We start from the raw sequence: 70310 nt of genomic DNA on the forward strand, positions 1-70310 counted from the left end.
ATTCACTCAAAATCAATGTTGGGTCAAAGAACTACACCGGCTGCATAGGACACACCTCTTTTTATTGTATTTTAATACTCCAAATATTTTTATATTAATAATTGTATGTAAAAATTAGCTTATTTCTTCAATAACTAATGACTCAAAATCACTTTATGAATTGAATACAAGTCTGTACACAATAGAAACAGCTCTTTATATCGGATAATATTACATCCTCTATTTAATATTAATATTTATATAAAAAAATTCAGGGTTTTTTTCTAGAGCTTCCCTATCATGTGACCCAGTGATTAATGATCAGAAAGTAATACAAACAAGGCTACACAGGACACATGTTTTACTAATCGTCATCATTGAGCACATTTCAAGTATTACTTGCACAAAGGACAATTCCAATATCCTGTCTCTGCCTTTTTAAAGTCTCTGCTGTCCATTGCCAGGCACTGGGCATGGTACCATCGTTCACAGTCATCACACTGAACCTGTTGAAGTGAAAGAAATAGTGTATTTATATATTTGTACCTTTAGATTACCATTCAGTTGTCTTAATACTTAAGTGTTAGTGAGGAATCAGCTGACACAATCATCTGCTCCTTAAAACCCACTGCCTGTGTTTTAACATGCTCTATTGTTTGTTTGTTTTTTTTGTTTTTTTATTGTTTCTATCTTTTACATTTTTTTTATTTAAGTATTCCATTAATGTGTGTTGCATGTTTTAAATGTATTGTATTTAGTTGTTTAAAATTAATTATGTGTTTGAGGTTGACTTTTAAAATCTGTCCAGGGACTACAGATGAAAAATAGCCTCTTGGCTAAGTCTGGCACAGTTACAGAAATGTTAATTAATGTGCACTGTCCCTGTTAAATAAATGAATACATAAATGTATACATGACAATTCCACATTTTCTTCACAACAGCTCACCCAGTCTGTGATGGGAGATCCAGATCCTGGAGGCCTTAAGGCAGCACACATAGCACAATAAGTGTGCTCATCAAAGACAAACAAGATAACAATACATGTATGTCAGCTTCTATATACACATACATATACATACATACATATATATATATACATACAGACACCCATATATATATATACACATATTCATATTTATTTACCTGATGCCTCAAGGATTTCGAGAGCCAGTTCTCTCCTCTCCCGTTTCATGTATTTCTTCGAACACTCGAAATTCACATTCGGGATCAGAGGGAAGGACTCCATGACTGCCTTTGCCATCTAAACAAACAACACTTATGTTATGGAGGGTTTTTCTTCTTTATTGTATAGTAATACAGATACAGACAAAAACATGAGACACATTATAGAAGACATCCACCCTTGACTAGAATGCCTCCCAAAACCTTTGAGTATTGATATAGACCGGTCCTATTATTGGAATTTTGAGATATTTGGAAGCAAAGTTTTGTCAATTAAACTTTCTGTGTTCAAGTGAATACTACATTAGTATTAAATAACTGTTAATTTAAGTTCAGCAATGTTGTGTCATAATCCAATTGTTGTCAGTTGTGAAAAATACAATAAACAACAACATGATATCGGCAATATACTGTATATTGTCCATTGGCCAACCTGCCTGCTAAATATTATGGGGATCAGCATCGGCCTTTAAAAAACCTTTATCGGTCAACAACTACTTTTGACAGTTTTTTTAATCCGCCCTTGCATTAAACTGTCTTTCACATTAAAAACTCTGCTTGTTAACTGGATGAAAACAGAATCTCTTCAGCTCACCTTCACAACAACGACACCACAGCTACATCCATCCGTTTGAAGTGGGTGGCCCATAACGCCTCCCTTCCACTTAACATCCACCCAGTCTGTTATGCTGTGGCGTGTCCTCCTCATCCTGAAGTACTCCCTGAGAAAGGATAATGTTAACACACTTTACATTTCTAATTATGTGGCTCCTAAAGATAATGTAAGATAAATTCATACTGTTTGTATTCAGCATATGACCATTTATTTATATAAGAGGCAGCCACAGGTCAGCTATAGATATCACTGTCTGAACACAGACTGTATCAGACTGTTTAAAATGCTTTCAATGCTGTTTGTGAGTATGAATATAACTAAATGTGACACATTTTTTACGTTTAAATATAGTTTTTACTTGAATTTTCAAATATCTATTGAATTTTGATGTACTGTATTCTTTTGGCAGCATGTTCGGAGTCATCAAGCTCTTTTATGCTTTGAGCTGGATCCACCAGGAATACGGTGCTGGTGTTGGCATGAATGTACTGTGAGAGTACAAAAAAAGTAAAAGCACTTTTCATCAAAAAATATTTTTGGTTTCACTATGTAAGTCTTGTGCTTTAACAGAAATAATACAATGACAAAATAATTACAAACCAGCAACTTCCAGTGGTTGTTGTTGACAAGTACAAAGGACAGGACAGCTTCATAGTTGTCAAAGTTGACCTATAATGGCATCAAATAAAGGATTAAAACAAACTTGAAGGCTAAGGTAAAAATAACAACAACATTAGTCTGACAATGATGTTCTTGTGCCATTCATTTGTTGTGCTTAAAACAAGTGTTGGTATGGGAATTCAATAGTAAGTAGATTTATCAGGTGATTTAACTAATGAGTATAGTTTCAGAGAGGATAAAGTAAAATAATCTCAGCTAATTTCCTATTTAAGACCTCAGCCAATGCTTCACTCCATGTACCTAATGTGTGAGTGTGAGCCCACAAATCAAATCCACACCTACTTCCCCCTACAGCATCACCATGCACAAACACAACACACCACACACATAAACATACACAGACCACACACATTACCTTCGGTAAACTGTGAGATATTAGCTGAGTTCTGTCCCCGAACAAAATGACACTTGCTGTGTAGTGATTTAGCAAGTACATTTTGTTCAGAACGGCGAATTTGTCGGCAGCAACATGAAACACGCCTTCAATTACCTGGCAAAAAAGATCATAACAATTTGCCAATTAATGCATATTCCCAGTTATACTGAACTTTCATTTCCTGCAACTTTGAGAATCTTGTGACTGACAAAAGTATCTAGACATTTTGGGGAGAAATCGTTAAATGCTAGATAAAGAAAATAACACAGTGTAGAGTGAAACTTCAGACACTTGAAACATGTAGTACCTCCCCTGTCAACCACTGGTGGGGTCGAAGTGAGCATAGCTCACAGTGGCGGATAAGCAAGATGCGTCCTTTCATCTGTGAGGGGAGCACTGCCACGACCACCTCTGTGTCCTTTTTTTTCCACAGCCAGGTCAACTGCAAGTTAGGATTGAGGGGAAATAGATGCAGTCTGTTTAATATGGACACTTGAGGAATCTTTTAACCCTCCGGTATCACTCTGGACATTTTTGTCCCGAATGACTAATTAGGGTAGTGCACTTGAATGACACCAGAGGGTTAACAATCTTGAATTTTTGGGTGAAGGCCTTGTTTTTGTATATGCACCATCAAAGCTACATGCACAAAATATAATTAAACTGTCCATGTTTATGCATTTAACCTCAGTCCCTTTTAGAGTTTTCATTAAATGACATTAAACAGGCTGCTCAGGAACAGAAACTGTAATTGCAGTTTAAAGTCTGATTTGGAAATCTAGTTTCTGTTCTAAGTTTGTAAGCTGTATTTACATTTTTCATCTTCATATTCTCCCCCTACAACATGCACCTAATCATCTTGGGTTATAATACTTCATGTCCTTTGTCCTTCACCTCACTCTTTACCAATTTAGTCCATGCTTTACTTTCTGACAATATTTACTTATTCCATTGTTACAATTAAAATGCTGGAGAACAATTTACACACTTTGAACATAGTAAGTCTTAGAGAAACTCACATTTCCCTGTGCGTCTTGTTCCTGTTGGTCCACTTTTCTTTTCTTCACCTTTGTGGCAGGTGGGCTCTTGGGGTTGGGTAGTGCTTTTGGTGGATTGAAGTACTTGGACTTGGACTTGGAGTGACCAGCAGAACTTTCCCGCTTGTTCCACTGTTCCTCGTGGTCATCATCTGGCCTGCTAGGATGCCCAAAGTTTTTGTCCAGAATATGCATTGGCAGATTGTGTTGCTCAATGTGCTCTACGTATCTTCCTTGTATTGAGGCATACATTTTGGAGACAAACTCAGCTGGTCTCAGGTACTTTTTTTTTAAAAGGATGGAGTGTTTGACCAACCCAAACCAGAGCTCAACATGGCAGTTGGTATCCCTGGTTTTATGACTTCCATCTTTTTTTGAGGTACCTTTTCTATGTCGCGACAGATCCCCAAGCAACAAACCACTCCACAATGGGAAGATCCCCATGTAGTTTTTGAACAGTGCATCAATGACACCAGGACAGAGGTAGTGGTTTTTTACCTGAACAGCATCGTCAGAGAGAATGTCACACTCTGCTTGGTCCCGCCTGACTTGAAAAGCTTGTGTAAAAGGGGACTTTCCAATAATGCTATGAGCATTTGTTTCCATTTTGCTTTCCTCCTCTCCCATTACATGTCCACTTTCCTCCAGTTTCAAGTCCCGAGTTTGCAAAATGCACTCGTCGAGGTACATTTAGCTCTGTTTCACCGAATGAGTGTACTCCTCTGCATCAAAAAGCACACACATATGCTAAAAAACATTAAGGGCTTCCTGCATACTTGTGCAGTTCAGGATGTACGCAAAACAGAATGTTGCATATTCCTGTGTGCCTCTGTCTACAGTTTTTTTCCCAAATGCTTGTGACACAGCCTTCATGATATGAGCAGAGCACAGATGCAGCACAGTGAAGTTAGGAATCAGTTCAGTTTGTCCAGACACTATCTCAAATGCTCTGTCAAGGTACACTGACATATTTTCCCTGTTAAAAGACAGAAGCACACTGTTTATCAGAGCCCAACTATAATTTGTCTCAACCTGTGCTATCTTTCTTTTTGTTATGTAAGACAACTTTCTTTTAAATTCCATGAGCCAATGGGAAATAGATGGAATGGATTGGCTGTTGGTAATCAGTTCTGTGACAGGCAAGGGAGGCTTATCCTTACCCATTCCGGGCAAAACCAAAGCATAATTCAAGACCCGCTTATTTTGATCAGGAATGTTCTGTATCACGCTGCCTGTGGCATCAAGGTAGAGAGTCGTAGGTGTTGGCTTTTTCAAGTGCTCAGTCAATATCTTTATTCCAGCATCTGTGTATAAATGTACAGCAAACGGATCAATTTGTAGGTGCTGAAGATAGCCTTTTGATGATGCATGACTGCTGCTCTCTTTGATTATTTTTTGAGTCAACATGAGTTCAAGCATCATGTCATCGTGGAGCCTTGCACTTTTCTTCACTTCAGAGGATATTTTTTTTAACACGTCTTTGGTGAGGCTTCTGCTTATGTTACCAGCCATTATTTCCTCTACTGGTGTCTGTCTTAACATAGTGTAATAATAATTACTGACACCACTGGTTAAGGCTTTGGAAATTGTTCCTCTTCTTGTGTATTTTGCTGGTCTAAATCGCCTTTGATTTTTATGGTGTATAACTTCACCAATGCGCATGACTTTAAAAATAATTTTTGTATCCGTTGATTTTGGCCTGTTCTTTTTTGAGAAACTGTAGACAGCGTTGCATCCATTAAATGTGCATTTTGCAGAGGCACAGAAAAATGGCGAATTCTTTTTACGGCTATCATTTGTCTTAACATGCTGGTATTTGAAAGCAAGTGTGCAGCATGGATTATTTTTCAAAAATTCTTGATATAATGTATCAGTCCAGGGGGGACGGAGTTTTTTTTTGCCATGTTTAGGTTTAATTTTGTTCCATTGTTTTCTTGTCATGGCAATTTTGAACTTTTTTGGCCCTGCTTTGCACTTTCTGTTCATTGTTGTTGTCATTTCGGTGGCTGTCTCTGTACTTTGTTGGTATGACTCTTCTGTGTCTATCTCAGACTGTGGCTGTACGTTACTTATTTCCCTGTCATCCTGACTTGTGTCCTCGTCTTCCTCACCCGTAGGTGCGCTGTAACACTGTTTTTCTTCATCATTCTTATCTTCATCTTTCCCCACAGGCTCTGTCCCTGTTTTTCGTTTGTTCCTTTTTCGTTTTTTATCCTTTTCTGGCCCTTTCTTGTCCTTGCCTGTTTGTCCCTTTCCGTTCATTGTTGTTGTCATTTCGGTGGCTGTCTCTGTACTTTGTTGGTCTGACTCTTCTGTGTCTATCTCAGACTGTGGCTGTGTGTTACTTATTTCCCTGTCATCCTGACTTGTGTCCTCGTCTTCCTCACCCGTAGGTGCGCTGTAACACTGTTTCTTGATACTGTGCTGTCCATCTCTCCCTCTTTCACTGACATATTTTCCTAAATACAAACATTACAAAAGTACAAAATCTCATTTAATTACTGTATCTCTTATCGTAAGACTGCAATGCAACTTTAAGCAATCTGCCATCCTTGGGTCAATTACAGTAAATTCTGTTAACATCCTACTGTGATGCAGTATTTAATTAAATAAGCACATTAACCCTTATGCCTCCCTAAGGAAATGTATTATCCATGCCACTGTTTAATTTTGCGAGCATTCTGATTGTGTTAAGAATATGGCACGACATTTGGTAAAGATGTGTTTTTTTGGAAACATGTTCTTAATAAGTGTATGTGTAATCAAAATAGTGACTTTCAAATCCCTAGCGACAAAAATAAAAATGAATGAACATTTGATAATTATGATCAGCACTGAATTTGGTTAAAAATATGTAAGTAATTGAAAGTGGAACAAAAATATTAACATAGCCTATAATATCTTTATTACAGTATTTTTAGATGAGGAAATTTTTGTCGTTAGTGTTTTCAAAGTAACGTTTTTAAAAAGGGATTCACAAGGGTTAAGCTTCAACTTAAAAGCCTCTGGGGCAGAGTCCTGCATGGGTCCAGTTTTGCAAATCTGCACCCACCCGAACCCTCGCAGCTCAGTAGCTACCGCGAACCGACCGTTACATGCAATTATCTTCAAGTCAAATCTGGACCCGACCTGTTGATATAAGACCCACGACCCGACCCGTTGTGAATTTGGGGGGGGGGGCTAGTGGAGTACTTCGTGACCACAGAGCGTGAACGTTGTGATCAGCTGTTTTAGCGCAGTTCTCCAGTGAAGGGGGGGAGTCTCCCTCCGCAGCCGGTTGGCGTAGTTTTGGCACAATTCCGTTGTACAGACCGACGTTAACAGCAGCCCTGTCTGTGCACACGGAGACCGACTCTGTCGTCCGGTGATCTAACCGCCTTCTGGAAAAGCTTCACAAGTTGTAACATTAACTTCACTAAAACCATGAGAAATTAAAGACCTGGTGATGAAATCTCTACCTCCTGCTTGTTGCCAGAGGTCTAAAGCTTTCTTTGTTTTGCCTTTTTTGAAGCGCACCATTTTTAGATCAAACAATGTGATCTGGTTTCTAAAAAATCTTGGAGTGATTAGGTCACATGACCTGGAAGCTATTGAAGAAATAGGCACATTTTTCCATCAAAATATTAATATAAAATATTTAAAGTATTAAAATGCAATAAAAAGAGGTGTGTCCTATGCAGCCAGTGTAGTTCTTTGACCCAACATTGATTTTGAGTAAATCGGTCACATGACCTGGAAGGTATTGAAGAAATAGGCTCATTTTTCCATCAAAATATTAATATAAAAATATTTAGAGTGTTAAAATACAATAAAAAGAGGTGTGTCCTATGCAGCCAGTGTAGTTCTTTGACCCAACATTGATTTTGAGTAAATCGGTCACATGACCTGGAAGGTATTGAAGAAATAAGCTATTTTTTCCATCAAAATATTAATATAAAATATTTAAAGTATTAAAATGCAATAACAAGAGGTGTGTCCTATGCAGCCAGTGTAGTTCTTTGACCCAACATTGATTTTGAGTGAATCGGTCACATGACCTGGAAGGTATTGAAGAAATAAGCACATTTTTCCATCAAATTATTAATATAAAATATTTAAAGTATTAAAATGCAATAAAGAGAGGTGTGTTCAACAAATGCATGCTCTAGCGTGGATTTGCTTCACATTCACTCGATCGGGAAGCTGTCGATTTATTAAAAAGAAAAATGTTCTTGTGTAATTGAAAAGTCATTTGTTGATGGTCCCTAAGTGAAAGCCTCGTTTCGCGGAGAAGATCTCCCCGTCGTAATACACACAGCAGCAGGGGAAACTGACGCTGCTGGCGGGTCCGCGAATGTCCGTCGAATATCCAACCTAAAACTAAATTCACCGTGGTTGTTGCTTGGATATCACGAGATCCTGTTACAGCGTAATATAAGTACATAACGATTGATGTGCACATTAACATAATTACTAGCTAGCTGCTAACTGCTGCCTCGTTAATATCAAATCCATCATAAAAACAAATCATTACCATGCTGTCATGAACGTGCGGTGCTGTTACATGTACGCAAATTGACGTGCTTGATGTGAACGAGCATTTTGGTTAAAGTTGCGCATGCGCTATGAGCGCACATTCTCAGGCATGCCGGGTAATCTGTGACGTTTCGCTCTCTCAAAAATTGGGCCATTTTATCATCATGCGCTAATGAGCAACTCTCATAGGAATGAATGAGGCCCCGCCTCCCTCTTATTATACATCCATGGGCCATCCTGGTTGGACATGCTGAACAAGGACGCAATTTTCGATCGTTGGGTTATTTAGTTAACCTCAATGAAAAAGCAGGTATAACTTCACGAGAACATATCTGAGAGAAAGCTACGAGAATGGCGAATAGAGCGCACACAAACCCTCTAGGCAGAGCAAATACTGGTGGGTGCTTTCACCCATTTCAAGCTTTACTGTTTAATGTGCAGCATCTAAACATTGCAACAAGTATCTTGTTGTCTATAGTCTGTGCCGAAACGTTTCAAACTATGATCATGTATTTGAATACAAGACAACCTTTAACCTGGAAGGAGTTTGATCTGATTAATTTCCCTGCAACAGTGCCTCATTCAACTTTAAAAAAGCGGATAAGATTAAAGATGATAAACATTCCTTAGTGTGTTTGCTCTTTGAAGTCAATACAACATGTTCTCCATTGAGAAAGAGTAAAAGAAAAAATCAATGGAAAGATATTTTAGTTTGTATTGCAACATATTTTCTTTCACAACAGCCAAGACCTACATCAGTGTGGCTTCTTAACCTCAACATATATTAATATCCCTACTTTATGAGAGAGGAGACAGTTAGAGGGTTCAGTTCATTTTACGGTATTGGCATTTTAAAGCGCAACAACATTAGGTTTGCACCTCCTGGCCTAGTGCTAATAAACAAAAAAGAGCAACATATTGAAGGAATTTAAAAAAAAAAGTTTAAAGATTGGTTCCTGCTTCCGTGCAAAGAAGTTTAGTTTAGCTTATTTAATGGTCCAAAATATATATATTTTTAAATATACATAGTAGGCTATAGTTTGCATTCATCCAACCCAGTCTCATGGCATTTCGTGTTCACCAACACGATTTTTTATCTATTGATTCGTGTTCACCAACACGATTTTCCCCTTTTTTTCGTGTTGCACAGCACGATTTTAAAAGCAATGTATTTCTACTTGTAATGTGTTTCGTGCCTGCAGCACGTCTTTTTCTCCGGTCGGGTCGTGGGTGTGTTCATAAAAAAACATGTTCTTACTCAATATCATTCTTACTCAATATCAAGCCACAATTATTGCTTTTATTTTAAATCGTATAATTTTAGACTTTTGTTGCCGTCTGTGAGGAAAATAAATGGGGCTCAGAGCCTCAGAATACTGAAATCTGTATTTTTTAAATCTTTTTTTCCTTCTAATTTGTTATTCTTTTCAAAATAACACACTGTTATTTACTCACCAATAACACACAATTATCCTTGCTTTTATTTATTGGTTTAATTCCATAATCTCTGGCTTTTTTGGCGTCCGTCAGGAGCTGAATTTCAAAATAAAAATAACCGGAAACAGACGTAGGCCTATAAGGGACATTTCGAGCATCATTGCGATTGTCAACATTTCTGAGTTTAGGATGGCCGAAGACACTACACTACCCATAATCCCCAGCTATCGTTTAGGACTACAGTCCCCGTGATTAATCTTCAAACTCTGGGATTGGATGTTGGAATGGCAGTGCGCCAAGGTTACTCCCAGTCTATGGTTACGCCGAGCGTCAAACAGCTGTTTGAAATGGAACGAAACCACGCCAGACTATCCAAAACTGGAATCGAACTCCCCCCCAGAACTATACATGCTGGCTATTGTGTTTCGCAAAATGTTCTATGGGATGTCTCTACTGAACGTTTTCGTTTTTCCCACAATTAGAAGTTGCCAGTATTAAACACATTGGTGTTATCAAATGTAAAACATATAATTAATAAATGGGTGAAAATCGCTTGTGTCCATAATGCGCAGCATTCATATATACCCACATGACAGCTCATTGTTACTTTGTAATTCTACTCCACTACAATTCAGAGGTTAACCTGGTATTTTTACTCCACTCCACTTATTTGAGTTACTTTGCAGATTCTGATTAATGATGTGAAATATAAACAACCCTTAAATCAGACTTTAGTTACACCTGAGTAAAATTCAGGTAAGGTGATTGTCAAGTGCCAACAATCAGGAGAGATAATTGATAGTTGGTGCTTGAGAAGACTAAACATTTATCTGCAATTGACATAAATGGAAACGAGTAATAAAGTATATTCATCACTCGTTATTCTCTACTAATAGTTCATTAAAGACTGTATATTATGGCTATTTTGCATATCCCTTTCAAGATTTTCAAAGGTTTATTGATATATCATATACACAACTACGGTGTATGCAATGAATAAAAATCTTGGGTCACAGGTTCCTCAACAGTGCATTACAAGACATCTATCAATATGTGTGTACCTCCACCATTAAACTGTCATATTCTGCACATTTCTTATTCTATCTACATACATAAGAGTATAATTCAGTAACATTTCAGTTTTACTCCTTTTACTGTCAATGTTGTTCATGAAGCCTTATCTAAGCTAGATCCTAAGAAACCGGCTGGCCCGGACAACGTAGAACCTTTCTTTTTAAAGATAGCTGCAGATGTTATTGCTCTTCCTCTTACTACTCTTTTTAACCTCTCCCTCAGCACAAATGCAATTCCAAAAGTATGGAAGTCAGCTTATGTCTTGCCTTTACTAAAAGGAGGGGAGGCAACTATTTTAAATAACTATAGGCCAATCTCTAAATTGTCAGTTCTGGCGAAGGTGCTCGAACGCTTAGTGAGTGAACAGGTAAAGGAGTTTTTATGTAAAAATGATATCCTGTCTAAACATCAGTCAGGCTTCAGAAAACAACATAGCACCATCACTGCCACAATGAAAGTGGTGAATGACATTACGAGTATTTTAGACAATAAGCAGAGTTGTGCAGCTCTATTTATTGACCTTTCCAAAGCGTTTGATACCGTCGATCATCGCATCTTAAAGCAGAGGCTACTCAGTATCGGCATATCCAGCCATGCAGTGGGTTAGTTTGTGAACTACCTCTCTGAAAGGTCCCAATGTGTTCACTTTGATGGGCTGTCTTCTGAGTGGTTAAACATTACTAATGGTGTTCCTCAAGGTTCTGTTTTAGGTCCACTTTTATTCTCCATATATATCAACAGTTTAGGTGAAAATGTGGATGAAGCTACTTTACATTTTTATGCTGATGATACCGTGATGTATTGTGCAGGTCCCTCCATTAAGGAGGCTGGTGTTAAATTACAGGCTGTTTTTAATATTATTCAGACTCAGCTTGCTGAACTTAAGCTTATTTTAAATGTTGATAAAACCAAGGTAATGCTATTTTCAAAAGCTAAAAAGACACCAGAGCCTGTTTTGGATATTGTTACTATGCAAGGACAAGTACTTGAAGTGGTTACCAGTTATAAATACCTAGGTATCTGGCTTGATGATTGTCTTACTTTTAAACTTCATGTCAATAACCTGCTTAAAAAGCTGAGGGTTAGACTAGGTTTCTTTTTCAGAAACAAGTCCTGTTGCTCTTTTGAAGCCAGGAAAAGGCTAGTCACTGTGACCTTTTTACCTGTGCTGGACTATGGTGATTTGTTGTATATGAATGCACCTGCCTATTGCCTGAACAAGTTAGATGCCGCCTATCACAGCACACTGAGATTTGTCACAAATTGTAAAGCACTTACTCATCACTGTATGCCAAGGCAGGTCTGCCATCACTTACTGTAAAGAGGCTCAGTCATTGGTACACGTTTATTTATAAAGCTTTGTTGGGTAAACTCCCATATTATATCTGCTCTCTGATAACACAGAGAGTTGCAAGCAGCTATTGTCTGAGATCGCATGATGTAGTATTGTTAGATGTGCCAAGAGCAAGGACTGTCTTAGGTAAGACAGCTTTTATGTGCGCAGCTCCATTTGCTTGGAACAGTCTTCAGCAAGAATTGAAACTGAGCAATCTCATTCCTCTGCATGTTTTTAAAGCTAGACTAAATGAAATGCTCGTTGATACTATGGCCACTTGTAAATGTCTATAACTATGTAAATGTATCCTGTAAATATAATGTATAATGTCCTTTATTGTTTTATGTTTCATGTGGAACCTATATGCTGCAGGTCTCCCTTGAAAAAGAGATCTATGATCTCAATGGGACCAATCTGGTTAAATAAAGGTTTCAAATGAAATGAAAATTCATATGTATAATATCAGTTAAAATAAGTGCTTCAACATAGTTAACATTGCAGGAAAACAATATATTAGACGTTAAGTACTTTGTCAGGCTTAATATTTATCTGTAGATACCCCCAAAGTTTTTTTCTTATTTAAAAGAAGACCTTAATCTGTTATTTAATGTTTAAATAAAGGTTAATTCGTTTTTCTGTTTTGCACCTCCTCCTATTAATATCTTTGTACATCCTGCACTAAACTGTTTTATTGTAGAGATCACTTATAGTATCTTCTTGATTTTTTATATTCTATATTTCTATCACAGACCTTCTACTTTCCCCCTATGAAAGTATGTACTCTTAATATTTTTTGAATCAAATAATATTTGATTCAAAAAATATCAAGAGTACATTATTGTTATTATTATAACACATACAAACAATAATTCAATAACGTGCTTTAACCACTAGGCGGTGCACACAAGGTACACACAGCCATAATAACTTTGTATTATTAGTGTAGGACACTTATGTATGTACAACATCTGAAGATGTGTAGTTTTATTCATGCTTTCACATAATTTTACAGCATATTGCTATACTATTTCAGACTCAGTATTTACATTCTTACATTCAAAGAAAATCAGTAATATCTTTAAAAACTACAAGTCCTTTTATATCAGCTGTGCACCGTTATGGTGTAAATATAACCTATCTATGAATTAGATCAAATGTAAAAGTCAGCCAAATTAGTGTTGATACTGCAAGGAGACGTATTGAGTGAAGAGAAATTGAAGATGTTGTTTAATTGTTGATATATTTATGATCCACGTCAAGTATTCCGTTTCGGCGGCATTTCTTCAGTTTTTCCAAAGGTCTTCTCATCAGGGCTCTATAAATAAAGAACTACGGCAGATCTGTAATATGTAATGCAGCCGAACCGTGTATTACAATGCCGTTATGTGATGACTTTCAAAGAGTTAAGCAAGAGCACTCGGAATTAAGTATTATTTTATTATTTTAAAATGTTTTCCGGATTTCATATCATATAAACACCAAATCCCAGCAAGTGCATTGCGGTTAAAACATCCAATCAGCGAGTTTAAACCATAGCTGAGGATCTTGGGTAATCGCTCGAAATGCCTACGTCTGTTTCCGGTTATTTTTATTTTGAAATTTAGTTCCTGACGGACGCCAACAAAGCCCGGGATTATGAAATTAAACCAATAAATAAAAGCAAGGATAATTGTGTGTTATTGGTGAGTAAATAACAGTGTGTTATTTTGAAAAGAATAACAAATTAGAAGAAAAAAAAGATTTAAAAAAATACAGATTTCAGTATTCTGAGGCTCTGAGCCCCATTTATTTTCCTCACAGACGGCAACAAAAGTCAGAAATTATACGATTTAAAATAAAAGCAATAATTGTGGCTTGATATTGAGTAAGAACATGTTTTTATGAACCACACAGTTTCCGGTCTTCCACGACCTGACCGGAGAAAAAGACGTGCTGCAGGCACGAAACACATTACCAGTAGAAATACATTGCTTTTAAAATCGTGCTGTGCAACACGAAAAAAGGGGGAAAATCGTGTTGGTGAACACGAATCAATAGATAAAAAATCGTGTTGGTGAACACGAAATGCCATGAGACTGGGTTGGATGAATGCAAACTATAGCCTACTATGTATATTTAAAAATATATATATTTTGGACCATTAAATAAGCTAAACTAAACTTCTTTGCACGGAAGCAGGAACCAATCTTTAAACTTTTTTTTTTAAATTCCTTCAATATGTTGCTCTTTTTTGTTTATTAGCACTAGGCCAGGAGGTGCAAACCTAATGTTGTTGCGCTTTAAAATGCCAATACCGTAAAATGAACTGAACCCTCTAACTGTCTCCTCTCTCATAAAGTAGGGATATTAATATATGTTGAGGTTAAGAAGCCACACTGATGTAGGTCTTGGCTGTTGTGAAAGAAAATATGTTGCAATACAAACTAAAATATCTTTCCATTGATTTTTTCTTTTACTCTTTCTCAATGGAGAACATGTTGTATTGACTTCAAAGAGCAAACACACTAAGGAATGTTTATCATCTTTAATCTTATCCGCTTTTTTAAAGTTGAATGAGGCACTGTTGCAGGGAAATTAATCAGATCAAACTCCTTCCAGGTTAAAGGTTGTCTTGTATTCAAATACATGATCATAGTTTGAAACGTTTCGGCACAGACTATAGACAACAAGATACTTGTTGCAATGTTTAGATGCTGCACATTAAACAGTAAAGCTTGAAATGGGTGAAAGCACCCACCAGTATTTGCTCTGCCTAGAGGGTTTGTGTGCGCTCTATTCGCCATTCTCGTAGCTTTCTCTCAGATATGTTCTCGTGAAGTTATACCTGCTTTTTCATTGAGGTTAACTAAATATCCCAACGATCAAAAATTGCGTTCTTGTTCAGCATGTCCAACCAGGATGGCTTAGTGGTTAAGGCATTGGACTTAAGATCAAATGGACATTAGTCCTCGTGGGTTCAAACCCCACTCCTGGTATAGGTGGAAAACGATCTGTTTGGCTGTAAATGTGCTTAAATAAGGGCAAGATAAGTTTGTGTGTCCACTCAAAGGAGGAGAAAATGTCTTGAAACGGGTGAAAGCACCCCCCAGTATTTGCTATGCCTAGAGGGTTTGTGTGCGCTCTATTCACCATTCTTGTAGATTTCTCTCAGATATGTTCTCTTGAAGTTATACCTGCTTTTTCATTGAAGTTAACGAAATAACCCAACGATCAAAAATGGCATCCTTGTTCAGCATGTCCAACCAGGATGGTTAAGGCGTTGGACTTAAGATCCAATGGACATTAGTCCTCGTGGGTTAAAACCCCACTCCTGGTAGGAAATAGGTGGAAAACGATCTGTTTGGCTGTAAAATTGCTTAAATAAGGGCAAGATAAGTTTCTTTGTCCACTCAAAGGAGGAGTATTGTCTTGAAACGGGTGAAAGCACCCCCCAGTATTTGCTATGCCTAGAGGGTTTGTGTGCGCTCTATTCACCATTCTTGTAGATTTCTCTCAGATATGTTCTCGAGAAGTTATACCTGCTTTTTCATTGAGATTAACTAAATAACCCAACGATAGAAAATTGCGTCCTTGTTCTGCATGTCCAACGAGGATGGCCGAGTGGTTAAGGCATTGGACTTAAGATCCAATGGACATTAGTCCTTGTGGGTTCAAATCCCACTCCTTGTAGGAAATAGGTGAACAATGATCTTTTTGGCTGTAAATGTGCTTAAATAAGGGCAAGATAACTTTGTTTATCCACTCAAAGGAGGAGTATATGGCTTGAAACAGGTGAAAGCACCCACCAGTATTTGCTATGCCTAGAGGGTTTGTGTGCGCTCTATTCACCAATCTCGTAGCTTTCTCTCAGATATGTTCTTGTGAAGTTATACCTGCTTTTTCATTGAGGTTAACTAAATAACCCAACGATCAAAAATTGCATCCTTGTTCAGCATGTCCAACCAGGATGGTTAAGGCGTTGGACTTAAGATCCAATGGACATTAGTCCTTGTGTGTTCAAACCCCACTCCTGGTAGGAAATAGGTGGAAAACGATCTGTTTGGCTGTAAAATTGCTTAAATAAGGGCAAGATACGTTTCTTTGTCCACTCAAAGGATGAGTAATGACACTTGGGTCCAGACTGAAATATCTCAAAGTCCATTCATTGGATTGGCCTGGAGTTGTGTACAGAGATTGATAGTCAGAGAACACTGCTGACTGGTTATCCTCTGACTCAGGGCCGGCTCTAGACAATTTGCAGCCCATAGGCGAGATTTGAGCTGGCGCCCCAGCCAGAGAATCGTACAATAGAAAAGATAAAGATCAATAGAGTATCCAAGGAATACATAATAGAATGTGGGGTGGACGTCACATCCTCTTGGGGGGTCCGGGGGTATGCCCCCCCGGTGCACTTTGAGCAGCATTACTACTAGGGGTACAACTCTAAACACATAAATTGTGATCAAACCGTTTGAGACCCAGTGTGATAAATAACTAAATCTAATCTACCTCACTGAGCCTCTCAGTCTGACTGGAGAGGACTCTCCCTCCACATTATTGTAGAAACATCTTCTTCTTATATCCGTTAGAGCAGCTAGCACCAGATTATAATAACAACAGCGCCGGTACCGGTGCGCCCTCCCTCTCTCCCTCGCTCACTCGCACTTTGGCTTTGAGCTGCGGGCGCCAGATAAGCCAACATCCCCCATTTTCATCACTTACATCGCCCATTGTACAGGGCAAATGAAAAGTGTAACCGGGATGAAAAGGGTGTTACATTTATTTAATTATGAATATTGTTACATCAAGGCCGAAAATTAGGATGAGCGCCAACGGTCAAAACATTTTTTCTACCAGCGCAGCGCCTCCCCAGATCTGGCGCCCTATAAGCGAACATCTATAACGCCAGTGCTATGGGCCGGCCCTGCTCTGACTGGACCTGTATCCCCACCATCAGGTAAATATCTCCTGTTATCCAGAGAGATATTTCAACATCTACCGCTTGAATAGAACAAGATCTTTGATCAGACAATCAAGATTCCCAGACAATCTATTGGAGTGACTTCCTGACGTTTTGGTACAAATACTTGTGTTCCCCCCGAGAAATATTAATAGCGTTGTTAAAGGTGGGTATAGGTAGCCTACGTTTGAGAAACCGGCTCGAGATACACTTTATGTTATATTCCATGGAATGCTCTTAACATCCCGATAGCAATGAATATCTTAAGTGCTTTGACAAAAAATCCATAAAAAAATGTCATCCGTGGAAGCCGTAGTAAAAAGCACGACCAATCATTTTAGCCGGCCTGGCTAAAATAACTGGATGGCCTACCTGCCTGTCAGCCTTCCATCTGTGCACAAATTTATCTCGTGCCCTCATTGGTCATGTGCACGTTCGTGTGTGTTGGAGGATGGGCTCTGTAAGGAAGTGGCAGATTTTTTCTGGCTGTGTATTTTCAAATTTTCAAAATTACCTACCCCACCTTTAATTTATTACCCGTTCCTCAAGTTTATCTCACTTTTGTGTATAGTGCTGGATTATTTTGGATGTAGGCCTATTCAATTAGTAGCTATATTAGTATAAAATATAGTAGGCTATATAATATTAGTATATAATATAGTATATCATATTCAGTAGGTAGGTAGGTAGGTAGGTAGGTAGGTAGGTAGGTAGGTAGGTAGGTAGGTAGATAGGTAGGTAGGTAGGTAGGTAGGTAGATAGATAGATAGATAGATAGATAGATAGATAGATAGATAGATAGATAGATAGATAGATAGATAGATAGATAGATAGATAGATAGATAGATAGATAGATAGATAGATAGATAGATAGATAGATAGATAGATAGATAGATAGATAGATAGATAGATAGATAGATAGATACAGGGCCGGCCCGTAGCACTGGCGTTATAGATGTTTGCCTCTGGCGCCAGATCTGGGGAGGCGCTGTGCTGGTAGTTCTGAGAGGGAAAAAAACATTTTTGACCGTTGGTGCTCATCCTAATTTTACGCCTTGATGTAACAATATTCATAATTAAGTAAATGTAACACACTTTTTATTTGCCCTGTAAGTGATGCAAATGGGGGGATGTTGGCTTATCTGGCGCCCGCAGCTCACAGCCAAAGGGCGAGTGAGGGAGCGAGGGAGGGTGCACCTGTACCGTTGCTGTTGTTATTAGAATCTGGTGCTAGCTGCTCTAGCTGATAACTACACCTCAGTGAGCTAAAGGACTCTCTCAGTGTTTAGATAGTTAACTTTAGTCTAAGTTATCTCAGTGGGTCTTTTTCCAAGGCACTCCTTTATAATTATTGGGATAAACAGGCTTGAAATCATTCCAATGTATACTATAGGACAGTAAACCAAAAATATCGTTTAAAACTGGAGAGATAAAATCTCGCCTAGGGCAGCAAATTGTATGTTAGATATGCTATTTTGGAATTAATTGAATTTTCAAGTCGCTTAATGGCTTCCATAATCTGGAGATGCAATGTATTACATGATGGTTAAATATTTGCAGTGGTTTGGCTTTGTGTAGCGTTGACTAATACAATGCTATGTACAGACATCATGCCATGCTTATCTCTTCCCGTTCCCAGCTCTGTGTGTCTGTCTGCTGTCAGCTGATGCGGGTGTGAGCAGGAATCAGCCGCAGCTCATTGGTCGCGCTTCATTTGCACGGTCACATGTGCGCGTGTGTTTAGTTTCACTTCCGCACTACTGCTGTGTGTACCTCGTTAGCCTCTCGGATGCCCTTCTTTCACACATTTTTGAGAAAAAGCGCGTTTAATATCGAGGAAAGAAAAAGCGTGCAGCTAAAAACGTTACTTTTAGATGTGATGAGTTCATGCATATTTACTTTATTCTTTTCTGCATAACAACACAGCAGCTTTATTAAGTGAACCAGGAAGCGACGTTAGCGAGAGGAAGCTCATCAACGTTGGCTACATGTTTAAACAAAGCTGTAACTAACAAAGAAGCTGTGCCCGCTTGTTTACAGTAGAAGAAGTCATGAAGGTAGGTGCACTATGTAGCCACAACTTAAACTTTGTTTATTTTCGGAGGCATCTTTGTAACGGACTGTGTTTCCTCTGGAAAGTGTTTGCCTCATGCGCACATCAACAGACATTTTGCATCCACATGACGTTATCTAAAATATGTCGATTCACAACCTAATTACCCAATTACACGATCAGTTTATAATTTTCCTATGCTACAGAGCGTTTTTGTCAAGGATTAAACACCAATTACTTCCGTGTTGTTTTTTTGTCCAGAAAACAAATAAATGACCATGCCAACCAAGTAGTTCAGTCTGTATAAAGCCGTGTAACATAGCTATTATAATTTCCCAGAACCCACAATAATATATTCAAATAGTTTGTACTATTAAACAAACAGTGTAAACATCAGTCAAATATAAGGTATGACAAATACGTGCAGTATACTTTTGCAAATGTAATTGAAGAATAACTTGAAATGTTTCATCTGATTCTCAAAAGGTTGCCTATCAATCTTCTGTCAATTGACTAAATAAACTGCTATTTATAGTATAATGTTACTGTGTTATAGTATAAAGCATGGCAACATATGGTCGAGTTTCCATTTTTTCAGATTTTATATTATCTAAAGCTTATTTCAAATGAATAATAACAAATGTCAATAATTTCTCTCATGTGGACATCTGCCAGGTGGTGTACAGTCACGATGGAGGGCCCTTCCTGGTGTGGACCCTGGTGGTTCAGCTGGTGCTCAGTGGCAGTGGGGTCTATGCCACTAATGGCACAAAGAACTGTAAACTGTTAACAGAGTCTGCCTCAGAACGGGAAGTCCTCAATCGACTAGAGCCACTCGCCCATAAAAAGTAACTCAACTGTAAACCGACACATTAAGCAACATCAATATGACTTTTTATATTTGTTGGATTGCCTGTAATCAATCAAACATTTAACTTCTTGAATATGCAAACCAATCATGTTAGGAACATTTGGACTGATTTATCCGTTTGAGATGTTATTAATTGTTTATTAAATGTTTTCTCATGTTGACAGCTTTACAGCAGTGACCAATAATGGAACTGAGAGTTACACATACGTGTTCCAGTTGTGTGGGGACGCGGGGGGGATTCAAGGAGCTGGAGTTGTTCAGTTCGAAACCAAGAAGATGAAAGCGACAGTGATTGGCATGTATAATGCAACACAGGCCATTGGAGGAAGTAAGTCCCAAAACATAATAATTACACCCTTATATACCCTGACTCTGTGTAAATGTTAACCATTTGTGAATTGGAAGGTTGGACAATTGCATTATGTTTGACACAATATGAGCATATGACCAAAAATGCTTAAGATTTGGGTGATTTAGGTCTGCATTCTCTGTTTTGACACTTTGCTGCCCTTGCAGGTGACTGGGTGATTTTGTTCTACAGAAATGGTGAAAGCTATGATGGCCACTGCTCCAAGGAAATGAGAAAAGCCATGATCATGATCTCTTGTAACAGGGGAACAAGTTCGGTAAAAAAAATGCAAATGTGTACATCACCAGATATGTGAGAAATGCTTTGCACTATGTTTAAAACACAAATGCCAGGGATCGGGGTGGCTATTTATTAGGTATCCATTGGATACATGATCAATGAAGACATAAACACATACTCCACACAGACTTATAATGCTATGGCACAGTGTTTTACAACTGCTGCAGTACCCTTTGTCTTACTGAAATGAAGAGTGGCTGCGTTGTTCACACAGTGCTATCAATTGGTCTTAAAATTGCCTAATGTTAGCTCCATTTCGCTTCTTTTTTTTATTGTGTGAGACTTATAGACTATTTACCTTTGTGTGTATTTTACCATCTCACACCCAGGACCAGATGAAGGTGGCGCTGGAAGTCAGGCAGAGGGCGCAGGACTGTTTCTACCTGTTTGAGCTGGACTCCAGTGCAGTGTGCCCCCCTCTTGAGTCCCACCTCAGCACTGGCTCCATAATACTCATCATGTGCGTAAATACACTCTGTAATGACACAAAACCCTTATGTCAAAGCATGTAATATTATGAATGAATATTAATTATAGGCCCTCTCTTCTTCCAGTGGTTTCTGTCTTCTTTCTGTGTATCTCCTCGGAGGATTTCTCTACCAGCGACTGATTGTTGGAGCCAAAGGAATGGAGCAATTCCCAAATTATGCTTTTTGGCTGGAGGTTGGCAATATGACAGCGGTAAGCCTACTATGATTGATACATAACGTCATTAAAGGTAACGTTTGCCACCTTTTTATGGGGAGTTTGAAGTCAATTGAAGCAACACTATATTCTTGTCTAACAGCTAATGCAGACATGGACGTATACTTTTGGCTGAATATCCTAGTCATCCAAAACACTTTCAAATATATCCTTGTCTATAACATCCTTTGCACATTCATCTGTCAGTAACATAGCCAGTCTGCATTGCAAGGGGAAATGGATGTTATATTTCAAAGTGGCCTTAAGTGCATTCGTGCTCCCTGTCTGGACGGAGACAGAGACAAGAAATCCAAACTGAAATAGCATGCAGTTCTTCCTTGCGTCCAACTATGAGCATTCATGTCAAATGACGTAGTTGCAGTTGCAAACGTGGATTTCCCAATAAATTAAGCATGTTGAGAAACGTGTTGCTTCAATCGACTTAATTTACCCTCACTGTAAGGGAAACTTCTGTAGCAATGGAGAGTCAGGACTCAGAGAGACACGAGGAGAGCAGGAGCTTTGATGGCAAACACTGGTGGTTTATTTGGAGTTTCGGCCGGAGAGTTGACAAGACAGGTGGTGTGTCACGAGTTGACACAGCGGTTGCCAAACCAATTCTGAAGAACTCTTTCTGTAGCTCGAGGTTTTAACTAGTTCGGAGTGTAATAATCAACATTCTTCATCAGTGAGACTAAACATTATGGACCCTGAATCTAACTAGAGCTCTCGTCCATAGGAAAGAATGTGCGCCAGGGAACCTTCGTCCCTGTACAGTAAACTACCTCATGGCGGCTTGTGCTCTGTCATAGACTGGCAACAACAATGCGCCCAAGCTGCTCCTCCTTAAGAGAGATAGCAGCAATACCCAAGGCCATAGAACTATGCCATGGGAAAGGAGACAGTGAGAGGAGAAAATAATGAACTGTGTCAAAGGTTGAATACCTAAGCAAATGATTTCCCTAACAGTTTCTCTCTTTTTATCAATTTTGATAACCTAAACAACCTATTCTAATAATAATTTGTATACCCTAATAAATAAGGTTCTTCAGAAAGGGTGTAGGCATTCTACACAATGTTGCAAATAATCGCATTAATAAAACATTTCAGATTGAAACAGTCAATCACAATCATAACAATTATCTCTCATCAGTGTTTGGAGCATCTTTTCAAAAGCACGATAATGAACATAGGGTTATAATCACATATAATCACAGATACTAGTAATAACTCTAAAGAAGGCAACAATTTACAAAGTGGATAAGGTGAATACTTATCCAAAGTGTGTGTGTGTGTGTGTGTGTGTGTTTTGAACATTTTGAATTTTTAAAATCCAGATAAAATGTGGCAAATGTTCCCTTTTTAAAAGATCAGGCTCATGTGACTTATTTTGTTTTAATTCATAAACTTTACCCCCCCGTACAGGATGGTTGTGACTTTGTGTGCCGGTCAGGAAATCGTGAGGAAGCCCCCGCTTACAGAGGAGTGGCAACAGAGCCTTTAGAAGAGGAGCCAGAGGAGCGAGACGACTACTTACTGCCTATGTGACCTCCATATGTCAGGAATGGGACAGACATGTTCACTATGTGACACGGCGTACTTTTTCCTCAAGTTTCAGGTTGTTGGTAGACACAAGTCTTGTTTTCTCTTATGCTGGTTTAGGTTAGGACCTGTCAACACTTTGCTTGTATTCCAAACCTGTGCCTAAGGCAACTACTGTGTGATCTGCTTGTCACTTAGGAGGGCATGTTACTCATTGGGCGGAGATACATGTCTGCTCTTACTTCCCCATGCATTTCGTTCAGCTGTTTGCTGTCAAACAAATGAATGATTCATCCAAGATTACAAAGTGACAATAAAGATTGACTCTTCAATGGAAATTTGGCACAAAAGGGAGAAGTTAAGAAGTCGGGTTTCTGATTTGAACTCAATGACATATTGCTCATCTTTTCCCGCTTAGCTAATGATTGTTGTTCGAAGTTGGTGCAGGTTGCTGTGCAAGCTGTTATTTCTGCGTCATGGTTCTGCACTGACAGGTGCAGGTTACAAAACACAAGTGCTTTTGCTTGTGTCATTTGGCTTTAATCAGTTTGTTTTTGTGTTTTTAAAAGTAATATGAGAATGCAAATGTTTAATGTTTAGTTCTGTTACTATGCTCACACCCTTGCTTAAGAGGTAGAAATCACTGCAGAAACCATAGCTTGACTGAATTTGAGTTTTAGTTTGGCATTTTCTTTTCTTACACATTTTGGCAAAAATATTCCACATCATTGCTAATGTGTACCTACTACCTAACATGTTCAGTATTTCTAGCTTTCTGACTGACATCTAGGCTAACTAACATCTTCCATTTTTATCAGAAAGGTCAACAATTTAGTTAAGTTGATGTGTTAAACTTACAAGTTTGGTGTTTGAAGCAATGCATCCTGCTAATTTATCAGTGAATTGTATCTTAAATCACTATCGTAGGCTTATTAATGCTACTACACAGTGATGGATATTTGGAAGGATATCAATTCTGCTTTTCATAATGTATGATTTGAAAAAAGTATGGTTTGTCTCTACTTGTATTTTTATAGTAATATAACATTTGCAGCAATGGAACAATATTCATACTCGCAAGATATTTAATTAGGAAATGTATGTTTGGTTAACGGCAAATGCACAAACACTAACAACGACAACAATATTTTAGGAGGATAGATCTGCAATGTAAGCATTTTCTATACACCTTCTTTATTCAAGTTTATTTATGGTTGTAAAAATGTTACAGCTCTGAGGATAAAATGATAGGTTAGTTATGTCGAAATGATGTTAAAGTTTCAGTTGTGAATTAACTTACTATATTATTGTGAATGAGTGAGAGGACTTAAGTTTGTTTGTTGGATTTTGTTTATTTTTCATGATTTGCTTTTTTGTGTTTATTAGCCTTTTGCTTAGTTTGGTGAAGTCTGGTGGAAATGGTCACTCCTGTGGATGTAGTGAAATTACCAACCTCAAGATTGACATAAAGCTGTTTTGGTTCAAGCATGATTTCAAACCACCAAGCTTTCTGTTTGTTTCTTAATTTCACCAAAATTGAAAGTAGCTTTTGTGTGCCCCTTGTAGTGGTGAAGTAAGTACACACCCAAGTGCACTCACCTCTGGAGATGTAATGAATGTCAAATGTTTTAATAAAAACATTTCATGCACAGATCTTTTTTTATTAGTTTATTTGAATGGACCTCGTGTTTAAGTTTTTAATGGCTAAAGTTGAGTAGCGTGTTTGATTACAGATGTTTTAGTGAACACCATATTGAGAGAATTGTTTTGTTTGGGTATTATTTTTGGGAAAATCCTTGTGGAAGTATTTGAACCTTCACAGTCTATAATTATAACCAGGAGTGGAAAGTAACTAAGAACATTTACTCAAGTATTGTACTTAGGTACTTTTTAGGCATATTTGTACTTTACTTGAGTATTTCCATTTAATGTTACTTTATACTTTTACTCCACCACATTTCAGGCAAATATTGAACTTTTTAGTACACAAACAGTTACTTTTTACTTTATAAATATGCAAATATGCTAATGTAGTATATATCTACACAGCAATTTAAAAATCAAAATGTGGTCCACATCAAAAAGTGTAATGCTCTTACAAGTATAAAAGCAGGATAATATAATAATCAGTATAATAAGAAACTTTGTAAAGATCCATTCTGCATAAAGAGTACTTTTACATTTGATGCTTAAAGTACATTTAGCTCATAATGGTGTACTTCATATTATTCTTAGATGGGACATAGTGCATAATGACTACTTTTACTTGTACATTTTTTATGCTAATACCTTTGTACTTCTACTTAAGTAAAGCATCTGAGTAATTCTTACAACACTGATTATAACTCTTATAGTTGTGTAATTAATCCATGCAATCACTGTGCTTGTTATTGTGTGTTTATGAGCTCTACAGCCGCCGGTACATGTGGTGGCAGTATGCTTTAGGTGACGTTTGATTTATCCACCACCACACAAAGAAGAAAAGGACTGTGAGGGGCGGGGTTTCGTTGGAGGCAAAAACTAGCGATCGTTGAATGCAGTTAAAACCAAGATTGCAAAAAATAAACTCATGGGCATAAAAGTGTGAAAAGAACAGGAATACCAAGGAGAGGTAAACACACAAGCACGCTGGAAAACACTAATCTTTGACTTTTGGAATGATGATAGCCAGTTAGTGCTAGCTTTCTGCTGCATTGAGAAGCTAGTTTTGCTAGTTAGTTAGCCTATCTAGCTTATGGTAAACTAACGCTGCAGCTTTACTTCTTTGCACCAAACTAACTGCTTTCCACCTACATTTATTATTTCTGCACTCGGTTTTTGTTCTAACCTGGGTATGTGTGTTTTATTTACGGCATGTCAGACTTTTGCTAAGAGATGGATAGGCTAACTTGTAAAGTCCATTGTAGTTAGCAACAGCTGGCTAGCTCCTTTCTTGGTGTTTTGAGCTTTCCTCCATGTTGTTCTTTATCTCGCACTCATTTATGTTGACAGCTGGTTTTCTAATGAAAATACCTCAATGCTCATTTGTGTGACTACCAATGGCATAGTAGTAACGTCTGGCAATCTCGTTATCAGTTAAAAAACTGTTAGACAGGGTTCCTCGGAAAGAAGAACTTCAGTATCCTGAATAAAAACAATCCGAGTGCTGGTTATTATGAGGGTGAAACGTTACTGCAGCAGCTCTCTGGAGGACTTTTCTGTTTGATGTCAACACTGACTGGAAGACATTTGAAACTTACTGAGTCAACAAGCAGTTCACTTTTTAGTTAAAAATAAATAAATACAAGTTGTTCTTGCTTCTGTTCAGAATATAGCAGTTTGTTTCAAATATGTATTTATGTAGTATGGATGTTGCAACTATACAGAGCTTTAGCAATACTGTATGCAATTATATGGTCATGCTACTAAAGCTATTGAATTGAAACGTTTTAATATGTGCATTTATTTATGTGCCCCCCCCCAGCGAAATAAAAATGCCTAATTGCATGTTTAACTATGGTTAATGCTAAAATCTTATATATTTGTTATATTGCAACCAGACAATTTCTGATATTAATACAGACACTTATTTAGTACAAATATTTTTGCTCACTTTTAATGAGTTGCTTCTGTGTTTTGAGTAGCAACAATGGATGCAGGTGAAGACCAAAACACGGGCACCACCAATGGAAATCCACAGACAACCGGGAACTCTCGTGCGCCCCAGATAGCCCACATGTCTCTATATGAGAGGCAGGCTGTGCAGGTGTGAAAAACGTCTTACTATGTTTGATGAAAATAAACATGTTTGTTGTCTTGAATTAAAAACAATATATTAATACTTTTGTTTAGTATACATCTTATATCTTTGTGTATGTTTGTTTGTTTAGGCTCTCCAAGCACTGCAAAGACAGCCAAATGCAGCTCAGTACTTCCAGCAGCTCATGCTGCAGCAGCAGATTAACAGTGCCCAACTCCACAACTTGGCTGCCGTGCAACAGGTAACCCAAATTATTACATTTAAAGGAAATCAGTACAAATGCATGATAACCAGAAGAATAAAATTATGTATCTCATTGAACCAGGCGACACTTGCAGCGAGTCGTCAGTCCAACACCCCAAGTAACAGCATGTCGCAGGCAAACACCACTGTAAGTTTCGTTGTAAGTGGCTTGCATTTATAAATACATACTGAGTTTTTTTGGAATATTAACTTAGGTTGAATAAACATGTCTAATTTTGTTCTTGTCCTACCAGGTCAACCTAAGTACCACATCTACAGGAGGAAACGTGACTAATCCCCGTCCCCACGGCCCGGCCACTTCCGCAACAACAACAACGACAACAACTCTCAACCAGTCAGTGCTGCTGGGTGGAAACTCAGGTCAAGGACAGATGTATCTGAGGGTGAGTTAAAAAATAGTCTGCGCTGTGTCAATTTTTGAGTAATCACTATTAAATGAATGCATATTTGACAAGGTTAACAATCTCTTTTGCTCTTTGAATAGGTCAACCGCTCTCTCAGGGCTCCTCTCGCCTCTCAGCTCATCTTCATGCCTGGTGGTACTGCGACAGCTACTGTAGCCACAGTTGCCCAGACACAGCCCCAGCAACAACAACAACAACAACAACAACAACAGCAGCAGCAGCATGAAGTTGCTCCTGCCCAGTCGGACAATGACCAGGTTTGAGCACCATTACCCACTGTACCTGTAAAGTGTATTTTCAGAGGCATGAATTGTCATGGGAGTGCTATTTAACACCACCAAGCACAACCCTGCCACTTTTCTCAAATGCATTTCGCCACAATTGTCTCCTTTCTTTATCTTACAGGTGCAGAATCTGGCCCTACACTGCGCCTCCACTCACAGAGGAGTTGCTGTCAAGTGTGAGCTTCCGGAGAGGAAAGATGTAGCTTTCAGTCAGCAGCAGCAGACTTTTGCCCAGACAGTTCAGCTGCAGCAAGTGCAACCACAACATCAGCAACACATGGCCAAAACCAACTTTGCTCAGCAGACCACTGCTATGCATTTAAAGGCCGGTACTCCTGCTGCTTCTGTGGCTCCTTCCTCCACCTCCTCCCAAGCACTCCCTCTCTCCCAACTCCTCCTGTCCTCTTCTGCCACCCCCATGATGCTGGTGCCCACCTCAAATGTTCCTACCACCACCCAGGGTTACTCCATTGGCACAGTAACCCAGAAAGCCAACATTAACACGCAGAACTCTGGTGGTGCAGCCCTTACAGCAGGCCTGCACTCCTGCAGAAAAAGGACCAGTGCCAATCCAGCCCAAGACCGTTCAGGGACATCGCTTACCTGTGCAGATGTCTCCTCGACACCCACCTCACATCCTCCCAGCACCACCTCACAACAGTCACAACCCTCCACACATCCCCGTGCAGCTCGTGGGAGCCAGGCAGGGCTTAGCAGGAAACGCCCAGGCTGTGGCCCTGGCACAGGCCCGATGCAGCATGGCCCAGGAGAGTACGGCTGCTGGGAATGTCAACAACAGCACTATGGTAAGATCCACCAATGAAAGGACGTACTTTTGCGACACTGACACTTCTTTGGTTTGGTTTCATTTAACACAAACAGTAACATTTATTTCAACTGCAAAAAGCAACTAAAATTTGATAAAAATAGTAATGTTGGGCTCTACCAGTAATAGAACAGAAATTGTGAAAGACATGCCATCGAAATGTCATTATAAAGCAAAACTGATACATTTTCAATTCGCATCTATCATATTGGATTGTTAATCATTGAATCAGTCCATATCATTGTATTAACTATCCTTGTGCCATACATTGTAACAGTTTGATTTCCCCTCCCCCTCATGTCATTAGATAAAGCCTGCGATTGGCTCTTTGAAGAGAAAATCTGACTGTGATGCATCAAATGACATGGCGACAGAATCTTTTAACTCTGCACCCATGAAAGATGCTGCTCCTCCGTTATCCCCTGGCCCAACAAAGGACTCGGGTATGTCTGGTTTTCATCTCCAATTCAAGCATATAGCATTAGGAGCAATCCTAAAAAGTGTAACTAAGTCTATACATCGGGTTGAAAGCTCATAATTTTCCCTGTTTAATTCCATTCTCGCTAGCTCCTCCTGCAGCAGCTGCCTTCTCATGTCCTCCCACCCTGTCCTTGCCTCTGCCCTTGTCAAGAGTCGGGCATGGGGACAAAGACAGAGCTGTTCCCCAAGCTGTGGTCAAACCTCAAGTCCTCACCCACCTCATCGAGGGCTTTGTCATCCAGGAGGGAGCTGAGCCCTTCCCAGTGAGTGTGCACTGCTCTGAAAACATAGATTTCACTTTAAATCGCATCTTCTATTTGAAATACATTCACTATACACTATTTTCTGACATGGTTTCCTTACTTCCTGGCTTGTGTTTGATGTGACAGGTTGCTGGACTTCTCAAAGACAGAGATTTTGCCCTGGTTGGTCGCTCAGAGAATGGACCTCCATGTAAGTGATGAAATAAATAAAAATAATTAACTATACATGTTAGCATGAAGTGCATCAACAGTATTTTCAAAATGTGTAACCGAGTGGTATCTCTTCTCTGCAGTGTTAAAGTGTGAGTACTGTGGAAGCCTCGCCCCAGCCAGCCAGTTCAAAGGATCAAAGAGGTTCTGTTCAAATACTTGTGCAAAGAGGTAGGATTTATTTGTACTTACCATTTGTTGTTACGTTGGTTTGATGTTTGGTAATGTCTTCATTCCTCCAAAAACTCTACTGCGCTTTACATCAATGATAGTTTAACATAGCCAACATCTATACCAGGGGAAGCCGCTTAAGTAAAAGCTACAAAACGACAAATCAATCTACAAATCTTGTACAGAGTTTTGACTGTGCTCCTGGATCCACAGGTATAATGTGAGCTGCAGCCAACACTTCAAGACAAGCAGAGGGAGGAGTGGTGGAGGACTGCCTCCACCTCCCCCCCCATCTGAGAGCGCTTCGAGGAGAAGGGGCCCGCCGCGCAGGAGTAGCTCTAATATCAACTGTGATCAATTATCAAGCAGGCATCTACCTGTTAAGGTAAGATCTGTAAAGGATGAGACCGCTGATATTCTTATTTTCATCATTGTTAAAGAATTGCTTGAAAATAACAAAACCAGCAATGCATTAAGTTACCAAGTATTGCAAGTGAATCTAAAAACAGTTTTGGTTATATTTACACTGTTGTCCATGAACTATTAAAAACCTGTTAATGAGCAAACATTTTTTTAATTAAATGACACGCACTGGCGTTTATTTTTGAGTCACACATACCACTGCTGAGATGTGATAAATGTGTACTGATAACCTGCTGTCAATAGTTCAGTTCGTTGCAGTATTTCCTCCTCTGCCTTTGAAAAGATTGATACCTTTTTGTAGAGCGATAGGGAATTGGCAAAGTCAGTAGGGAAATCAGACAGTATTGATAGTATATGGAATTTCTTGAACAATGGCGGCCTTATGCTTTATATATCATGCAGTGGCATTATCCACAAATGCAGCTTACTCCACTCTTTTCATTGTAGTTTCACTCGGAGTCCAGTCGCTCGGAGGACGTGTCCAGCGACGGGGAAGAGGAGGAAGACGATTCTCTTTCGCTGTCCCCAAGCTCCTCACACTCCTGCTCTCGAGCCGAGCGCAGCGCTCCTCCGTCTGACAGCTCGGCTCCTGGTAGCCTCCCACTAGAGGAGGCTAACTTCCTCTCTGCGACTCCTGGGCAGTGGAGTGTGGAGGAAGTCTGCAGGTTTATCTCTTCACTTCAAGGTTGGTGTTTGTTCTTTTTAGACAACAGTTTTGTATGCCTTAGCCATGCCTCCTCTTTGTACTAATCCTATACTTCCTGTGTGATTGTGTCCAGGCTGTGAAGAGTTGGCCGCACACTTTCTATCACAGGAAATAGACGGGCAGGCTCTGATGCTGCTGCGAGAGGACCATCTCATCTCCACCATGAATATTAAGCTCGGCCCCGCTCTCAAGATCTGTGCATCCATCAACACCCTGCGTGAGTGATGCAGGGACTTCTTCAGAGGGACACCAGGATTCCTCATTCATGACTTGTCCCTAGAATAAATACCTGGAACTCTTTTAGTAAAAGTTCAAAAGATTAAGATCCATGGGGACAGTGAGGATTTGTTTAACAAAACAACGGTGCACCATCAGTCATGTGGAGACATGGGATGGATAGTTTACTTTACGGACCTTGAATGTGCAAAAACATGTTTTATGTATTATGTTATGTGTGAGTGGTGAGCATGGACAGTTTTGGGTATCTATGTGAGTCATGTTTGTCAGTTCTTTGTTTTGTTCTGTCACCGTGAGTAGTCTTTTGTATGTATACTCTTATGAAACTGCCATGTGATAATTGGTGCTAGGTCAACTAACTAGGACAACATCTGCTGGTTTCTAAAAGAAAAGAAACGTTGCCTTCTGGATGTATTTCAAACGGTGCTTTAACTTTAGCGATATGATATATATATATATATATATATGTCCTTTTAGTAGTTATTTGTTTATTTACTGTAATTGTTCAATCCAGGCTCCGATCCCACTGAGCAAAGGACACTCATAAAGCCTGGGTGTATAATTAGTTATTTTTTTACCAGTTATTAAAAGTTTAGTTTTGTATCTTTTACATTTTGTACTACAATCAAAATTATTTTTCCATGGATACGAAATAGTTTTAGTAGCTTTAATCAACCTAACTACCTGAAAATAGGTATTCCTCGTGGTCTGCTCTTTCAAGGGCTGAGTGGAAGCGCTCTGTGTACACAAATGCAGTACTGCCAATAAACAATACCTGAAAATGGAAATATTGGAGATGGAAATGGATGATTTGTATGAACTCCCTTTTAATGATCACACACATACACAGCACCACACAGTGATATTTAGTGTCTGCATTTAACCCATCCTAGTATTAGGACGGTGCTGTAGTACCTGTTACTGGACCTGTTTGTGTTTAATACCTTTTGACTTAAAAAGCATTGTAGGACTTATTTTATTCACATTTTATTTTTGAGCTTATATCTTGCTCGTAGAGGTTAAATTATATTACATCTCTTAAAATACATTGGCTTTAAGTTACAAGCAAGATCTATAAACTGTCATACACCAGTAGAAGTTTAGGCTGAAGCGGCCGTACATCAATCAAGTTTACATCTCTTTATTCCCTCGACAGATGAAGACACACATGATGAGGTCTTACTTAAAAGAAAATGAATGGTTCCCAAAAGAAAATAACTTATTTAGCATAACCTTTTTTGTTTCCTCTGTGTAAACCAGTAGTACGAGAATATATAGAATAATAGCTTTCATAATCAAAGGTAAGACCTCTTGACCACCGGAAAGATATTATTCTGTAGAAGTGCACCATGGGGTACCATCGGGGAGAATAGTGCAATTTAATTTGCTGGCACAAGTTATGATCAGAAAACAGTGTAGCTGTTGGTTTCCCCGTATCCTGCCTCCTGCAGGTACTGCTCAATGTTTACTGTCCCAGACGCCTTGAGGACTTTGTCCGAGGCACTTTTCTCTCCTGAGGCCAGCTTACGGCTCACCTCAGCCAGGGTGGGTCGCTCTTGTTCCTTCCACTGGCAACATGCCTTAATGATGGAGTGTCTGAGAGAGAGAGATTAACAGCACATCAGTTAAAGAGGGAAGCTCCACTTCAGGTTTGGTTGTGTGATCTGATGCATGGGGTGGATACTTACAGTGCGTTGGAACATCCTGAAGGTTTTTTCAGACTTTTCCCTCGTTGATGAAACTGCAGAAGCTCATTAACTGAGATTTCGGCAAATGGAGCTTCACCTGAAAGGAAAAGAGGTGAATATAAAAGTGGGAGATGATATTAAGGTAAATGTATTTTCACATTGCATCATCAATGTGTTGTTGTTTTATAACAACTTTTCAAAAAAATCACAAAAATATGTTTTTGGATAAAATAGCTGCATGTGCGTATTTGGCTAATCTAACCAATGATGCTACTTTATCACATTGAAGATTTTTTGTAGGTACATTATTTAAATCTAAATTCAACTTACCCAATGTTGCCATCTCATACAGTAAGATGCCAAGTGACCAGCTGGAGAGGAACACACAGACATTAGTTACACTCCAACATAACCTCAAAGGACATAAGTCAATACATGATCTAGTGTTTTATGTTGCAACAGCAGCATCTGTCTTGTATTGGAAGATATGAACAAGAGACAATGCCAGAAATGAAAACGGAACAACTCACATGTCGCTGCTCGGCCCGGCTGTTCTCCGAGCTAACAGCTCTGGTGCGTGCCATTTCTTCATGCTGGCTTCCTCTTTCTTAGTTTCTCCCTGGGTCTTCCTTGTGTAGACGCCATGCAGGCCCCAAAGCTTGGCTGTGATATCCTTGGTGACCAGAACGCTGTGGGCACAAATTTGTCCGTGGAGTAGATCTTTGCTGTGAAGGAACTCCTGTTTGGGCAACACACAAGGGAAATCTCAGGATTAAAAACACATCATCTGTGCAGTTTATTCCAGTTCAGTCACCTGTAAACCCTCAGGTAAGAGGAACAGGAAAACCAAAACCCTCCCCAGTCAAGTAAGTCAAGGAAATGCAACAATTGAACTATAAATAATCAATATTGTAAGAGTATCAGCTTATTGTAAAGCAGAGATTTGAGAGTCAAATATGAGGTCTGCGGGATGTTAGCATACTGACCAGAGCTGAGGCCACCTGAGTAGCCATGGTAAATATTCGTCTCTCAGTCATCTCACATGGAGGATCTGCATGTTCCTAAAAAAACACACAGAGAAGTTAGATTGCCATTCAAGGATGATAGATGCATTTACATTGCTCAAATATATGGTTTATCCGTTTTTGTAGTATACCTGTCTGCATCGCCACAGGTAGCTGAGCAGGTCTCTGTTCTCCATCTCCTCCACAACTGTAACCAGTGGAGCTCGAAGTGAGACCACACCGAGAAGCTCCGGCAGGAAGGGGTGGGGTCCCAGCTGGGAGAGGAAGGAGGCAAAGCCCAGGAAGTTGTGTCTCTCTGTGGCATCAGCAGAGTCTGTGAAGGGCAAGAATGAGAGGGATATGAGGGGTAAATAAACACTGCAGTAACATAATTCGGGACCCCCTTGAAAACGAGATGGTGCATCTCAAGGGGTTTATCCCAATGAATAAAATGTCTATATATATATAAATCATGTCCTCAAAATCAAATAAGACAATTAAGAGCTTAATTTGTATGTCATTTTAATCATCTCACCATTTAGGACTCTCAGCACCACGTTCCTTTCTTCCATCCGGGCCCTGTAGAGGGACACGGAGGAGTCGGAGCGCAAGGAGAAGGCCACGGTCAGAGGAGTGACCAGGTTGAAGGACTCTGGAAGCCTCTGGCGGGGCAACTCTCTGGGCTGGGCAATGGGAGTGAAACTGGGCTTGAAGGGCTGAGGTGGGGGGTCGGGCGGGAGTGGAAGAAAGGGTTTGTCCATAGCCACGGTGAGGTTTTTGGAGAGGTAATTGCTCGGGGGGTTGAAGGTGGAGTAGGAACTGGGCACCTCCAGAGCGATACTTTCATGCTCCATGACATTGATACCTGGTGGAGCTACGGACAGAAAGTTAAGAGAGAGACACATTAAGTATCATTAGAGACAAGAGCAAGCATTTACATGAGAATAGGTAAATATAACACTTTATTTGTGAAGGACTGGAAAAAACGATGTTGTGTTATTAAATTGTGTTATACAGTGATGCCAAATGTCATGGGTCCCTTTTATTACACCAAAGATGCTGTTAAATGCATACAAATTAAGGCGCAAAGATTAAAAGTTGAATGATTTGTAGAAACACTAAGTGAAACATTGATTCCAAGAGTTAGAAAAGCTGTATTGTGTTATTTTTGTGACCACAGCTAGAAGTACATTTGACCACTGACAATGTGGAAAAACGAGTTGTGTCGTTTCATTTTGTAAAATTCTGGCAGCTTTATAATTTGTGAAATTGACAAAATGATAATTCAGTTTTATAGATTTTCTGCTGAAGAAAAGTATAGTTTAATGTGGGACAGTATAAATAGGTGATAAACAAAGAAAATAAAACTGGTTATAATTAGGCCTACATCTTCCCTTAAAAAATCTATGCCTGGAACCATATAAGCTGACCGTTTGCTGGCAGTGTAGATCCAATTTAAAATGTGTGACATTGTGCTCTGTGATTTAATGTATACCATTACTAACAAACATATTGCTGTCTATTTCAGAGTCTTACCATCGATGCCATGCAGCACTCTCCTGGAAGTCGACTTTGAGCCCTGCGGACGGATGCGATCGACTTTCTCTGGACAAAAGTGCAGCAGGAAAATAAAAACCACAGTGACCAGGAAGATGGTCAGCAGCATGATGGGCACAATGATCACCTCCTGCTCGTAAACACGGATCTCTGCAAACGGGAACAGACACAAAAACACATCAAAGTCTGCTGTACATTAATGTCAAAGTGGTCGGACCAGGTTAATGTCAACATTCCTCACAGTCTGCCTCAGCTGGGAAAACTTACCACAGATTGTATCTCCATGCGAGCAAAGGGAGTCTGCCTGTGATAATGAAGACATCCTGTCAAGAACAAAAAGATGAATCAAACAAACGTCACTCGGTCATGCTTTATATTGCTTCCGTATGCAAAAATACTTGCAATGGCTTAAAGGTATTTTGCATTTAGAAAACAACACATAAGGTGACAGAAAGCATTTGTCTCTGTGGCTGAATCTGTGGAAGAGTAACATGACTCTTGTCGGTGTCCAGTATGTGAAGGTGTGTGAGCAAATGTGTAATTTAAGAGTTTGTAGGCCTATCACATTCTGAGGTGTGCTAAAACTGTTTCCTCCAGATACTTAGATTAATGGCTCTGACGCCTCACTAAATTGCTTTTGTTTAAATAATCTTCATTTGAAACTTATTTCAACACTTTTTTTCTGTTTGGTCTTACATACAGACCTCAATCATTGGCAAATCAAAAAATTAAGTATTAAAATATGAGCTTCAACAAAGCTGTATACAATAATAAAATTAATCATCTCATACTGAGGAATATGTGTGTTGTATATCTGAATTCAGAGCTGCTTTGTGTACAGGAACAGTAAACACTGCCAACACACATCTTAAACAACCTGATCATCCTTTTGCGTCAGATCCAAGCTGTAAACCTGTTCATCTGCATTTTTAAAACCATAAATGTTAGCATTGCACTACACGCCCTGAGGGTAAACATTAAAAGGGTAAATGGAGCATCGGCTTGCACACACAAACTGGTATTACAATAATCAAAGAACTAGTGTACATAGAGAGAGAAACACAGCTTTTACTCTCTTCATGTATAAACCTTTACTATACCTAACAGCTTAACGACATAATACAAACATGTAAAAAGCAGTGTAGGATAAAACACATGTAATGAATAAAATCCTTACCTCAACTTCTTTAGATGTGTTTTATATCCCCAAATTAAATTAGTAATCCTTGTATTCCAGGCTCATGTTTTTCTCCTTCTCACAGTCAGACACTTTTCTTACATCCTCCCAGCTGAATGTGTTGTCCTGGTTCAACCGCGCTGCTCAAATCTTCATTGTCTTGTTTTTCTCAGGTGATTTGTCAAGCTCAGGGGATCAGTTTGCCTATGTTACACCTTGTGTGTGTTTTCGTAACTCCACCCTCTTCCCCTACTCCTTCTCCGTCTTCTCTCTCACTTACCTATTCCTTCTTCCTCCTTTCTGTCACTCGGCCGTGTTTAAGAAGAGATACTTCAGACTGATATCAGGTTTATGCCCTGCCTTTCTAAGAGTTCGCTCTACCACATTCTGCAATTAGCTTGTTTCAATAGAGTCGACATATGTCAGCTACTACTGGCCCTGCCTTCTCCTCTTTGTTTGGGAAAACTGGTCCTGTCACTTTGTAATTTTTAGGTCTTTCGTTCCACTTGTTTGGCTCTCATTGTACTGAAACTTGTATGACAAGCTTTGCCAGCGCTGGAGTGTTTATCAAACTGCATTAATAAACAGGTTCATACATTAAGAGTGGAAAAGCAATCCCACATCCCACTCAAATTTTGCAAAAGTACCTAAACAACACATTACTCAATTACAAGTAAGTCCTGCTTTAAAATGTTTTTACTCAAGTCAGTAGGCTACAGAAGTTTTGTCGAACAAAATGTGAAACTATACTCATTCTGCAAGGAAATTAACCGTGTACTGTAAGTGATGTATTATTATATAGGTTGTTTAAACTGATGCAACATTTTATTTAACTGTTACAGCTGAGTTAAGGGGGAGCCAGTTTTAACTGATTTTTTCCGATGGTTTTGGATGGATCAAGATAAATCTGAGGGATGATAAAAGCATGAATTGGAGATAAAAGTAAAAATATTAAAGGTCCCATGTCATGCTTTTCCGGTTATTACCCGTCCCCTTGTGTGTTATGAAGGTTTTTATGCATGTACACGGTCTGCAGAGTCAAAAACCCTGTAGGGAGTAAAACTCTAACACAAAACGCCTCGTTGAGATTTCTCATTTTCCATTGTTTACTTCCTGGGTACTCTGATGGGTGAACACCCAGAGGCCACACCCTCTGCCAGCCTTTCACGAAACAAAGCTTCCCAAACCTTTCAGAGATTCATGACGGATATGTATAGCGTAGGGCACTGAATAACGATGCTGTTCCTACTTTGTTTGGACCAGCGGGAGATTCGGGTACACAACCTGTAAGTATTCATTGTTGTTTGTGTATTTATGATGTTTAAAACAAACAAGGTATCTACCACGACTGTTTAAATGGATAAACGTTTTTCGGGCTACTATGTTGGGACCGCGGGGAAATGCTCTCCGCAGACCCATGCTCTCCGCAGACCCATGCTCACAGCGTTATAAACCTTTTTCTTACTCAATATCAAGCCACACTTATTGTTTTTACTTCGGCTGTGAGTGTGTGTGTGTGTGTGTGCTCAGGAAGAGTTTCGCTTGTTCTCGCTGTATCGCCGACACGGAAGCCTGTCTGCTCCTCGCAGCAACGAGCCTCTCAACGCCGCGACCAATCAGAGCACACTGGGCTCACAGGGAGGCCAATGTGAGTTTGGAAAATTGCACAGTATAAATCTATTTTAGTATACCTCAACAATGGAATTATGATCTGCAAACATCGCTGCTACAACCCGCTGCTGCAGATACACGCTTTACAACATCAGGAGGATCAGGGACGTGCACAGACATTTGGAGGGGCTATTGCTTTAAACTAGAGAAAGGGCCTCCCCCCCGAAAACGTAAGAAGTTTTTATAAAAAAAGAAAACCAGGGAAATTGTTTGTTTTGCGGTCCATATCTCATTAACATATCTAATGTTAGGATCTATTAAAGACAAAATGCGGACAATTCTGTTTTAATGTAGTTTGACCATTGTAACTGCTGTGCCTTAAATAAACTCACTAATTGATTAAACCAATTCAATATCGGCTCAGAACAGTCTCATAATACACACATGCACACAGAAGGATTCAAACTTGTATTTCCGGATCCACACTTGTGTTTTTCAATGCACACACAAATGTATTCCGTTTCATATACATGTCAATAAAATCCAAATACAGAAAAAAGTTTTACATATGTATTTTTGATCCTCACATATTTGTTTTCCGTTTAAAAACCTCTGCACCTGCAAACACAAACAGCTTTCTGTGCACGGATCGCTGTGCATTCGTGTGTGGGTTTTTTGAGACTCCCCTGACGGTCAGCCGATTCGTACTTGTAATTTATCTCATCTATAGCCAATCAGATGTCTCCTCCAGTCTAAGCCAATCACATGAGCGCGCCCCCACGAGGGTAGGATTTCTTGCGTTCATGACACTTCATACGCATTTTGCGCAGTCCGGTCAGCTCGCTAAACAGAGGGTGGAGCTTCAGGTGATCATGCAGAGCAGCGTGTCTCTGTCAGACTCAGCAGCTGATCTGATCTCTCTTTCGCGTCCGGTTATACTTCACTCGCGTTTATGTCCATATCGATCAGATCCAGCTCTCCTGATCGGCCTTTATAGAGAGCACCGATCAAATTATTAAGAGTGAATATCGGCCGATAATGACCGGCGGGGCTCCCCCCGTTAACAGGTTACTGTCAAGCACTGGCTTCGTAGTGCACTGATCGAGTAGGCTAAGCTAACCTGTAGCTGCTCCTCCACACTCACAACAACTTCATACAGACATAAATAAAGCAGCTGTATTCGCCACACGGGAAACACACATTTTAAAACGGTTTTGCCTGCCGTTTTTGTTTACACAAGCATTCATTAATGGTTTGGAAAGTGGCGCTGTACCTTAATAATATAAAGGCTTGTATTTGCGTGCATTTCCTGTTCGGAAACTGAGAGTGGAGGTGTCCTGAGATTAGCGCCTGCAGGCAGGCTCCATAGACCTGTCAGCTCCGGACTGCGCAAAATGCGTACATGAAGCGCTACGTCATGAACGCAATACATCTACCCTCTTGGGGGCGCGCTCATGTGATTGGCTTAGAATTGAGGAGACATTTGATTGGCTATAGATAGAAATAATTACAAGTACGAATCGGCTGACCGTCAGGGGAGTCTAAAAAAACCCACACACGAATGCACAGCGATCCGTGCACAGAAAGCTGTTTGTGTTTGCAGGCAGTAGCGTGGCGTGGGGAAAAATATAGGGGAAGCCCAATAACGTAACCAGATGAGTGATTACAGCGCCCGGTATCATTTTACACACATGTGTATCACACAGATGCAGGACTTGCACACGCCTGTTATCTAACCGAAAGCTCCGCACGCACTCTCCAGCTGAAACTCTCTCCTTATTAATTTAAGCATATTACTTATTAATGTATGCAGACAATAACACAATCTATGTGATTTTTGGATTTACCGTGCCTCTCAATTGCCCGTGACAGGTTGGCAAGGTCGATGAATCCTGAAGTTGCCCAAGGATTGTTCAGGGAGCATGAATCCATGTCAAAAAGAAGACATGGCCAGCAAAATAGACGCTGAAGTTTAGCGCTTCCAGTTAGCCACTCCGTGCGGACATAATTATCCTCATTGAACGTCCGATTCTCTCCCTTTTTCCTCTGTGTACACACAGCTCGAGTGTGGGCATTGGCCTGTCATCTGATTTAATTTTTAGTTGCTGCTGTAGCGGAAGTTTAGTAAAGTTATGTTTGATTAAGTACGCCAAATCTCCACCCTCCATAATGCTTCATTTGCTTGATAATTTCTAACCGCGGTGATGACAGTATTAAAACTGATGTTGATGTGATTTGATTGGATGGCAGTGTCCAATCAAATCGCCAGCCGCCAGCCGCCTCTGAAGGGAAGCAAGAGGCGGCTGGCTTCCCTTGGCATGGCCCTGACCAATCACAGGTTGGCAGGGGCATCACGTGGGCCTCATCGGATTGGTCAATCCCTCAATTTTTTTTCACCAAGGGAAGCTAGATTCGGCTGGCCTCCTCTCGCAACAGTGAGTGCAATCTACTGTTTCACCATAACATCTAGAGGGGCGCTGTTTGTTTCACTCTTTGTAAAATAATCAATGAGAATGGGGGAGAGACGGGCCGGCAGCAACACACAGCAAAGGAGAATTATCGAAACAAAACGAAGTGTTTTTATTTATTTATTTAAATTATAACTACAATCCGAAAAAAACAAGGGAAGCCTGGCTTCCCTTGGCCTCCGGGAGAAAACGCCACTGTTTGCAGGTGCAGAGGTTTTAAACGGAAAGCTAATATGTGAAGATCAAAAATAGGGTGAGTTGCCCTAATGTGGGACACGCCCTAATGTGGGACACCTAAGCTCAAATGGGTGTAGGTCTTCCGCAAACAAATGAGAGTCAATGAAACTACGGGTTAAGGTTAACACAAGCTGTGATGTCATGCGATCAAAATCACATGACTTCTCAAATATCCAATCACAGATGAGGGTGGAAAAACCTTTAAACAGGAAGTACCATGTGTGAAGACCACCCAATTGTCAATGACATAGCGTTTTGACAAATGTAATGTTAAGGTTTTAAATTTCGTATAAATAAAACAATCTTGCAAATTTTTATCAGGATGTGTTTATGATATGTTTGTTCATCAGAACATATTATAATATGGTGTAAATATACTCTATATTTTTTATTTCAATCAAATGTTCCATCGTCCCACTTTAGGAAACATGTTTCGCAAAGTGGGACAGTATGATTTGCCTAATGTGGGACAGGTCTAAAAGGGGCATGGATTGTGCAAGAGCAATGGTTATTTACAGGGCTTTAGTCTTCTAATGCAGTATTTTAGATATTTAAGGTGAAGGGCAAATCATATTAAATAATTGGGGGTGGCTACATCTCTGTTAAAATGGTATGACAAAGTCAGAGATAATGTTAGGGATTAATGTCTGAGTTTAAGAGATGGCAATTAATTTAAGCCCAAATATTCATAGTAATTTCATAAATCCTTCCAACACACATTGTAAAAAATAGCCTAAGTTAAGAAATCATTCCAATATGTGCTATAGGTCAGTAAAAAAAAAAAAACACAGTGTAAAAGGGGAGTGATTAGTCGAATATGCATAAATAAAAAAGAAAGAATGCAGACTAAGATAAAGATAGGAGAGAGGAGTTTATCAAATATGTGTTATTGGTTGTGAGCATATTCTAATGGTTTTTGGATTATTGAAATATATACAGTTCTGTTTCATATGAGTGTTGAGAGCTGTATCCATAAATCTCTTAATTTTGCCCTCAAAGTGCATCAGATTGATGCATTTAACTTCAATTTAAAGAAAAACATCTTCTGTTGTAAAAACAATAACATTATAAATAGTAACATAGCTGAACATGGTATTGCACATTTAGCTTTGAGTGTTACTGACCTGAGATGTTTTTATTACATGAATTAAGGTGACTGAGGCTTTTTAACATATACTTTTCAGTGTCCCACATTTTGCACAGAACTGTCCCACATTAGGAAAAGCAGATTGTCTGAGACAACTTGGCACTAAGAGTACTTATATGTCTACCATTTCTTTTATGAGTGTAATATCTGCATTTTCTCTTTTGGTTTGATTAGGACACATCCTGGGGATTTCAGAATGGTACTTGATGTTGATTTATTGTATCGGCTTCATATCGCAAAATATTCCCGAAGTCTGAAATGCAAAAAATGTCCCACATTAGGGCAATTCACCCTACATATGTAAAACTTTTTTCTGTATTTGGATTTTATTTACATGTATATGAAACGGAACACATTTGCGTGTGTATTGAAAAACACAAGTATGGATCCGGAAATACAAGTTTGAATCCTTTTGCGGATCATGAAATACAAGTTTGAATCCTTCTGTGTGCATGTGTGTATTATGAGACTGTTCTGAGCCCATAATTCAATACGCATTATTCTTATTCTTATCATTCTTTATGAGCGCAGTAACGGTAAGGTATCTAATTACTTATTTATTTAGTATTCCATAACTTAATAACAGAGATGGTCAAACTAAAGTAGAGACATAGCAGAAATCCTACAATGAAGCGGGACAGTGAAGAGTTCTCCCGTGAGAGGGCGATCAAGAGAAGAGAGAGAGCTGTGAGGGAGTTTACGGAGCAGATGAAAAGACACAGAAAGACAGAAGCACAATAACAATATTTAGTAGGGGTGCACCGAATGGGAAATTCTTGGCCGAAACCGATACCGAAAATAGGAAACAGTTGGCCGAAAACCGAATGCCGAAAGGCCGAAAATGATTAATAGAAATATATATATATAATGTATACATTTTTTACCAATGTTGTTCAGCTACCTGATTATGGAAATAGACATGATTATGGCAAAACTTAACTTAAATAATAATCACTATTATGGGTCCATAAAACATTTATTCAGCACTTTTGAATGCATACAGTACATTTATATATGTCATGTATTATTGCTAAAAAACATTATATCGCAGTCTTAGTGTCGCCAACTCGTTTCTAATATGCAAAGACAACAAATGCGTCTATGATGTATTTTCGATCAGACGAGATCTCTCTCCCCCGTCTGTGTGCGAGGGGGCGGGGCAGTTTACACACACGCAGCTGCTACATGCAGCGGAGCACACTGCGGAGATGGCGGAGAGAACGCGCTCCGAGGTGTGGTTAAACTTTACTCGTCTCGATGTGGAGAATACTTGTTACCATAAGTGCAATAAGAGTTTAGCATGTAAGCACGAGCAATTTGTCTAAACATTTAGCAAAAGTGCACCGCATGCAGACGGAGGAATGTACCGGGTTCGACCGTCTTTCTAGCAGCTCTGTAGCCCCATCCACGAGGAACGTTTCCACGTCAGGTGTTATGTATGCTAGCAGCAACACACGGAGTTAACTACATTATACAAACATGGGTTAATGATTAGAGGAAACTGAGTTATTTAGTAGTGATGTTACGTATTGTGCCGAGGCTTCGGAGCGTGTGTCGAGTAATCCCCGAAGCTTTTTGTGAAGCATGTATCGAGGCTTGTATCGTTTTGGGCCAGTGACGTCATCGATGACAAACGAAGCCTCGCTGCCTGTCGATACCACGTGACTGCTTCAGGAAGCGATTCAGATCGGTTGAACCGTTGAACCACAACGCTCATAATACCTATGGATGTATAATAAGAACCATATTACCCCTCCTGTACCCGGGCCCGGTGACACGATAGAATCAAGAGAGCTCAGACCCTCACCTATATAGAGGTCGGAACATGTCATAAGTATAAATAGATACAAGCATAAATAAATGTAGGAAAAAAAACATGAATGAATAAATACAGGAATAAATATGTTACAGTATTTTCAGGGAGATTCAGCGTGTGTGCTGTGGCTCAGCTGGAAAGCAGTTGACTCACGATCGCAGGGTCTCTGGTTCAACGACTCGTCAATACGTCTTTTTTGTTGTTTATAAAAGCTACAGATAAATGAGATAATGTAGTTAATAAATGTATTCTTTGATATGGTTTAGCCTTTCTCAGGCTACAACATGGTTACGTTTATGAATATTATTAAGGAATACAAATCCCTCTTTGTAATGTTTACCAGCCTCCTTAGGCTTTTCAATCACAATCATTAAACTGGAATAAAAACAATATTGTTAACATGAAAATATGATTTAATGTTCGTTGTTTAGATGTATTCTAAGGCTTTACTCATTGGGAACTCGGTATGAGATAGAGCACACTGTTGAGATGTCCAATCTGCCTGTTTTACACACTTTGACCAACAGGGGGTTTGTGTTCAAATGAAGCCCATGATGAAGCCTCATGAGATGAACCCTTTTGCGAACCAATTGGCTGGAAAGCTTCAAAGCTTCATAAGGCTTCATCTCGCCATCACTATTATTTAGTTTGTTAAAATTTCAGCTATTCTGTTTACAGTCTGTCATCAGATTATTTAATACGATTTGTTAAAGGCTCAGGGCAATCTCGATGACAAAGGTCAATGTCCCCCCCCCTGTGAGCCAGCCGCGAGCATGGTCGCAGCGTCTTTATTACGTCATCACAACAACACGTTAGGTTACCAACGTAAGCCTGTTCTGACATTCGGTGATATTTTTTCGGTGCTAAAACCCTTTCGGCCGAAAGCCGAAAGGGCCTTTTTAACCATTTTCGGCCGATAATTTTCGGTGGCCGAATATTCGGTGCATCCCTAATATTTAGGTGTAAATAACCGACGGTGTCAAGAGGAAGTAAAGTCCCCTGGTTTGTCCCCTATACTCTAACTGCTATGAGAAAACTCAAAATCAATTCAAGCATATTTAAAAACGGGGACATTTCCGGGGACAGATTGACCCGAGGATTGGCCACCAAAGCCAGGCAGGCACATGAACACCATAGCCATATGAGGCCAGACTCGGAGGGCTTTCCTTTGCTTTTCAGCTGTCAGATTGTAAACAAAGTCACGTGACGCTCAGATGACAGCGCTGACAAGGTGTGTTTTATCGCAGCGAGACTCTACAATACTAATTGTGGGCTTATCATGTTTATTCGGCCACAACAGAAAAAAAAGACTTTCGCTCTCTCCAGAGGGGCAGGTCAGCCAAAAAGTTCAAAAGGGCCGTTGCCCGGGCAACATTAGCCCGTACCTGTGCACGTCCCTGAGGAGGATACGTCCCCTCCTGACCCAGAAAGCAACGCAGGTTCTGGTCCAGGCTCTCGTCATCTCACGCCTAGACTACTGCAACTCCCTCCTGCCTGGTCTACCTGCATGTGCCATCCGACCTCTGCAGCTCATCCAGAATGCAGCGGCTCGTCTGGTCTTCAACCTTCCAAAATGTTCCCACACCACTCCGCTCCTCCGCTCACTTCACTGGCTTCCAGTAACTGCTAGAATCCACTTCAAAACAATGGTAGTTGCATACCATGCTGCGAATGGATCTGGCCCTTCCTACATCCAGGACATGGTTAAACTGTACACGTGCACTTCGCTCTGCATCAGCCAAACGACTCGCTGCACCCGCACTGCGAGGGGGACCCAAGTTCCCATCAGCAAAAACACGTCGGTTTGCTATCCTGGCTCCAAAATGGTGGAATGAGCTCCCCATTGAAATCAGGACAGCAGATAGCTTACACACCTTCCGGCGCAGACTGAAAACTCATCTCTTTCGACTCCACTTCGAGCGATAGAATTACCAACAAAGCACTTATATACTAATAAAGGACTGGCTTATCTAAAGCCAGTTGAGTAGCACTTGAAATGTTTGGCTCTATGAAACCTGATGTACTTATATGCAATGTTGTGCTAGTTACTGAAAACCAGTAACTAGTTACCATTACTAGTTACTTCATTTCAAAAGTAACTCAGTTACTCTACTAGTCACTTAAACCCAAAAGTAAAGCGTTACTGTGAAAAGTAACGTTTTAGTTACTTGAAAAAAGGGCTCCCATTAATGCCCTTATAGCCTTCATTTCAGTGTTATTGCATTGGAGAATAATACAATCTGTTGATCAACTTGACATGCATTATATGCAATCTGGATTGCATCGATATTAGCTGGCTTTCCATTTTTGTATATTCTTTCTCCAGGTAGTTGGAAAAAGTTTTCCGTCCCATATGCCGTGTGCCGCCCGGACATGGTATCATGCTAACTAGCTCCCTGAAAGCGGGTGACTCCACTGTAGCAATAGCCTGCATGTGTTCTACAACATACCGTGCAATGGCTTTATCGACTTTTCCCTGGCTAGCAGTCCCTTGGTTAAAATCCAGCCGCTGTTGCTTAGGTGGAGGTGGAGTGGCGTCGGCTGAGTCTGTGGTCTTAGCTACTAGCTTCGTCCCAGCATGTTGTTTTTGCATTTGTTTTAAGAGATTTGAATTACTGGTTTGGGCAGTAGATAGGATCTTTGACCCACCAGGACACAACTTACATTTAACAGAAACTTTCTTTTCTTTGTGCTCGACAAAAGTGAAATAGTGAGAATATCTCCAGGTGGAGAAACTAGACTTGAGCTCCGCCGCCGCCATGATAGTCTTGCTAGTAAACAACACAAACATGCCCACAGCCCGTCTCCGCATGTGACACAGGAAGTATCTAAGTACATTTACTCAAGTACTGTACTTAAGTACAGTTCTCATCTCTGTTCACCTGGCTGTTGACTATATAAAAAAAACTAACGCAGTAACGGAGTAACGCACCATGTAGTAACGGTAACTGAGTTACTGAATATAAAAAGTAATGCGTTAGAGTACTAGTTACTGTCAAAAATAACGGCGTTACAGTAACGCGTTACTTGTAACGCGTTTTTCAAAACACTGCTTATATGACTGTTTTCTTCAAGTTTGTATCTTCCTGGTCGAATGCACTTATTGTAAGTTGCTTTGGATAAAAGCGTCAGCTAAATGCAATGTAATGTAATGATCAGTAGAAATGGCCATGACATGGGACCTTTAATGTTTTGCTACACAACTTTGCAACTTTTTCTACATTTTCTGGTACTTTTGAAACATTGTTGATCTGTTTTCTGTATAATCTGATTGGTAGTAGATGAGCTACTTTACCTGACTGAATTTGTTGCCATCCCATGTGTAACACCTACAGTAAGTTTTGACATATAAGATGTATTTCATAACAAAGGTTCAACAATCCATAGTTTATCTATAACCACATCCTGTTTAATGTTTTAAGGCAGTGGAGTGTATCATGGTTATTATTGCCTTGTCTACCATAAACCAGACTAACAGATCGTCCCATACCAGTAGAGCCTAGAGATGTTAAGATTCACCGATTCGCATCGGTGCACCGGCATAAACGTTCAAGATGCGAGTGCACCGGTTGAAAGAGTGCACATCGGCTACAGTTTGGGTTGAACCGGGTTGAACTCGCGATGCATCGATTGCGTAGCGTCTTTGCATCGGTAAAAAACCGATTCATTCATATAAAATCCCCTCATCTTGTCAACGCTCAGCAGAGACGATCTTTGATATTTGCTTTGCCACTACGGAGGCCGAGAGTCTCAGTTATCAACACACACGGAAGTTGAGGAGAAAGAGAAACACAGCGCACCGAAAAATACCTACAAATCAAACGTTTGGCAACACTTCGGATTGTTCAAGAAAGATGGTGTAATAGTCCTTTATGCTATATAGTTGACCGCAGGTCATGGAGAGTAATAAGGTATCCGTAGACCTTTGTATGAGGTATCTTTATTACTTAACAGGTCTACAGCCATGATACATAGATCCGTCCTAGATGCGGGTGTCACTGTCACTACCCGATCTGCAGCTCTGCCCGATCTGCAGTGCGCATGTGCGAGATGGTCCGCCATATTGGACAACTCCGGACGGCAACCCGAGATGGACATTTGACACAGTGGCTTTTAGCAAAGCTCAAAAATAAAACGAGAGAGAAATGAGTTATTGTTATTACGACGTGACTTCACTATTATTTAACAACTCTTTTTATTGGTTTCTTTTATTTGGGGTTAAGTACATTGTCAGAATAAGTGAGAAATGGATTTAACTTCTGTTAGACAGCTATCATACTGAATACATATTTACTGTGAATGTGTGCAAAAATGTATGGCATAACAGAAGTTAACAGAAGTTAAATTCATTTCTCACTTATTCTGACAATGTACTTAACCCCAAATAAAAGAACCCAATAAAAAGAGTTGTTAAATAATAGTGAAGTCACATTGTAATAACAATAACTCATCTCTCTCATGTTTTCCTTTTGAGCTTTGCCAAAAGCCACTGTGTCAATGTTGTCCTACTTGGGTTGCCGTCCGGCGTTGTCCAATATGGCGGACCATCTCGCACATGCGCACTGCAGATCGGGCAGAGCTGCAGATCGGGTAGTGACAGCGGGCTTGCATACACACAGTATCACTCCGCAGCCGCACCCCATCAGTAACGTCCTGATGGTATATGTGCGCGGCACTATATACTACAGACGGTCAACTTGAAAAATCGCTCGCAAATTGTTAACGATGCCGAGCCTATTTAAAGTATACAAGTAGTACGAGGAACTTAGCGACGCACATAAAGAGGTGACATGGGGTCTGCGGCTGAAAAGAGAAACCTGAAAGTTAGACATACGAGTTAAATCACTCAGTGAGGTGTTCTGTCAGAGAGAGTGGTGTTTAGTTTACAGCAGCCTGTGATGGCCAATAATAATGTAAATGTCTTCCTTACTGTAAGCAGTTATGAAATACCTGTTTGTGAAAGGTTATTTGTATTCTTTATTGTTCATATAGAACCCACTGCTTTCTGCTCACTGGTGAGTTAGCCTATGAATGAGTGTTAAGCACATCAGGCTGGCAGCTGTATGGGCATTGCACTATGGTAGCTGTTATTTTCACATTGTTAATCATGAGCAATGCATTACATTGTTGGATGTGGACTGTGAGGCAGGGGCGGATCTACGGGGGGGGCAAGGGGGGGCAGCTGCCCCCCCACTGTAGAGCCTTGCCCCCCCAGCTGCCCCCCTAACTTTTGTTTCCCTAAAACTGTACTAAAACAAACCTAAACTATTTCCACAAGCTTCTCAAGCAACGAAACAAGCATTACATTAGTTAAAAGTGAATCATTTTAAATATCATTTTAGTCCCGTTAAAAACGCAGCTACGGCCCTGCATTAAACTGCGGAGCGGCGTTCACACAGACCGCGGCTCACAGAGCTGCAGAGAGGGAGCGAGCTGTCCCAGCGCCGATGGGTCAGCTTCCCCTGGGAGCATTTCCCTTTCCACTAGTTTTGTTTTTACTAAGGACGAGAGCTTGAAACTAAATATTAATAAAACGCTGCCGTTTGAATCGATAGCGTTTAACAGATGGGCGCTGTTTGGGGCGTTACGTTACAAAATACTACGCAGACAGCGTTAGCTGGGAGATTGATCACTTTGCTAAACTATGCGGTAGCCTACTATTAAATCCACGTAAACTACACATCACAGCAATGAGGCCAGATCAATGAAACCAGGGTACATCCTTTACCGTAAAAACTGGATCCAAACACAGCTGCCTGTGTGCGTTTGATAAATACTTTCTGATGATATGCTACTTATTAGCTAGGCTACATGGCCCTAACGTGTAAAGTTATACAAGCATTTGTACCAGTGCTTTTCACAAGTAGACTCTTGCAGGCCAGAGTATAGGAGTGATTCAACAACAACAAAAAGACATATCAGAGATCAGAACGAACAGAAAGAGGAAAAGGAAAAGAGAGTTCACTGAAGAGACCAGGAGGGTCAGAGCCGGAGGAAGAGGAGGAGATGAAGACATTAGTGAAGAAGAAGAAACATATGTGAGGAATAAAGATGAAGTATCAGAAAGAGGGCCAGAGGCAGGGATCAGGAGGCAGATGAAACTCCAGCTGGACCACATGGTATGTTCTTATTCTCCTTACATATTCCATTACAGCAGCACAATCTAGCAGCTCTTAGTATTGACAAATATTGATTGAAATGTGTTGCTGCACAGGTCACCTTTAGCTCTCTGAAGAGATGGGTCATGTCATTTGTGTACTTAATTATAACTAAGTACTTACAGTATGCAGAATTAGAGTATTCTCTGAATCGGGTGCCTTTTGGATCTTTATATCTTTGAAAAATGAAACCAAAATGTTTGGTCATAACATCTGGTAGTGGACTACTTACATTTTCCCACCTCAGGCACAAAATATAAATAATTACTAGGAATTTACTTGAAAAAAATGTAACAGGGTTGAAGTTTTTGACAAAAAGTAGCCATGATACCTTGTTTAGCTAAGATATGGCACCACATGGAAGTCAAGGACATTACAAAATTGTAATATTTTGCAAAACTATTGTTTATTTTGTAATAAACAATTATTTACTATTATTAATTCATATAACAGAGTTGAAATGTTGAGCATGTCAATCTTAATCTGAAAATACAAAAACTGAAATATAGGTAAGAGAAGAAACTGACACTTTTGTGATGTAATTCCCTCAATGCAGATCACACACGGACTGATCCATTATTTTAATAGGAGGGTAAATGGTATGGCATGACGGGGTTGAAACAAACTGAGGGACGTGTGTCAATATTGCAATTTCATAGATAATTCAAGTATTTTTTCAGAATTTATTTTTGATCAGTTAAAGTTGACAAGCATATGATTATATTAGCAGCAACATTTTGGAATAATTGGCCATTTTGATTTGTTTAATATTAAATGAATATGTAATAATGCTTAGTGAGCACATGCAAATATGTCTGTCTAATACTAAGACAACACATTTTTTGTAATGCAAAACAACCTGTTCCATTAATTAATTGCTTTCAAATATATTTTGTAGTTTCCTTTCATTTAAAATGGTTGAGGTAAGCTTGGGGGACTCAAAGGGCACCCGATTGTTTGTCTGAACACCTTGTTTCTCTTGTGCATTAAGAACACTTGTGTTAGGGCATGAATTAACAATAAATAGGTTACATACAGTGTAAAATACCACGTACTGTCCGCCCTCCCATGCCACCCTGGCATGACCTCTTGCCCCCCCTTTGCCACCCCATGTAAAATGTTCAGGAACCGCCACTGCTGTGAGGTGTTATAGAATTGTACTCTGGAGAGCTTTTAAAAGGCAAAAAAATAAACGGCATGATGGGATGTGCAGTACCAAATATGTAAAGCACTTTTTTGTTAATGTATGATTTGCTGCATATAAGGAATAAAACAAAAATCCTCTGTCGTACCATATTGAAGTATCATTATTTTTGCATCGTGTTGAATCGCATCGTATCGCACCAAATCGCATAATGTTGAATCAAATCGTATCGAACTGTATCGCAACAGGGGTGAATCGTATCGCATCGCCTAGTGTTTCAAATGTATCGTTAATGTATCGTATCGTGGCAACGTATCGAGATGCGCATCGCATCGGCCTCAGTGATGGAGATGCACATCCCTAGTAGAGCCACATCACTAGCAGGACTAAAAATTGTAATTTGGTTTAACAATACAGGAAATAACATAATTGCATCATTTTCGTGCATTTGTATTTAAAAACAAAAGATCATCTGGAAGTAGTCAATGTTATTTTTAATATGCACATTAATATTAGTACAATGTTATTTTACATTATATATACGACTATTTATTATAAGGTATTTTGGAAATACACTGCCTGGTTTCAGAAGGCATAGACAGAAATATGCAATTTGAAAAATTAGGAAAAATCCAAAGAATTGTAAAAAAATAAGAATCTGTGATTATACCAAGGGTGTTCAAAGGCAGCTTCTGTATCTCACAGCTTGGCAGTTGATTTGTCAGGCAGAGGTCCCAGCCACTTCTCCCCTTTAACAGAGAACAACATGAGAATGGGTAAGAATCCTAAACAGTGTCAGCTTGAAGCAAAAGAGAAAGCCACATTTTCTAAAATTGTCTAAGGTTTGTCAGTCTTAATATAAAACTGTATATTTCCATAGAAAGTGCTGTTTATTTATCGGTGACTTATAGAGAGTGCAATGGTATATTAATGCCATGTCAAGTGTCACATCTTACATTTGTTTGCTATGAATGCAGAGTAGGACTCACCAATACAGTGGGCCAAGAGCTCAAATCTGTCAGATCCGAAGAACAGCTCTGGTTTTCCATTTAAGTGACACACCACAAGGGGGAAGCCAAATGCCTGGAAAGAGGAAATAGGAGAGAGCTTGGTCAGCATTGCATTATAATGTTTGATCTCTCTTGCAAAAATATACAAGGTTAACTGAAGGACAACTGACCCCATAATCGAGGGCCTCCTCTGTTGCACTTTTCAGCTTCTCTTTGACCTCCTGTGAGTTGCACAGCTCCAAGGCTTTCTTAATCTCGCTGTCAGACAGTCCTGCTTTCATTGCTGCCTGAAAAATAAACGTGAAAACAACTGTGACGGCACTGAGCGGTACATCCTAAATCTAGGGTAGGTAACTTTCTAGCTGTCATTGCTACTTGTATCCAAATACCTGAATGAGTTTACAGGCAGATACAATGTTTTTCTTTATTTTCAGAGCATTAGATTGATCGATTAAGAGAATTTAGACGCTTTTATGACAAAAATGCTTCTAAAATGAATAGTCTACCCTAGGTGTATCTTCTCAGATACAATGAGCATGGATATGTCGGTACCTCAGACAGTGATGCAGGCTCAGTGATGTCTCTGTCCTCATACCATATCCTTCTCCACAGCTCCCTGGACACCCGCTCCACCCGCTCGTCTCCACTCTTTTCCATCTCCTGTACGGCTGTCACAAACCGCATTGCATTCAACGAGCCTATGAGAAGGAAAACAGATGAAGACCTGACTGTGCTGCATTATTAGCTTTGCTTAATTACGAAACAATACCACCACTGTCATGTGCAAATTAATCCAGCAGTGTTTAATCAATACACACCATGTACCTTTTTTGAACATGGCCTCAGGGACGTCAGCTGGAGGCTTCAGGGGAACATTAAAATACTCTGACAAGCGGTTCAGATCCTTGCCCATGTACAGGAATTTGTTTGGAACCAGACCAGGGGGCTTGTTACCTGTCATGAAAGAAAAATACTATATAAGTTACCATAGCTATGCAGATGACACACAAATTTACGTAACAATTTCACCAGGAGACTATGCTCCAATTCAAACACTGAGTAAGTGCATTGAACAAATCAATGACTGGATGTGTCAGAACTTTCTCCAATTAAACAAAGATAAAACTGAGGTAATGGTTTTTGGAGCCAAGGCAGAACGTATAAAAGTTAGCGCTGAGCTTCAGTCTGCAATGTTCAAAACAACAGATAAAGCCAGAAATCTAGGTATAGTCATGGACTCTGACCTGAGTTTCAACAGTCACATTAAAACTGTTACTAAATCAGCCTACTATCACCTAAAGAATATATCTAGGATTAAAAGACTAATGTCACAGCAGGATTTGGAAAAACTTGTCCATGCTTTTATCTTCAGTAGACTCGACTACTGCAATGGTGTCTTCACAGGTCTCACTAAAAAATCTATTAGGAAGCTGCAGCTAATTCAGAACGCTGCTGCTCGAGTCCTCACTAACACTAAGAAAGTGGATCACATCACTCCAGTTCTGAAGTCTTTACACTGGCTTCCTGTGTGTCAAAGAATAGATTTCAAAATACTGCTGCTGGTTTATAAAGCACTGAATGGTTTAGGCCCAAAATACATTTCTGACCTCCTGCTAAATTATGAACCATCCAGATCTCTCAGGTCTTCAGGGACTGGTCAGCTTTCTGTCCCCAGAGTCAGAACTAAACATGGTAAAGCAGCGTTCAGTTATTATGCTCCAAATATCTGGAACAAACTCCCAGAAACCTGCAGGTCCGCTACAACTCTGACTACTTTTAAATCCAGGCTGAAGACTTTTCTTTTTGTCGCTGCTTTTAATTGAACTATTCATATCTTAGACTGCACTGTAACTTTTATCCATGTACTTTTTTTTTCTTTTAATGTTTAATTGACAGCACTGTAACTTTTATCCATGTATTTTTTCTTTTAATGTTTATTTTATTAGCTTTTCTTTTTAATGACTGATTTTAAATGCCATTTTCTTAATCTCTTTCATTTTTTGTAAAGCACTTTGAATTGCCTTGTGTTGAAAAGTGCTATATAAATAAACTTGCCTTGCCTTGCCTATATGTAACATAACAGCACCAACAGTGTTTGCACATATACAAGTCAAACTCAAAGTCCAAAAGCATTTATATTATAGGGCTATAATAGGTAATGCATTAAAGATTGTTTCACATTAATGTTGCAGCTGATAAAGGTTGAGCTCATTTAAACTACTTTATATACAGCTGGGTAGCCTGTGAATCCCCACTCTGCTATCTTGTCTTATCTTAACCTTTAATAATACATGATATTTTATTAGTTGATGTTATTTTGTAAAATGTCTGATACTAAAGTTGACAATTCATTAATGGAGTAAAATTAGAAGAAAATGGAAATACTCGTAAAGTACAAGCACCTTAAATACTTGTTATCAGGAGCAGCACTTGAGTACTTCGTTACTTTGCACCACTGTTTATTTACCTGATCCTTGCATGACGCCGCCCAGAAATGTAGGTCGCAGTCTGAGCTCTATGTTCCACACTTTTCTGTAGCGGCACATGACCTGTAAACACAAACATAAAAACGTGTCTTAATTCTTTCGTCGCTTCAATTGTCAAGCAAATCTGTTGTCGAAACTGTAATCAAAGACGACACAAACCTCAAAGGCAAGCCAGGAGTAGGGAGAAACCACATCGAAAAACAACTCAATCACTTTCCTGGATGACATCTTCAGGTCTGCAGAGGATTGAGGCTCTCACAGTTTTTCACTTTGATTAAATATAAAGTTAACTGTTAACAGAAACTTTTTCTAGCTACCACTGTGCGACGCGAGGTGTGTCAAAGTTCAATAACTTGATACAGAAATGCTCGGTTTTATAAAGCACTCTGTGGTGTTGTGTCAAGTCAAATCACCACATATTCCCTCAACGGAAATTATTGAAACGAATACCATTTGTTTTATTAAAGCATATGAATTATATAGCTATAAAAAAGCAAAAGTTAGGTAGAGCTAAAGGCTTACAATGTATGACCGCCATGATTAAGTATAAAAGTACACATTACTGCAAAAGTTCACATTACTGCCCTCTTCCGGAAGTAAATGTAAATGTAGGCTAAATGCTTTGGTTACATATGAACATGATAGATACTCTTCCATCTTATCTCTTTTTATATGCGGTTTCATTTTATATTTCAATTATTTTTTCTGTTATCCAAAGCGACTGACAATAAGTGCAATCAAACATGAAGATACAGACTACAAAGACATGTGTAGACTACAGTATCATGTTGTGTATTTAAACACAAAGGTGGGAAGTAACTAAGTACATTTACTCAAGTATTGTACTTAAATACAATTTTTAGATACTTGTACTTTACTTGAGTATTTCTATTTAATGCTACTTCATACTTCTACCCCACTTCAATTCAAAGGTAAATAGTCGCTTTTACTTCACTACGTTTATTTAAACCCTTTAGTTACTTTATAGATTTGGATTAATGATGTGAAATATAATCAACTCTTAAATAAGTAAATTCACAAGCTATCGTACAGTATACAAAGTAATTAAAACTAGCTGCACCTTTAGCTTTGATAACACTTTAATTAATCAGTAATTATAATACAATAATAAATACAAATGCAATAGGATTTATATTTCAAGAGAAAATTAAGTCACATGGAAGTTGTCAATGTTATTTTTAATATGCACATCATTTATAGTACTTTGATATGTTACATTGTACATATGTACACTAATATGTGTTATCAGAATCTATTGGGAAAACACTGCCTATTGTCAGAAGGCACAGAAATATGAAATTTGAAAAATAAAATACATAATTGAAATACGAATATGGAAGCACTGCCAAGGTGTTCAAAGGCTTCTGTGTATCTCAAAGCTTGGCAGCTGGTTTGTCCGGCAGAGGTCCCAGCCACTTCTCCCCTGCAACAGAGAACAGCATGAGAATGGAGAAAAATCCTAAACAGCTTCAGTTTTAACCAAACGACAAAAGCCACCTACATCACAGTGTGTAAAGTTGTCAAATGTTTGTCAAAATCCCTTAAAATAAGTATATGCCAATGTCATTTTAATCTTTAGTTTGTTGCTTCTACATTACATGTGCTTGTGATTGCTGCACAGTACAATTTACCAATACAATGGGCCATGAGCTCAAATCGGTCAGACCCAAAGAACATCTCTGGTTTTCCATTTAAGTGACACACCACAAGGGGGAAGCCAAATGCCTGGAAAGAAGAAATAGGAGAGAGTTTGGTCATTCAGTTAATAAGGTTGAATCTACATGAATGTTAAAGAAAAACTGAAGGAAAGCTGACCCCATAATCCAGGGCATTCTGTGTTGAGCTTTTCAGCTTGTTTTTGATCTCCTTCGAGTTGGACAGCTCCAGTAATTCCTTAATCTCGCTGTCAGACAGTCCTGCTTTTATTCCTGCCTGCATAAACAAAACAACAACAAAAAACCACTGTGACTGCATCTATTTACTTCTGAAGTATGCATAGCATACCCTAGCTTTAATCTTCTCAGACAACACCAGACTAGATAAGATGGTACCTCAGACAGTGATGCAGGCTCGGTGATGTCTTTGTCCTCATACCAGATCCTTCTCCACAGCTCCCTGGACACCCGCTCCACCTGCTCGTCTCCACCCTTCCCCTTCTCTTGTACGGCTGTCACAAACCGCATTGCATTCAAAGAGCCTAGGAGAAGAAAACAGAAGAAGACATGGACGCTGTTGCATTACTAGCTTTGCCCAGTCAGAAGTAGTACCGCTCTTGTGCAAACACTGAATCCAGCCATGGTTTGAATGAATACACATCATGTACCTTTTTGGAACATGGCCTCAAAGGGGTCAGAGGGAGATCGCAGGGGAACATTAAAATACTCTGACAAGCGGTTCAGATCCTTGGTCATGTACAGGAATTTGTTTGGAACCAGACCAGGGGGCTTGTTACCTGTCAAGAAAGATACATATTTTATGAAAAAAACGAGCTCAATCACTTGTAGCCTGCCAGCTTATCCTAACTTTTTACAATACAATATTACGTTTTATTTGTTGATTAGATGTTGCTTAATGAATCTGAGTCTTTAAAGCATCTCGAGTTAACGCAGATAAAACATACTTTATTAATCCACCAGGGGGAAACCAAATGTTCACAATGATGTTCTTTTAAAGAGTACACTAGTACACACATGCAAACACAAAATGCAGTAAAGTAATAGTTTTAAGTTGCAGAAAATGGAAATGCTAAAGTGAGGTACACATATCTCAACATTGCTATAGTAATTGAGTAAATGTACTTCGTTACTTTGCACCACTGTTTATTTACCTGATCCTTGCATGACGCCTCCCAAAAATGTAGGTCGCAGTTTGAGCTCTATGTTCCACACGGTTCTGTAGCGGCACATGACCTGTAATCACAAACATGAACACGTTTCTTTATTCATGTCTTTGGTCTCGTTGTTAACCAAGGCTGTGTGATCGAAACTTAAAAACAAACCTCAAAGCCAAGCCAGGAGTAGGGAGAAACCACATCGTAAAACAACTCGATCACTTTCTTTGATGTCATCTTCAGGTCTGCAGAGGTTAGAGGCTTTCACTGTTGTCTTTGCTTAAATATAATATCAAGTTAAACATTAATATAGAGTGTCAGTGTGCTATGCTCAGTGTGTCAAAGTTCAATAACTCCACACAGGGCTGCCTGTTCAGTGTTATAAATGCAGTCTATGGTGGTCAAAACAGTGACGGAAATTACCTTAGCTTGAAACGTTGTTAGCATGTGTTTTTTTTTAATCCGTATGAATTGTATCTAGCTGCAAATTAAACTAGACTGCTCTGACTGGTGTGGCCTGTACCATAGACTCAGCACCACGGTCTGCACCGAGGATTATGTTATTTCTTCTTCGTTTGATTTTTACGACGGGTTGCATCCTGAATGCTGCACTCCTGCCACCCTCTGGAGTTAGCATAGTGCTACAGCAGAAATGCTGATTGATTGAAAAGTTTATTAACAGCTTGTATATTGGGTACAGTACAGTACAGCTCAAAACATACAATTGTTAAGGGGATGCAGACCAGAGAAAGACTTTCGTCTTGTTTACATCAGGGTCCCCCATTTCCAATTCATCATGTCATTTAAGACGTATAAGACATATTTGACATACAGATGGCTTATTTACAATTTACATACAGGTGGTTTTTTACATACAGATTGCTTATTTACAATTTTCATTTTAGATTTCGTTCCAATACATCCTAACCGGACATTTAAGACATACCAAGTCTACAGATATACAGTTAGTAACAGAGTCTAAAATGCGAGTATATACATAGATGGGGGGGGGGGGGGGAAGCTGGTCCATTGAACGACAGGTTGAGATTTGTACCATTACCGGGGCCAGTTTTGCAATGCTCTCCTCCGAAGGTGCTCTTTTAAGAGAGGTTTTGAAGGTAAGTATAGTTTTACTTTCCTTTACAGTTGTGGGAAGAGCGTTCCACCTTGATGTGGCATAATTGCGAAACGTGTATTCCCCCTTTTTTGTGCCAAATCTGGGTTTCACATGATTTGTGGAGCTCCCTCTGGTGTTATGATCATGGTATTCCTTGACCTTTGGGAAGAATTTTGACATGTACATGGTACCATAGAGGTGTAGTGGATCTTGTAGACCAGGCCCATTGCAAGTAGCTGTATTCTGTCGTCTACTCTAAGCCATCCTAGGTTGTCAAAGTGGGCAGAGGTGAGGTGGGTTCTAGATGAAAGGTCAAGCAGTAGTCTGACCAGTTTATTTTGCGATGTTTGAAGTTTTATTTTAGCGCCTTGGAGGTGCTATGGTACCATGACGTGCAAGCATAGTCATAGTACCCTTGAATGAGTGCTCCTGCCAGAGTTTTCAGGGTGTTTTTGTTTACCAGAGAGGAGATCCGGTATAGGAATCTAGTTCTTTGATTGACTTTTTTTATTACATTGGATGCCATTTTGTCACAGGAGAGGTTTGCCTCAAGAATAGATCCTAGGTATGTAATTTCCTTCTTACTTGTGACAATAATGTCGCCCACTGCAACTGAGAAGTCGTCGGATTTGCTGAGATTATGTTTCGAACCGAAGAGAATGGACTCTGTTTTACCCAGGTGTAATGATAATTTATTATCGGCGAGCCAGGTGCAGATTCTGCCGAGCTCGGAGCTGAGGGTTTTTTCAACCTGCAACCTGTTCCTGTCAGAGACCAGCAGGGCTGAGTCGTCCGCGAACAGGAACAAGTTGCAGTCACATGCTGATGACATGTCATTTACATAAATTAGGAACAGTAACGGACCTAATATGCTTCCTTGTGGAACACCACAGCTCACTGGGAGGGGGGGGACAGAGTACCGTTTACCTCCACCATCTGTTCTCTCCCCTCCAGGTAGGATTGCATCCAGCTCACCGATAGTTTATCAAAACCAATTGCTTTTAGCTTGTCAATCAGAATGGGGTGATTGACAGTGTCGAAAGCCTTTTGTAGGTCCAGCATCACCATGCCGCAGTACTTGCCCTCGTCCACCTCTTGTTTGATGTGGTCGCTCAAATAAAGAAGGCATGTGTCAGTGGAGTGGGATGTTCTAAAGCCAGATTGAAATTCATAGATTAGTTTCTTTTCCGCGAGGTACTTTTCGACCTGTTCATATACTATTTTTTCCATGACTTTCGAGATGGAGGTAAGTATAGAGACAGGGCGGTAGTTGCCTGGGTCCAATTTGCTGCCCTTTTTGTGCAGGGGGGTTACTCTTGCAATTTTGAAGTCTTTGGGTACTTTTCCCTGTTTTATGGAGAGGTTAATTATGTGAGCTATGACTGGTGAGATGGCGGTTGCTGTGTCTCTGAGGAATTTGGAGGGGATATTGTCGTGGCCAGTGGCCTTGTTAGGTTGGAGGGCGCTCAGTTTAATGAGTACCGCTGCTGTTGTTACCCTTGCTAGACTGAAATCATCTTTGCGTACCCCTAGGTTTTTGTAGTAGGTCATGATGTGATCTACTACAAAAGCCCTGAGTGGGAGGGTAATTTATTTACAAGAGTTGTGGCTATGTTTGTGAAAAAAATGTTCAAGTACTTGGCCACATCCAGTTTGTCTGTGATGAGCCTGTTATCTGTCTTTGTTTAAGTTAGAAAATCTCGTTTTGAGTTTTTTACTGCAGCCAAGCTGGTTATTGAGTAATTTCCAAAGTTCACGGGGTTTATTTTTGTTTTCCTCAGTTTTTATATTGATGAAATTCTTTTTGGCAGTTTTGATCATGGAGCTTACGTCATTTCTTAGTCTGTTTCTTTCAATTTTGAGTTCAGTCACGTGGGCCTGGAGTTCACTGCTCGTGCTTTTGGAAGCATTGACTGACTTTTATGAAACTCAGAGCATTTTTTGTCTCTGGTTTTCATGGCGGTCAGTATGCCGGAGTGCATCCACGGCTCAGCGCGATTTTTTACCCTGGTTGTTCTTAGGGGGGCCAAATCATTGAGTATTACAGAGAATTTGTTTTTGAAACCAAGCCATGTTTCTTCAACTTGTGTACCACTGAGCTCATCTGACCAGTCCAGGCTCTCCAGTTCTAGGTTAAAGGCCTCGCTAGAGTAGTTTTTGAGGTCTCTAGATATGACTGTTTTGTGACAGCCGGCCCTTTGTTTTAGCTTTTTGCGGGTACAGAATATCATATAATGATCACTTAACCCGCATGCTATAACCCCTTTACTGGAGATCCTGGACTTGTCAGAGGTCAGAATGAGATCAATGGTAGTTTGTGTTGTTTCACATACCCGGGTGGGTTGGGTGATTAGCTGGCTGAAGCCATGCAGATCACAAATCCTACTGAAGGACTTGAAGACGGACGTGTCTTTACGTTGCATATCCGTGTTCCAGTCTCCAATAATAATTGTCTCTACATCCCCCACATCAGCCAAACACCCATCTAATGTATCATAAAAGTCACTCTGTTCGGTGGTCTATAGATTGTCCCACACCACTCCGCTCCTCCGCTCCTTCAGGCTTCCGGTAACTGCCTAGAATCCACTTCAAGACACTGGTACTTGCTTTACCATGCTGCGAATGGATCTGGCCCTTCCTACATCCAGGGACATGCGTTCAAACCGTACACCCCAGCGCGTTTGACACTACGCTCTGCCTCAGCCAACCGATCGTTGCCGCCCTCGCGCTGGAGTGGGACCCAAGTTCCCATCGGCGAAAAACACGTGGGTTTGCTGTCCTGGCTCCAAGATGGTGAGGATGGGATGAGCTCCCCTATGACATCAGGACGGGCAGATAAGCTTGCCACACTCTTCCGGCGCAAACTGAAACTCATCTCTTTCGACTCACTTCGAGCGTTTTAGAACTATTAACGAAGCACTTGTATCCTACTAATAAAGGGACTGGCCTTACCTAAAGCCAGTTGAGTATCACTTGGCAATGTTTGGCTCTATTGAAACCTGCTGTGTACTTATATGATTCTGTTTTCTTCAAGGTTTGTGTCTTCCTGGTCGAATGTACTTATTGTAAGCGCTTTGGATAAAAGCGTCAGCCAAATGCAATGTAATGTAATGTAATGTCCCCGACTATTACAGATTTAGCATTGTCAAAAATAATTTCAACCCCACAGATTCAATATTTTCATGATGCAGGTCAGTTCGGTTTTTTTGAAATTGGTGTCTTTATGTATGTACATGCAGACACCACCTCCATTCACGTTCCTGTCCCTTCTCACTACAAGATAATCTTCAATTTCAATCTCTGAATCTGTAATGGAATTTGTCCAATTTGGTCTCCGAAAAGCATAATATGCTTGCCCTTACCGTTCATGAATAGCTGCCTGAGTTCAGCAGTTTGTGTCTCAGGCTGCTCAACTTGCTATGGGTAAAAAAGGATTTATTAAACCAACAATTATTCTATTTTTTTGAAAATATTTGAAAATCATTTAAAGGCCCATAACTGATCTATCCTTTTGAATGTGATGTGATTATTATTTTAACTTTGTTAATGTAACTTATTTCTCAATTACTTTGCTGCATTTATATGTAGGCTAGTTGCTTTGGTTGAAATAATTGATTCAGCATTCAAAATAGCTAGAGTCTCTTTCATAATTTCATTAACCTTTTCAGCTACAAACAATAGCTTCTGTCAGGGCCTGAAATAATTGCGTGTTTAGGCTATTTTAGTGTGAAATACACATGTAGGGATCAGACTTGTAACAAAACTTGTACTACTCTTTAACTTATTTGTTGTGTTGCTGTATTAGTTTGCAGTCTGATCCGACTTCACCTTGCACAGCCTGTAAGGTCACACACAGACCAGCATTCTCTCTGTTGTTATTATGTTAACTATCTCATCAACACACAGTCTGTATTCACTCCTGATCCTGTTCGTCCTATCTCTTTATTTCTTCCATCATGTACATTGTCTCCCGATACATATTTTCTGAAACTTAAACACATGCTCTAATATACTGACAATGATCATAATAAACAGTTCAATACCACATTTTGTTCAATGAGCTTGTTTCTTTTAGCTAAAATTAAATGTATATTTGATCTGTATTGATCGGGTAGTGACAGCGGGCTTGCATACACACAGTATTCACTCCGCAGCCGCACCCCATCAGAACGTCCTGATGGTATATGTGCGCGGCACTATATACTACAGACGGTCAACTTGAAAATCGCTCGCTAAAGTGTTAACGATCTGCCGAGCCTATTTAAAGTACACAAGTAGTACGAGGAACTTAGCGACGCACATAAGAGGCGACATGGGGTCTGCGGCTGAAAAGAGAAACCTGAAAGTTAGGACATACGAGTGTAAATCACTCAGTGAGGTGTTCTGTCAGAGAGAGTGGTGTTTAGTTTACAGCAACCTGTGATGGCCCAATAATAATGTAAATGTTTCCTTACGTAAGCAGTTATGACATACCTGTTGTGAAAGGTTATTTGTATTCTTTATTGTCATATAGAACCCACTGCTTTATGCTCACTGGTGAGTTAGCCTATGAATGAGTGTTAAAGCACATCAGGCTGGCAGCTGTATGGGCATTGCACTATGGTAGCTGTTATTTTAACATTGTTAATCATGAGCAATGCATCCTTACATTGTTGGATGTGGACTGTGAGGCAGGGGCGGATCTACGGGGGGGGCAGCTGCCCCCCCACTGTAGAGCCTTGCCCCCCCAGCTGCCCCCCTAACTTTTGTTTTCCTAAAACTGTACTAAAACAAACCTACACATTAGTTAAAAGTGAATCATTTTAAATATCATTTTAGTCCCGTTTAAAAACGCAGCTACGGCCCTGCATTAAACTGCGGAGCGGCGTTCACACAGGACCGCGGCTCACAGAGCTGCAGAGAGGGAGCGAGCTGTCCTAGCGCGATGGGTCAGCTTCCCCTGGGAGCCATTTCCCTTTCCACTAGTTTTGTTTTTACTAAGGACGAGAGCTTGAAACTAAATATTAATAAAATGCTGCCGTTTGAATCGATAGCGTTTAACAGATGGGCGCTGTTTGGGCGTTACGTTACAAAATACTATGCAGACAGCGTTAGCTGGGAGCGATCGATCACTTTGCCTAACTATGCGGTAGCCTACTATTAAATCCACGTAAAACTACACATCACCGCAATGAGGCCAGATCAATGAACCAGGGTACATCCTTTACCGTAAAAACTGGAATCCAAACACAGCTGCCTGTGTGCGTTTGATAAATACTTTCTGATGATATTGCTACTTATTAGCTAGGCTACATCGCCCTAACGTGTAAAGTTATACAAGCATTTTGTACCAGTGCTTTTCACAAGTAGACTCTTGCAGGCCAGAGTATAGGAGTGATTCAACAACAACAAAAAGACATATCTGAGAAGAGATCAGGACGAACAGAAAGAGGAAAAGGAAAAGAGAGTTCACTGAAGACACCAGGAGGGTCAGAGCAGGAGGAAGAGGAGGAGATGAAGACATTAGTGAAGAAGAAGAAATATATGTGAGGAATAAAGATGAAGTATCAGAAAGAGGGCCAGAGCCAGGGATTAGGAGGCAGATGATAACCTCCAGCTGGACCCACATGGTATGTTCTTATTCTCCTTACATATTCCATTACAGCAGCACAATCTAGCAGCTCTTAGTATTGACAAATATTGATTGAAATGTGTTGCTGCACAGGTCACCTTTAGCTCTCTGAAGAGATGGGTCATGTCATTTGTGTACTTAATTATAACTAAGTACTTACAGTATGCAGAATTAGAGTATTCTCTGAATCGGGTGCCTTTTGATCTTTATATCTTTGAAAATGAAACCCAAAATGTTTGGTCATAACATCTGGTAGTGGACTACTTACATTTTCCCACCTCAGGCACAAAATATAAATAATTACTAGGAATTTACTTGAAAAATTGTAACATGGTTGAAGTTTTTGACAAAAAGTAGGCCTGAGACTTGTTTAGCAAAGATATAGCACCACATGGAAGTCAAGGACATTACAAAATTGTAATATTTTGCAAAACTATTGTTTATTTTGTAATAAACAATTATTTACTATTATTAATTTCATATAACAGAGTTGAAATGTTGAGCATGTCAATCTTAATCTGAAAATACAAAAACTGAAATATAGGTAAGAGAAGAAAACTGACACTTTTGTGATGTAATTCCCTCAATGCAGATCACACACGGACTGATCCATTATTTTAATAGGAGGGTAAATGGTATGGCGTGACGGGGGTTGAAACAAACTGAGGGACGTGTGTCAATATTAAAATTTCATAGATAATTCAAGTATTTTTTTCAGAATTTATTTTTGATCAGTTAAAGTTGACAAGCATATGATTATATTAGCAGCAACATTTTGGAATAATTGGCCATTTTGATTTGTTTTAATATTTAAATTAATATGTAATAATGCTAGTGAGCACATGCAAATATGTCTGTCTAATACTAAGACAACACATTTTTTGTAATGCAAAAACAACCTGTTCCATTAATTAATTGCTTTAAAATACATTTTGTAGTTTCCTTTCATTTAAAATGGTTGAGGTAAGCTTGGGGGACTCAAAGGGCACCCGATTGTTTGTCTGAACACCTTGTTTCTCTGTGCATTAAGAACACTTGGGTTAGGGCATGAATTAACAATAAATAGGTTACATACAGTGTAAAATACCACGTACTGTCCGCCCCTCCCATGCCACCCTGGCATGACCTCTTGTCCCCCCCTTTGCCACCCCATGTAAAATGTTCTAGAACCGCCACTGCTGTGAGGTGTTATAGAATTGTACTCTGGAGAGCTTTTAAAGGCAAAAAATAAACGGCATGATGGGATGTGCAGTACCAATATGTAAAGCACTTTTTTTGTTAATGTATGATTGCTTGCATATAAGGAATAAAACAAAAATCCTCTGTCGTACCATATTGAAGTATCATTATTTTTTGCATCGTGTTGAATCGCATCGTATCGCACCAAATCGCATAATGTTGAATCAAATCGTATGAACTGTATCGCAACTAGGGGTGAATCGTATCGTATCGCATCGCCTAGTGTTTCAAATGTATCGTTAATGTATCGTATCGTGGCAACGTTATCGAGATGCGCATCGCATCGGCCTCAGTGATGGAGATGCACATCCCTAGTAGAGCCACATCACTAGCAGGACTAACAATTGTAATTTGGTTTAACAATACAGGAATAACACAATTGCAATCATTTTCGTGCATTTGTATTTAAAAACAAAAGATCATCTGGAAGTAGTCAATGTTATTTTAATATGCACATTAATATTAGTACAATGTTATTTTACATTATATATACGACTATTATTATAAGGTATTTTGGAAATACACTGCCTGGTTTCAGAAGGCATAGACAGAAATATGCAATTTGAAAAATTAGGAAAATCCAAAAGAATTGTAAAAAATAAGAATCGTGTATTTATACCGAGGGTGTTCAAAGGCAGCTTCTGTATCTCACAGCTTGGCAGTTGATTTGTCAGGCAGAGGTCCCAGCCACTTCTCCCCTTTACAGAGAACAACATGAGAATGGGTAAGAATCCTAAACAGTGTCAGCTTGAAGCAAAAGAGAAAGCCACATTTCTAAAATTGTCTAAGGTTTGTCAGTCTTAATATAAAACTGTATATTTCCATAGAAAGTGCTGTTTATTTATCGGTGACTTATAGAGAGTGCAATGGTATATTAATGCCATGTCAAGTGTCACATCTTACATTTGTTTGCTATGAATGCAGAGTAGGACTCACCAATACAGTGGGCCAAGAGCTCAAATCTGTCAGATCCGAAGAACAGCTCTGGTTTTCCATTTAAGTGACACACCACAAGGGGGAAGCCAAATGCCTGGAAAAGAGGAAATAGGAGAGAGCTTGGTCAGCATTGCATTATAATGTTTGATCTCTCTTGCAAAATATACAAGGTTAACTGAAGGACAACTGACCCCATAATCGAGGGCCTCCTCTGTTGCACTTTTCAGCTTCTCTTTGACCTCATGTGAGTTGCACAGCTCCAGGGCTTTCTTAATCTCGCTGTCAGACAGTCCTGCTTTCATTGCTGCCTGAAAAATAAACGTGAAAACAACTGTGACGGCACTGAGCGGGTACATCCTAAATCTAGGGGTAGGTAACTTTCTAGCTGTCATTGCTACTTGTATCCAAATACCTGAATGAGTTTACAGGCAGATACAATGTTTTTTTCTTTATTTTCAGAGCATTAGATTGATCGATTAAGAGAATTTAGACGCTTTTATGACAAAAATGCTTCTAAAATGAATAGTTCTACCCTAGGTGTATCTTCTCAGATTACAATGAGCATGGATTCGGTACCTCAGTACAGTGATTAAGGCTCAGTGATGTCTCTGTCCTCATACATACTCCTTCTCCACAGCTCCCTGGACACCCGCTCCACCCGCTCGTCTCCACTCTTTTCCATCTCCTGTACGGCTGTCACAAACCGCATTGCATTCAACGAGCCTATGAGAAGGAAACAGATGAAGACCTGACTGTGCTGCATTATTAGCTTTGCCTTAATTACGGAACAATACCACCACTGTCATGTGCAAATTAATCCAGCAGTGTTTAATCAATACACACCATGTACCTTTTTTGAACATGCCTCAGGGACGTCAGCTGGAGGCTTCAGGGGAACATTAAATACTCTGACAAGCGGTTCAGATCCTTGCCCATGTACAGGAATTTGTTGGCACCAGACCAGGGGGCTTTGTTACTGTCATGAAAGAAAAATACTATATAAGTTACCATAGCTATGCAGATGACACACAAATTTACGTAACAATTTCACAAGGAGACTATGCTCCCAATTTCAAACACTGAGTAAGTGCATGAACAAATCAATGACGTGATGTGTCAGAACTTTCTCCAATTAAACAAAGATTTAAACTGAGGGTACTGGTTTTTTGGAGCCAAGGCAAGAACGTATAAAAGTTAGCGCTGAGCTTCAGTCTGCAATGTTCAAAAACAACAGAGAAAGCCAGAAATCTAGGTTGTTAGTCATGGACTCTGACCTGAGTTTCAACAGTCACATTAAAACTGTTACTAAATCAGCCCTACTATCACCTAAAGAATATATCTAGGATTAAAGACTAATGTCACAGCAGGGATTTGGAAAAACTTTGTCCATGCTTTTATCTTCAGTAGACTCGACTACTGCAATGGTGTCTCACAGGTCTCACTAAAAAATCTATTAGGAAGCTGCAGCTAATCAGAACGCTGCTGCTCGAGTCCTCACTAACACTAAGAAAGGGAATCACATCACTCCAGTTCTGAAGTCTTTACACTGGCTTCCTGTGTGTCAAAGAATAGATTTCAAAATACTGCTGCTGGTTTATAAAGCACTGAATGGTTTAGGCCCAAAATACATTCTGACGTCCTGCTAAATTATGAACCATCCAGATCTCTCAGGTCTTCAGGGACTGGTCAGCTTTGCTGGTCCCAGAGTCAGAACTAAACATGGTAAAGCCAGCGTTTCAGTTATATTAGCTCCAAATATCTGGAACAAACTCCCAGAAAACCTGCAGGTCCGCTACAACTCTGACTACTTTTAAATCCAGCTGAAGACTTTTCTTTTTGTCGCTGCTTTTAATTGAACTATTCATATCTTAGACTGCACTGTAACTTTTATCCATGTACTTTTTTTTCTTTTTAATGTTTAATTGACAGCACTGTAACCTTTTTATCCATGTATTTTTTCTTTTAATGTTTATTTATTAGCTTTTCTTTTTTAATGACTGATTTTTAATGCCATTTCTTAATCTCTTTCATTTTTTGTAAAGCACTTTGAATTGCCTTGTGTTGAAAAGTGCTATATAAATAAACTTGCCTTGCCTTGCCTATATGTAACATAACAGCACAACAGTGTTTGCACATATACAAGTCAAACTCAAAGTCCAAAAGCATTTATATTATAGGGCTATAATAGGTAATGCATTAAAGATTGTTTCACATTAATGTTGCAGCTGATAAAGGTTGAGCTCATTTAAACTACTTTATATACAGCTGGGTAGCCTGTGAATCCCCACTCTGCTATCTTGTCTTATCTTAACCTTTAATAATACATGATATTTTATTAGTTGATGTTATTTTGTAAAATGTCTGATACTAAAGTTGACAATTCATTAATGGAGTAAAATTAGAAGAAAATGGAAATACTCGTAAAGTACAAGCACCTTAAATACTTGTTATCAGGAGCAGCACTTGATACTTCGTTACTTTGCACCACTGTTTATTTACCTGATCCTTGCATGACGCCGCCCAGAAATGGTAGGTCGCAGTCTGAGCTCTATGTTCCCCACTTTTCTGTAGCGGCACATGACCTGTAAACACAACATAAAAACGTGTCTTAATTCTTTCGTCGCTTCAATTGTCAAGCAAATCTGTTGTCGAACTGTAATCAAAGGACGACACAAACCTCAAAGGCAAGCCAGGAGTAGGGAGAAACCACATCGAAAAACACTCAATCACTTTCCTGGGATGACATCTTCAGGTCTGCAGAGGATTGAGGCTCTCACAGTTTTTCACTTTGATTAAATATAAAGTTAACTGTTAACAGAAACTTTTTCTAGCTACCACTGTGCGACGCGAGGTGTGTCAAAGTTCAATAACTGATACAGAAATGCTCGGTTTTTATAAAGCACTCTGTGGTGTTGTGTCAAGTCAAATCACCACATATTCCCTCAACGGAAATTATTGAAACGAATACCATTTGTTTTATAAAGCATATGAATTATATAGCTATAAAAAGCAAAAGTTAGGTAGAGCTAAAGGCTTACAATGTATGACCGCCATGATTAAGTATAAAGTACACATTACTGCAAAAGTTCACATTACTGCCCTCTTCCGGAAGTAAATGTAAATGTAGGCTAAATGCTTGGTTACATATGAACATGATAGATACTCTTCCATCTTATCTCTTTTTATATGCGGTTTTATTTTATATTTCAATTATTTTTTGCTGTTATCCAAAGCGACTGACAATAAGTGCAATCAAACATGAAGATATAGACTACAAAGACATGTGTAGACTACAGTATCATGTTGTGTATTTAAACACAAAGGTGGGAAGTAACTAAGTACATTTACTCAAGTATTGTACTTAAATACAATTTTTAGATACTTGTACTTTACTTGAGTATTTCTATTTAATGCTACTTCATACTTCTACCCCACTTCAATTCAAAGGTAAATAGTCGCTTTTACTTCACTACGTTTATTTAAACCCTTTAGTTACTTTATAGATTTGGATATATGATGTGAAATATAATCAACTCTTAAATAAGTAAATTCACAAGCTATCGTACAGTATACAAAGTAATTAAAACTAGCTGCACCTTTAGCTTTGATAACACTTTAATTAATCAGTAATTATAATACAATAATAAATACAAATGCAATAGGATTTATATTTCAAGAGAAAATTAAGTCACATGGAAGTTGTCAATGTTATTTTTAATATGCACATCATTTATAGTACTTTGATATGTTACATTGTACATATGTACACTAATATGTGTTATCAGAATCTATTGGGAAAACACTGCCTATTGTCAGAAGGCACAGAAATATGAAATTTGAAAAATAAAATACATAATTGAAATACGAATATGAAGCACTGCCAAGGTGTTCAAAGGCTTCTGTGTATCTCAAAGCTTGGCAGCTGGTTTGTCCGGCAGAGGTCCCAGCCACTTCTCCCCTGCAACAGAGAACAGCATGAGAATGGAGAAAAATCCTAAACAGCTTCAGTTTTAACCAAACGACAAAAGCCACCTACATCACAGTGTGTAAAAGTTGTCAAATGTTTGTCCAAAA

The 70310-nt window shown here is 39.5% G+C and overlaps 6 protein-coding genes, 2 non-coding genes and 2 pseudogenes across 12 annotated transcripts; 4 read left to right on the forward strand and 6 right to left on the reverse strand.

The window, feature by feature from the left end:
- Positions 1-318: 318 nt before the first annotated feature.
- On the reverse strand, positions 319-7415 carry LOC117543330. 4 transcript variants are annotated; one of them, XM_034211524.1, is made up of 10 exons: positions 7331-7415; positions 3855-3937; positions 3143-3277; positions 2815-2949; positions 2379-2447; positions 2172-2266; positions 1758-1884; positions 1124-1241; positions 927-1003; positions 319-485 (listed from the first exon to the last, which is right to left on the reverse strand). In XM_034211524.1, the coding sequence occupies exons 1-10, from the start codon at positions 7389-7391 to the stop codon at positions 375-377; spliced, it is 1011 nt and encodes a 336-aa protein (XP_034067415.1). In that variant the 5' UTR covers positions 7392-7415; the 3' UTR covers positions 319-374. The 4 variants fall into 4 exon arrangements, with proteins under 4 accessions (XP_034067415.1, XP_034067412.1, XP_034067413.1 ...); XM_034211521.1 differs by lacking the exon at positions 7331-7415 and having other exon boundaries at positions 3855-4949; XM_034211522.1 differs by lacking the exons at positions 2379-2447; positions 7331-7415 and having other exon boundaries at positions 3855-4951.
- Positions 7416-15126: 7711 nt separating this feature from the next.
- trnal-uaa lies at positions 15127-15209 on the forward strand. The gene has a single exon. It is a non-coding gene; the product is annotated as a tRNA-Leu (tRNA).
- Positions 15210-15820: 611 nt separating this feature from the next.
- Positions 15821-15903, forward strand: trnal-uaa. Its single transcript has one exon. It is a non-coding gene; the product is annotated as a tRNA-Leu (tRNA).
- Positions 15904-18905: 3002 nt separating this feature from the next.
- m6pr (mannose-6-phosphate receptor (cation dependent)) lies at positions 18906-24626 on the forward strand. The gene is made up of 7 exons (XM_034211507.1): positions 18906-19230; positions 19902-20074; positions 20262-20425; positions 20614-20723; positions 21076-21206; positions 21301-21427; positions 22856-24626. The coding sequence occupies exons 1-7, from the start codon at positions 19225-19227 to the stop codon at positions 22976-22978; spliced, it is 834 nt and encodes a 277-aa protein (XP_034067398.1). The 5' UTR covers positions 18906-19224; the 3' UTR covers positions 22979-24626.
- An 823-nt stretch (positions 24627-25449) lies between these two features.
- phc1 (polyhomeotic homolog 1) lies at positions 25450-31782 on the forward strand. Its single transcript, XM_034211469.1, is given in 15 exon segments — positions 25450-25583; positions 26596-26717; positions 26842-26952; positions 27037-27102; positions 27209-27358; positions 27460-27636; positions 27785-28171; positions 28173-28469; positions 28797-28932; positions 29057-29232; positions 29359-29422; positions 29526-29613; positions 29827-29998; positions 30484-30721; positions 30816-31782. Coding segments are annotated over 14 exon segments (2331 nt in total). The 5' UTR covers positions 25450-25583; positions 26596-26600; the 3' UTR covers positions 30968-31782.
- Positions 31783-31786: 4 nt separating this feature from the next.
- styk1b (serine/threonine/tyrosine kinase 1b) lies at positions 31787-36785 on the reverse strand. The gene is made up of 10 exons (XM_034211470.1): positions 36406-36785; positions 35496-35551; positions 35208-35378; positions 34207-34545; positions 33824-34005; positions 33654-33728; positions 33198-33406; positions 32998-33038; positions 32668-32764; positions 31787-32575 (listed from the first exon to the last, which is right to left on the reverse strand). Exons 2-10 carry the CDS (start codon positions 35548-35550, stop codon positions 32383-32385), a joined length of 1362 nt encoding a protein of 453 aa, XP_034067361.1. The 5' UTR covers position 35551; positions 36406-36785; the 3' UTR covers positions 31787-32382.
- Positions 36786-51534: 14749 nt separating this feature from the next.
- Positions 51535-55052, reverse strand: LOC117543227 (glutathione S-transferase kappa 1-like). Its single transcript, XM_034211361.1, has 7 exons — positions 54642-55052; positions 54464-54545; positions 52822-52950; positions 52549-52694; positions 52167-52283; positions 51976-52069; positions 51535-51735 (listed from the first exon to the last, which is right to left on the reverse strand). The coding sequence occupies exons 1-7, from the start codon at positions 54708-54710 to the stop codon at positions 51686-51688; spliced, it is 687 nt and encodes a 228-aa protein (XP_034067252.1). The 5' UTR covers positions 54711-55052; the 3' UTR covers positions 51535-51685.
- A 610-nt stretch (positions 55053-55662) lies between these two features.
- LOC117543225 (glutathione S-transferase kappa 1-like) lies at positions 55663-57895 on the reverse strand. Of its 2 annotated transcripts, XM_034211357.1 has the most exons (8): positions 57757-57895; positions 57502-57612; positions 57331-57412; positions 56827-56955; positions 56555-56700; positions 56319-56435; positions 56135-56228; positions 55663-55926 (listed from the first exon to the last, which is right to left on the reverse strand). In XM_034211357.1, exons 2-8 carry the CDS (start codon positions 57568-57570, stop codon positions 55877-55879), a joined length of 687 nt encoding a protein of 228 aa, XP_034067248.1. In that variant the 5' UTR covers positions 57571-57612; positions 57757-57895; the 3' UTR covers positions 55663-55876. The 2 variants fall into 2 exon arrangements, with proteins under 2 accessions (XP_034067248.1, XP_034067247.1); XM_034211356.1 differs by having other exon boundaries at positions 57502-57868.
- Positions 57896-65919: 8024 nt separating this feature from the next.
- Positions 65920-68982, reverse strand: LOC117543228 (annotated as a pseudogene).
- Positions 68983-70144: 1162 nt separating this feature from the next.
- Positions 70145-70310, reverse strand: part of LOC117543229 — a 2014-nt pseudogene continuing 1848 nt past the window's right edge.

Source organism: Gymnodraco acuticeps, unplaced genomic scaffold (assembly GCF_902827175.1).
Source record: "Gymnodraco acuticeps unplaced genomic scaffold, fGymAcu1.1, whole genome shotgun sequence".
Taxonomy (NCBI): Eukaryota; Metazoa; Chordata; class Actinopteri; order Perciformes; family Bathydraconidae; genus Gymnodraco; species Gymnodraco acuticeps.

Coding starts and splice junctions, on each gene's coding strand:
- styk1b (XM_034211470.1), bottom strand. CDS start 35,550: ATGTCTTCATTATCACAGGCAGACTCCCTTTGCTCGCATGGAGATACA. Junction 33,729..33,823: donor ACCTGTGGCGATGCAGACAG/GTATACTACAAA, acceptor GTGTTTTTTTAG/GAACATGCAGATCCTCCATG. Junction 33,039..33,197: donor GCCGGGCCGAGCAGCGACAT/GTGAGTTGTTCC, acceptor GTTCCTCTCCAG/CTGGTCACTTGGCATCTTAC.
- LOC117543225 (XM_034211357.1), bottom strand. CDS start 57,570: ATGACATCAAAGAAAGTGATCGAGTTGTTTTACGATGTGGTTTCTCCC. Junction 56,956..57,330: donor AGGCGTCATGCAAGGATCAG/GTAAATAAACAG, acceptor CTTTCTTGACAG/GTAACAAGCCCCCTGGTCTG. Junction 56,436..56,554: donor AGCCTGCATCACTGTCTGAG/GTACCATCTTAT, acceptor TTGTTTATGCAG/GCAGGAATAAAAGCAGGACT.
- LOC117543227 (XM_034211361.1), bottom strand. CDS start 54,710: ATGTCATCCAGGAAAGTGATTGAGTTGTTTTTCGATGTGGTTTCTCCC. Junction 54,546..54,641: donor ACTCCTGGCTTGCCTTTGAG/GTTTGTGTCGTC, acceptor TTGTGTTTACAG/GTCATGTGCCGCTACAGAAA. Junction 52,951..54,463: donor CGGCGTCATGCAAGGATCAG/GTAAATAAACAG, acceptor CTTTCATGACAG/GTAACAAGCCCCCTGGTCTG.
- LOC117543330 (XM_034211521.1), bottom strand. CDS start 4,562: ATGTACCTCGACGAGTGCATTTTGCAAACTCGGGACTTGAAACTGGAG. Junction 3,278..3,854: donor AACAAGACGCACAGGGAAAT/GTGAGTTTCTCT, acceptor CCTAACTTGCAG/TTGACCTGGCTGTGGAAAAA. Junction 486..926: donor GATCTCCCATCACAGACTGG/GTGAGCTGTTGT, acceptor TCACTTCAACAG/GTTCAGTGTGATGACTGTGA.
- m6pr (XM_034211507.1), top strand. Junction 20,724..21,075: donor GTAACAGGGGAACAAGTTCG/GTAAAAAAAATG, acceptor TCTCACACCCAG/GACCAGATGAAGGTGGCGCT. Junction 21,207..21,300: donor GGCTCCATAATACTCATCAT/GTGCGTAAATAC, acceptor CTCTTCTTCCAG/TGGTTTCTGTCTTCTTTCTG.